The sequence below is a fragment of the Coregonus lavaretus genome (assembly GCF_964263955.1).
Source record: "Coregonus lavaretus genome assembly, contig: HAP1_SCAFFOLD_2620, whole genome shotgun sequence".
In the NCBI taxonomy this organism is placed as follows: domain Eukaryota; kingdom Metazoa; phylum Chordata; class Actinopteri; order Salmoniformes; family Salmonidae; genus Coregonus; species Coregonus lavaretus.
This window is the reverse complement of record NW_028158724.1, coordinates 2,547-74,635: the sequence shown is the minus strand read 5'-3', so window position 1 is coordinate 74,635 and position 72,089 is coordinate 2,547. Positions and strand designations below refer to the sequence as shown.

The following is a 72,089-nucleotide window of genomic DNA, read 5'->3' as shown; positions in this document are numbered from 1 at the left end:
CAAATACTTTAACTCTGCACGATTGAGCTTGCCAGACGCAATGGAACCAATTGAGTTGTCACAAAAGTTCAAACCCCTCCCATCTGACACCTATTGCTCCAGGCAGGTTTGATCAATCACTCAAAGTATTTGAAGGAAAACAATACTATTTGAACCCAGCGTTGCTGCACACACTACAGAGCTAACTCAACAACTTTACATCTGAGTTAAGCTATAGGTTTATAGTATCAGCCCCAAACCATGCAGGGAACAGCTCAACAACTAGGCCTACATCTCAGACAGGTACCAGTTAATAGTATCACTCACAGACAGTCACAGCCGAGAACAAGCCCAGCAAATCTCAGTACAGCATCAAAGCTGTTCTCTGCTGTGGAATCTACAGATGTGTATACAGAACCGGCGTTCATGATGCACTGCTAGTTTGAAAGCCCGTTCGGACTGTGTATACAGCGGTATGTGATAGATGGCGGCCGTTGTCTCATGGGGACGAATCAGGGCCCTCGCAGCTTGACCCCAGGCCGGCGTGCTGCCAGCGAGTTATGGAAGCTATGCCAGCGATGTGTTTTTCTGTTTGTGCTGTATGGTGTGAGTGGAGAGTTACTGTTTAAGAGGGAGGGAGGGAGGGAGGGAGGGAGAGGGGGAGGGAGGGAGGGAGGGAGGGAGGGAGAGGTTACGGTGATGTGTTTTTCTGGTTGTGCTGTATGGTGTGAGTGGAGAGTTACTGTTTAAGAGGGAGGAGGGAGGGAGGGAGGGAGGGAGGGAGAGGGGGAGGGAGGGAGGGAGAGGGTACAGAGAGAGGTTACGGTGATGTGTTTTTCTGGTTGTGCTGCAGCATGCGGCTGCAGAGCTGCTATTGCCATGTTGAAGATGAACATTTACAAGACAAGGATGGAGTAAAGAGGGAGGGAGATCGAAGGATTATGGCCCCCGTGTTCATCAGCTGGGAGAAAAGAGGGAAGAAGAGAGAGAGCTAGAGGGGTTATGGCAGCCCCAATGTTCACCGGCTGGCTAGTCTCTTGTTGAAAGGGGGCTTGGTGAAGCACGAGCGGTTGGCTGGATTCGGTATGTTGTCTTAATCCAGAGCAGAGTAAATCAGTACAGCTGCTCTGTAGTCTCAAACAGTGTCCCACCAACCCTAAAACCCTCAAACACACTGTGTCTGTCTCTCGCCCTTTCTCTGTGTGTGTGTGTGTGTGTGTGTGTGTGTGTGTGTGTCAGAGGGTGATGTGTACGCGGCGAGAGAAGTCAGACGCAGGACACAGAGAATCAGGTTGACTACTTTACTCAATGTAAAGCACAAAACAAACGTCTCCACAACTGGAGGGAAAAACACCATATGTGTAATATGGAAAAATAGCAAGGCCGAACATCGACATGACATACAACAATAACACACAAATGCCAAACGTGAGACAAGGGAAATTATAGGCTAAACAATCAAACATAATAGACAACAGGTGTACTACTCAAGACAAAACAAGACAAACACCGAAACATCGATCGGCAGTAGCTAGTACTCCGGGGACGACGAACGCCGAAGCCTGCCCGAGCAAGGAGGAGGAGCAGCCTCGGCAGAATCCGTGACAGTGTGTGTGTGTGTGTGTGTGTGTGACGCAGGTCTGCTCCAGATAGCATCATCACTGTAATAGGATGTGTATTAATCTTTCAGCACCAAGTCTTGGCGCTGGTTGTTTTTGCTTGTGCAGTAACCCTCTTGGGTGATGTTCATCATCCCTCCTCATCCGCTGTCATCCACACTTTATTGGTTTGGTTGTCTGCTGCAGGGCCTGCTGTCTAGTGTGTGCTTTCTCTCTCTCTCTCTCTCTCTCTCTGAAAGATGTCAATAGTCAGTGGAGAGGAGATCTAGAGACATACCGCATAATAATCCCTCTCTAATTGTCCATGAGTTTGTGGCAGTCAATCTTATTAGATGACACACTATGGTGAAATGATTTGATTGAATGATAGCATGTGTCTCTATTGTAACGGCAAGATAATGCCACTGAAGAAGTGTTGCTGATTGCATGCGCTACTCCTTATGTAACCAATAGGCTACATCATTGTTCCCAGCTGATGCAGATGTTTGGTAATACTGCACATCTCAACCAAGAAGGACATTTAAGAGTGTGGCGAAGGGAAATGGAGACTGAGTGAGTTGTCAAATTCAAACAAAACCGACTGAGAAATATTTATTTTTACATTTTAGTCATTTAGCAGATGCTCTTATCCATTGCGACTTACAGTAGTGAGTGGATACATTTTCATTAGCATTATTTACAAACCATTGCCTGTGCATTTGATTGTCCAAAGGCATCTACCTGAAATCAGGCTGGGGTTTGGTGATTAGCCTGAGAGAGTGTAAACCTGGCTTTGGGAAAGACCCCCCCCCCCCCACACTCTCTTAGCCAGCTCTACATTCCTGAGCCTGGCCCAGTCAGGAAGAGAGCGGCAGACCCAGCAGGCCAGATTACTTCCATCCTGACACAAGATGTGTCCCAAATGGCACCCTATTCCCTACATAGTGCACAAATGTTGACCAGGGCCCATAGTGCACTATGTAGGGAATAGGGTGCCATTTGGGACGTAGCCCTGCCTCTGTACAGTACCTCAGTCTGTCTACTGTATAAGAATGTGGTCCTACAGTTGCTCTTTCCTCTGCAGATGAATAGGCCTTTTACCCTCTGGTTGGGATGAGACTGGGGTCAACTCAGGAGGAGCGACCATTCACTGTTAAGGGTGGGTGTGTGTGTGTCTATGTGAAGGGGTGGGGGGGAGGGTGTGTGTGTGTGTGTGTGTGTGTGTGTGTGTGTATTTGTGTGTGCTTGTGAGAGCTTATGGTTGTAAATGAGTATGCTAATGTGCTAATTTGAGTGTGTATGTGTCTTGGGCAGAGGTAAAGCCAAGGGCATACAGCACGCTGAGTGACAAGCGTGGAGGTTTGATGTCGAATCAGAACTGGAGAAACGATGACAGGCACAATTATGTTTTGGGTTCTGTGTCTCTCACTGTCTCTGGTCTGTAGAAAATTAGACAGGAAGTGTTGAGGTTTGGAATCACTACAGCAGTGTTTCTCAACTCCAGTCCTCCAGTACCCCAACAGTACCCCCAAAAGCACACATTTTAGTTGTATTTAACCTTTAATTTGACAGGGAAGACAAATTGAGACCTATAGGTCTCTTTTCCAAATACACCCTGTATAATACAATATAAAATACACATTAAACACAAAATATATACACTATATATACAAAGTATGTGGACACCCCTTCAAATTAGTGGATTCGGTTATTTCAGCCACACCCGTTGCTGACAGGTGTATGGTGTCCTGAGTGGCGCAGTGTCCTGAGTGGCGCAGTGGTCTAAGGCACTGCATCGCAGTGCTAACTGTGCCACTAGAGATCCTGGTTCGAATCCAGGCTCTGTCGCAGCCGGCCGCGACCGGGAGACTCATGGGCGGCGCACAATTGGCCCAGCGTCGTCTAGGGTAGGGGAGGGAATGGCCGGCAGGGATGTAGCTCAGTTGATAGAGCATGGCGTTTGCAACGCCAGGGTTGTGGGTTCGATTCCCACGGGGGGCCAGTATAAAAAAAATATGTAATCACTAACTGTAAGTCGCTCTGGATAAGAGCGTCTGCTAAATGACTAAAATGTAAAATGTAAATGTTAAATCGAGCACACAGCCATGCAATTTCCATAGACAAACATTGGCAGTAGAATGGCCTTACTGAAGAGCTCAGTGACTTTCAACGTGGCACTGTCATAGGATGCCACCTTTCCAACAAAGTCAGTTAGTCAAATTTCTGCCCTGCTAGAGCTGCCTCGGTCAACTGTGGTCCTCTGTAGCTCAGCTGGTAGAGCACGGCGCTTGTAACGCCTAGGTAGTGGGTTCGATCCCCGGGACCACCCATACACAAAAATGTATGCACGCATGACTGTAAGTCGCTTTGGATAAAAGCGTCTGCTAAATGGCATATTATTATTATTATAACTGTAAGTGCTGTTATTGTGAAGTGGAAACGTCTAGGAGCAACAACGGCTCAGCCACGAAGTGGTAGGCCACACAAGCTCACAGAACGGGACCACCGAGTGCTGTCCTTGGTTGCAACGCTCACTACCGAGTTCCAAACTGCCTCTGGAAGCAACGTTAGCACAATAACTGGTTGTCGGGAGCTTCATGAAATGGGTTTCCATGGCCGAGCAGCCGCACACAGGCCTAAGATCATGTGTAATGCCAAGCGTCGGCTGGAGTGGTATAAAGCTTGTTGCCATTGGACTCTGGAGCAGTGGAAACGCATTCTCTGGAGTGATGAATCACGCTTCACCATCTGGCAGTCCGATGGACAAATCTGGGTTTGGCGGATAACAGGAGAACGCTACCTGCCCCAATGCATAGTGCCAACTGTAAAGTTTGGTGGAGGAAGAATAATGGTCTGCGGCTGTTTTTCGTGGTTTGGGCTAGGCCCCTTAGTTCCAGTGAAGGGAAATCTTAACGCTACAGCATATAATGACATTCTAGACAATTCTGTGCTTCCAACTTTGTGGCAACAATTTGGGGAAAGCCCCTTCCTGTTTCAGCATAACAATGCCCCCGTGCACTAAGCGAGATCCATACAGAAATTGTTTGTCAAGAACTGTGTGGAAGAACTTGACCGTTCTGCACAGAGCCCTGACCTCAACCACATCTAACACCTTTGGGATGAATTGGAACACTGACTGTGAGCCAGGCCAAATCGCCCAACATCAGTGCCCGACCTCACTAATGCTCTTGTGGCAAATAAATCCCCAATCAATACTTTAAATTGCCCAAACGGCACCAGAACATCAAGATGAAATGTATTTTGAATTTTGTTCCAGCAATACGGTGCATAAAAAATGTAAGCAGATTTACCTAGCTCGGTGGAGACCCTAGGAACCTCAAGAGTTAACCAATCCTGTGAACGGGTTAGGCAACTCAGGTGTCTATACTTCAACAGCAAAGTTAGATAAGACGGAAGTTTATGAAGTAGAGCCGTGTAAACAAAAAGGGAGTAATGTAGAGATCTACGGGTCTTTAGTGAAGTCCAGCCAAACTTTTGATACATGATACAGTGATGAGGATCAAAACTGTCGCCTGTAACAAAACCAAGGGCACTATGGTAGATGGCATCCTAAGGTTTAAGAGTAGTAGCAGCTGCACTTTGATGAATAATAAAGGGAAATGGAAAGGAGGATACCAATTCAGTTGTACAACTGAATGCATTCAACTGAAATGTGTCTTCAGCATTTAACCCTCTGAATCAGAGAGGTGCGAGGGGCTGCCTTAATCGACATCCACGTCATCGGCGCCCGGGGAACAGTGGGTTACCTGCCTTGCTCAGGGGCAGAACGACAGATTTTTACCTTGTCAGCTCTAGATCACCATAATCAAGAACAGATACAAAGGTTGACTGAATAATGTGCTTCCTACTGCTTAGAGAAAGGCACGATCTGTTTCTGTAGAAAAAGCCAACTTTAAATCTTAGCTTCTTAACCAGCTCATCTATGTGTTTTTTAAACGCCAAATCAATATCAATCCAAATGCCTAAGTATTTACAGTGGGGAGAACAAGTATTTGATACACTGCAGATTTTGCAGGTTTTCCTACTTACAAAGCATGTAGAGGTCTGTAATTTTTATCATAGGTAGTACACTTCAACTGTGAGAGACGGAATCTAAAACAAAAATCCAGAAAATCACATTGTATGATTTTAAAGTAATTAATTTGCATTTTATTGCATGACATAAGTATTTGATACATCAGAAAAGCAGAACTTAATATTTGGTACAGAAACCTTTGTTTGCAATTACAGAGATCATACGTTTCCTGTAGGTCTTGACCAGGTTTGCAAACACTGCAGCAGGGATTTTGGCCCACTCCTCCATACAGACCTTCTCCAGATCCTTCAGGTTTCGGGGCTATCGCTGGGCAATACGGACTTTCAGCTCCCTCCAAAGATTTTCTATTGGGTTCAGGTCTGGAGACTGGCTAGGCCACTCCAGGACCTTGAGATGCTTCTTACGGAGCCACTCCTTAGTTGCCCTGGCTGTGTGTTTTGTCATGCTGGAAGACCCAGCCACGACCCATCTTCAATGCTCTTACTGAGGGAAGGAGGTGGCCAAGATCTCGTGATACATGGCCCCATCCATCCTCCCCTCAATACGGTGCAGTCGTCCTGTCCCCTTTGCAGAAAAGCATCCCCAAAGAATGATGTTTCCACCTCCATGCTTCACGGATGGGATGGTGTTCTTGGGGTTGTACTCACCCTTCTTCTTCCTCCAAACACGGCGAGTGGAGTTTAGACCAAAATGCTCTATTTTTGTCTCATCAGACCACATGACCTTCTCCCATTCCTCCTCTGGATCATCGAGATGGTCATTGGCAAATTTCAGACGGGCCTGGACATGCGCTGGCTTGAGCAGGGGGACCTTGCGTGCGCTGCAGGATTTTAATCCATGACGGCGTAGTGTGTTACTAATGGTTATCTTTGAGACTGTGGTCCCAGCTCTCTTCAGGTCATTGACCAGATCCTGCCGTGTAGTTCTGGGCTGATCCCTCACCTTCCTCATGATCATTGATGCCCCACGAGGTGAGATCTTGCATGGAGCCCCAGACCGAGGTTGATTGACCGTCATCTTGAACTTCTTCCATTATCTAATAATTGCGCCAACAGTTGTTGCCGTCTCACCAAGCTGCTTGCCTATTGTCCTGTAGCCCATCCCAGCCTTGTGCAGGTCTACAATTTTATCCCTGATGTCCTTACACAGCTCTCTGGTCTTGGCCATTGTGGAGAGGTTGGAGTCTGTTTGATTGAGTGTGTGGACAGGTGTCTTTTATACAGGTAACGAGTTCAAACAGGTGCAGTTAATACAGGTAATGAGTGGAGAACAGGAGGGCTTCTTAAAGAAAAACTAACAGGTCTGTGAGAGCCGGAATTCTTACTGGTTGGTAAGTGATCAAATACTTATGTCATGCAATACAATGCAAATGAATTACTTAAAAATCATACAATGTGATTTTCTGGATTTTTGTTTTAGATTCCGTCTCTCACAGTTGAAGTGTACCTATGATACAAATTACAGACCTCTACATGCTTTGTGGGTAGGAAAACCTGCAAAATCGGCAGTGTATCAAATGCTTGTTCTCCCCACTGTATATGTGGGAACATCTTCGATTAGAGAACCATCTAATGAGTGAACATGTAGCTCATCTGAAACGTTCTTACTAGAGTTGAAAAACAACATGTATTTAGTTTTGCCCGTATTAAGCACACGTTTTTTTTTATCAGCAAGGGATTCCTGCATGGCTATACAATCTGACTGTAGTTTTGACACAGCCAGATCAACAGTCTGGACAATAGCATACATAATAGTATCATCTGCATATAGATGAAGTTTACAATTTTTTACAGATTGACTAATGGTGTTACATAAATAGTGAAGAGAACAGGTCCCTAAATCGACCCCTGTGGTACACCTTTATGTACTTCAAGAAATTCAGATTTAACCCCATCCATCATGAGGGCCTGAGTTCTGTCACTAAGATAATCATGAAACCAAGAACAGGCGTCAGAGCTCAGGCCTATCGAGGACAACTTATTCAATAAAATACCATGATCAACAGTAGCAAAAGCTTTTGACAGGTCCACAAACAAAGCAGCACATTTCATTTTAGTGTCTAAAGCATTGACAAGATCATTAACAACTAAAGTGGTTGCTGTAATAGTGCTATGCCCAGGCCTAAACCCTGATTGATTTACATTCAAAATACATTTATCACATAAAAAATAGCAAAGTTGTACATTTACCAAGGATTCAAGAATCTTAGCTAGACAAGGAAGCCTTGAAATGGAGCGATAATTATTAAGATCACTACTATCCCCGCCCTTATGGAGTGGCAGCACAAGAGCTGATTTCCATTATTTGGAATATTTATTGATAACGATGTTAAATAAAACATGTGGGTAATTGAGCCAACAATGATGGTTGCTGCACACTTAAGCAGACCAGTATCCAATTGGTCAGCCCCTGTGGATTTCTTGTTGTCTATTGCTGGCAAAGCATCCAGGACTTATTTTTCTGTAAATAGCCTAAAAGAAAAGCTTTGACTATCATTTCTCTGATCATTTAGCAAGTTTCCCCATCAGCATCCAGCCCAACATCATATGTAACTCTGTGTTGTTGTTGTTTTTATCGCACTGCTTTGCTTTTCTTGGCCAGGTCGCAGTTGTAAATGAGAACTTGTTCTCAACTGGCTTACCTGGTTAAATAAAGGTGAAATAAAATAAAATACAATTGTGAACAGGCTTAGATGTTCTTTCAAAGAGAGAGGCTGCTGAAATAAAATTGTGATTAAATGCATCAATTATGGCATTTTTTTCTGTAATGAGGCCAGTGTCTGAATTAATTTGTTGTGGCAGAGAGGAGGAAGTAGAACCCTTTGGGGATTTGACAGTTTTCCAGAATTTAGCCGGGTTCCCATTACAATCCTAAAGAGTGGTTACATTATAATCAGATTTAGACTTTCTGATTTGTCTTAAACAATCATTCCTCAGTTGCTTAAAAGCTTGTCAGCCGGGCCTAAGCCTGTGTTCCTGGCCTTGACCCAAGCATCATCTCTTTTATGAATGATTTCTGATAATTGCGGAGTGTACCAGGCATTCGATCTACCTTTAACTCTTACGTTTTTTGAAGGGTGCATGATTATCCACAATAGCATTGAAGACATCTGCTAAGAGGCTCCAAGCTAAATCAGGTTCAGGGAAAGCTGAAATACAATCAAGGTCACTAAAATAAAGATCATGTAAAAAAGACTGTTCACTGAAGTCTTTTAAGTTCCTCTTTGGGATGACACAAAGCTTAGATTTGTGTATTCTCACATTTCACATTCTCTGGTGTATTCGTTAAAATAACTTTTGAAGGATCTTTAGGATTGGGCCGTGTAGGCTTAGTCACCAGCCCTTGTTGGGGGTACTGGAGGACCGGAGTTGGGAAACACTGCTCTAGAGGAGGTAACAGTGACACTGTCTGTCTCTCTGTCTGTCTGAACCCTCCAGGCAGGACTGGTGACTGAACATCAGTGTGATGGGAATGGCTAGTGACAGACAGACAGACTGAAGGCCAGTATTGAAGTATGTTAGAGTATTGTACATAGCCCCATATCACAGTGTGTTTTAGGCCCAATCCCAAATCAAATCTTATCCCCTAACCCAGTGGTTCTCAATCCTGGTCCTGGGGACCCAAAGGGGTGCACATTTTAGTTTTTGCCTTAGCACTACACACCTGATTCAAATCTTTAAAGTGTGATGATGAGTTGATCATTTGAATCAGCTGTGTAGTGGTAGGGCAAAAACTACAATGTGCACCCCTTTGGGTCCCCAGGACCAGGATTGGTCCTGCCCTAACCACTAACCCCTAGACACTGAAATAATCTAATTTGTTTAAAGGTCCAATGCAGCCCTTTTTATCTCAATATCAAATCATTTCTACCTTACTGTGAATGTTTTAAATTAAAATTGTCAAAAAGAAACAAAAATATCTTTATTTTATTTTTTTATATATATATTCCCCTTTATTACTTTTCAACCCCACCATCCTTTCCCTACTTGGAGTAAATTAGTGAACAACAATGCCCAGGCCTCTACTTCCGGTCTATACTTACAATCTACACCTTATGGACAGAGTTAATTTTACAATAATTCTATTATATATATATATATATATATATATATATATATATATATATATATATATATATATATTTTTTTTTTTTTTGCTCCTGAACTTCTTCTACTCTCAACCTCTCCGATCATTTTCATGATGTCCATCCGGTTTGCTTCTAAATGCCATATCTTTCTAACTGTGCTCTTTCCCAAAAGCTCCCAACATACAACCTATATACTTATTATGGACACAGTATGCTTACATTATTAGCTATCTTTGTTATTATTTGTTGTTATTTGTTATTAGTCCCATCCTTCAACTCTATTCAATACCTCCCATCTATCTCTTAACACCATCCATATAGGATTTCTATTTGCCATATATATTTCAACCGTACTGTGATGTTTTACAAAAGTTCTGAACCTTTCTATTCTCATTGCTTCTACAGATTGTGAATTAAAAATAAACATTTTTGCTAAAAGTATTATTATATTATTGATTGATTTGACTATGACTTTTCAGATCACCCAGTAATGCTATCTGCAAGGTTAGTTCCAGGTAAATATTGCAATCCTTTAGCCATTCCTGGACCTGTGTCCAAAAACAAGCTACAAATGGACAGAACCAAAACAAATGATCTAATGATTCTGTCTCTTCACAGCAAAATCTGCAGAGCTGGGAAGATTGTATCCCCCATATAAATAACATTCTATTGGTAGCAAGAATTTTATATAATAATTTAAATTGAAAGATTCTAATTTTTGAATCCGGTGTCGTTTTGCGTGTCAGTTCATAAACACTATGCCATGGGATCGGTACGTCAAAGATCTCTTCCCAACTATTTTGCAATCTATATGGGACGGCTGTCAATCCTTTTTGGTCCTTAAGTGAAACTGATATACTTTTTTATTTATCACAGTTTTCCTTAACCAATTATGTTCTTTAATGCAAGGCCGACAGACAAGTTCCTTACTTTCTCCCCCTTCAACTTTCCTCTTCCACTTTTGCGGTAAGGCTGCAATTATTTGGTTGTAATTTTGGGTAGAGCAGACATTTCCATATGTTTTTGTTAGCTGCATGTGCGATATAACTCCACCAGTCCTACCGATGATATCATTTACGAAGATTATACCTTTTTTAAACATTCTGTCAAAAAATAAAGGTTTTTTGTCAATTAGTATATTTGAATTTAACCACAATATTTGTTGCATTATTTGTTCTGTCGTTTCTGGAGGATTAAATTGAAATTGCAACCAACTTTCTATGGCTTGTTTTAGAAATAGTGACATTTGGGAGATTATTTCCTTTTCAAATAACTGAAAGTGAGAGGTTGTAATCTGAATAAAGGGAAAAAGGCCTTTCTTGAACAGTGGGTGAGACAATCTTACTATTTTGCTTGAGAACCAGTTCGGATTTAAGTATAACTTTTGTATGACTGAAGATTTTAGTGATAGGTCTAATGCTTTAATATTTAATAATTTCTGTCCTCCGAATTCATATTCATTATATAAATATGCTCTTTTAATTTTGTCTGGCTTGCCGTTCCAAATAAAATTGAATATTTTTTTCTCATATAATTAAAAAAACTGTTTGCTAGGCGTAGGCAAGACCATAAGCAAATAGGTAAACTGGGAAAATACTAAAGAGTTAATCAGGGTGATTTTTCCACAAATTGACAGGTATTTTCCTTTCCATGGTAGTAAGATCTTATCTATTTTTGCTAACTTTCTATTAAAATTTATTGAAGTGAGATCATTTATTTCCTTTGGGATATGTATTCCGAGTATATCCACATCACCATCAGACCATTTTATTGGTAAACTACATGGTAATGTAAAAATTGTATTTTTTAGTGATCCAATACGTAATATAGTACATTTGTCATAATTTGGTTTTAATCCAGAGAGGTTAGAAAATGTATCTAGATCCTCTATGAGGCTGTGGAGGGATTCTAGTTGTGGATCTAAAAGAAAACATGAATCATCTGCGTACAATGACACCTTTGTTTTTAAGCCCTGTATTTCTAATCCTCTGATATTATTATTGGATCTGATTTTAATAGCTAACATCTCGATGGCCACAATAAATAGATATGCCGATAGTGGACAACCTTGTTTCACTCCTCTTGACAGTTTAAAACTTTCTGAGAAATAGCCATTATTTACTATTTTACACCTAGGGTTACTATACATGATTTTGACCCATTTTATAAGAGATTCTCCAAAATTGAAATGCTCCAGGCATTTATATATAAACCCCAGTCGAACTTTATCAAATGCCTTTTCGAAGTCTGCTATGAATAGCAGGCCTGGTTTCCCATATTTTCCATAGTGTTCTATTGTTTCCAATACTTGCCTTATATTATCTCCAATGTATCTTCCATGTAAAAAACCTGTCTGATTAGAATGAATAATATCCGACAATACCTTTTTAATGCTATGCGCTATACATTTTGCTAGGATTTTTGCATCACAACACTGAAGTGTAAGGGGCCTCCAATTTTGTAAATGGACTGGATCTTTATATTTTCCACTTGTATCCTGTTTCAGTAATAATGAGATCAGACCTTCTTCTTGAAAAAAATTAATAAAAATATCTTAGTAAAATGCAATTTCTCAAGCAAAATTTTGTTAGGACTGTCTGGGAGTGGTCTGAGGGAGGGGCCTAATTGGAGAAGCCTAATAGGAGGGATATGTAACCTGAAAACGAGCTGTTTTTGACAGAGAGGAGGGCAAACTCTCTCTTTTTTTATTGGTCTATTAACTTATAAGGCTTGGTGATGTCATCAGGTGGTCCAGAAACCCCACCCAGGCGGTATTTTCATACAGCTCCTACACTAAAAGTACATTATCAGAATTTTAACAATTTCACAGTATTATTCCGACCTCATAGTGTGGAAATATATATAAAACACTGGAAAAATCACGTTTTGACTGCACTGCCCCTTTAAAGTAAAATTACTTCCACCATGTTGCTTACACCTATCCAATCAGATCTATAATACGAGTAGCTAATGGGTAGGGTCTAGGGACTAGGGGCTAGGGGTCGATTTGGGATTTATTACATTACTACCAGTCCCAGACAGCTGGCTGTTATAACCAGCCCAGCGCTCTGACCCATTACAGCTGGGCTCAAGTAGAGGCATCTGAGGTAAAGAGCCTCGCTCAAGGCTACAACAGCTCTTATACGTCCGAGGTAAGAGGATGGCTCAAGTCTACAACAGCTCTGAAAAGTCAACACAGAGACAGTCTCCTGACTCCTCCATACAGAACAAGTTTCTCAGAAGACCTTACAAAGCAACAGGCTATCATCCTCTCTCCATATTCCATCCAAAGTCAAACAAAAGCCTCAAGTAGCCTTAATATCTCAAGGACATCTCCCATAGGATACATACTTTTTCACACAAGTCAGATAGACTAACAACACCAGAAACAGCTGTAATAACACGTGGTCATTGGTCACTTAGAGAACCAATCGGGGATCAGGTCTTATTTTCCTTGGCCAAAGAGTCTAATTGAGCTCATCTCGTCTCTGGAATCGCTATCGATTCATCAGATCAGTCAAACTGTTGTTATCAGTGGACCAAGCATCCTATTACAAACACACACACGCACACACACACACGTGTTTTTCTCCCAACCACCTCCCTATTTCATTAATGCCAGATTTACCCCCCTCTTTTTTTCGGAATTAATAAAATTATCGTTCCCCCCCTCTCATTCCTATAAAATGAGAACCACATTTGTGGTGCGTTCCAGAATGACAGGCTGTTCAGATTAGATGCATGCTCTTTAATTCCAGGCTCACTTTTGGAAGCCAGCTCTGTTGAACGCACCCCCACACCCACCAGCCCTCTCAGTGAACAATTCAGCAACTCGTCTCTGCAGAGTCGTGGGATTTCACTGCACGTGGCCCTGCATGCACCCTTATAATTATTTTACACAGCTTCCCCCTTCTCTCCCTCCATCTCTCCCTCCATCTCTCTCTCCGGCTCTCTCTCTCCATTTCTCTCTCCATCTTTTTATCTCTTTCTTTTTATCTCACTGTTTTATCTCTCTCTCTTTGGATTCTGTCATCCTATACTTTGCTGTAGTTCAGCTTCTGGTTTTCCTTACTCATGGTGTCCTCTGGTTCCTGCCCCCTAGTCTCAGCTTAACTCCCTTACACCCATATATACACAGCCTTTACCCTGCTTTTACCATAAATATAATGTACCACATCTGAACAGCATGTGAAATGGACTGCATGTGTTCGCCACAATTTATTGACGTGAAAAGAATATAAAACCAAACCAAAGCTTCCCCCCTAGGCTCCTCTCCTTCCCTCTCCTCTCCTCTCCTCTTTCCTCTCCTGTCATCCCTCACTTTCAGGCGGGCATCCGCTGCCCTCTCATGCCCTTTGATCCAGCCGTTGGCTTTGGCACTAGAGGGAACGCACAGGGCTCACTTACTGCCAGCTGTACTTACTGCCAGCTGTACAGTAGTACACCACCCTTCAGCTCTCACATCAGAGAGAGAGAGAGAGAGAGTGTGTATTTCGGAGCCACACAACGACCCGTGTTTTAACACATTGTCCTTGGCAGACTCACTCCCAGCCCTGGTTTTGGAATAAAAGCTGAAACAAAAAACAAGTCAAATAAAAAAAGTGAAACAATATTTACTCAGCAATAATTTTGTGTGGAATTTTTCTGGATGATAATTTGAAAAAGGCCTCTTTCACTGCTACAATGGCTCCTTTGAGTGGCGCATGCAGCTTCAGCAGCGTCGGGGTTGGCCCCTCGCCAGAGGCCAGGTCTCTGTTAAAGCCAAGGGAAAGAAAAGAGGCCTGTTTTACAGAAGGAAAAGAGAGAAACAGACATGCTCTCCCTGTGTTTCTCTCTCTCTATGTATATATCTATATCTCTCGCTCTCTCTCTCTGTTTCTATCTCTTTCTTTCTCTCTCTCTCCCTCTCTCTTTTTCTTTCCCGGTCTCTCTCTCCCTTTCTTATGTTCTTTGTCTCATATCCACACAGGGTCCTCTTTAGCAGTCTCAGGTACTGGCTGTCACTGTCACCTACATGATTGTTTCAGACTCCAGTTGAACCTGGGTTAACTCTGTGAGGCAGAATTCTGTATCTATTTTCCAACTATATACTATGAGTGCTAAAAGTTAGCAAAACATATGAGGTGACAGAGAGGGGGAGGGAGAGAGAGAGAGACTGAGAGACGGCGAGAGACAAGAGAAGAAGAAAAAGTTTGAAAAACAGTGGCTTAACCTGCAGGGTGTGTGTTACTGGTTACTGGTTGGGTATACTTGGATGTTTTCGCTCAGAACAAATTGAAATAATAGGGGCCTTCATGATAGCAGTGGAGCTGTTTTCTTTGTTTGTGTTGTTAGTGCTGGGACTGAGCACAACAGCTAGCAGCTGGACGGCTGTAGCTGAGCCAAGCCGTGTGTCTACATACAGTCAGCCCCTGCCAAGCCGTGTGTCTACATACAGTCAGCCCCTGCCAAGCCGTGTGTCTACATACAGTCAGCCCCTGCCAAGCCTTTACCTGTAAACTCGTGTGTGGTCAGCGGTTAATATATTATGTACGCTAACAAACAATGCTACCCCATTAGCTCAGGGTCAGGGACTTTGCAAACTGGCTGCCAGACGTGACATCCTGACAGGTTTAATAACCGGCTCAATCATGCCTCCCTCTCTTCTGCTGGCCCCTTCTTCCCTCGTTTCCCGGAGTGATGGCTGAATGAAGGAGGTGAAGTTGATGGTAGACTTAATCTGTTGCTCCACTGCCAGTCAAATGTTCTACTTAGACAGAGAAAAACAGACATCTTAGAACAGGGCTCTCCAACCCTGTTCCTGGAGAGCTACCGTCCTGTAGGTTATTAACTCAAACCCTGTTCCTGGAGAGCTACCCTAATCTACCACACCTGATTTTAATGATTAGCTGGTTGATAAACTGAACCAAGTTAGTTAGAACTGGGGTTGGAGTGAAAACCTACAGGACGGTAGCTCTCCAGGAACAGGGTTTGAGTTAATAACCTACAGGACAGTAGCTCTCCAGGAACAGGGTTGGAGTTAAAACATACTGGACGGTAGCTTTCCAGGAACAGGGTTGGAGTTAAAACATACTGGGCAGTAGCTTTCCAGGAACAGTGTTGGAGTTTAAACAAACTGGGCGGTAGCTCTCCAGGAACACGGTTGGAGTTAAAACATACTGGACGGTAGCTTTCCAGGAACAGGGTTGGAGTGCCCTGACTTAGAAGAAGAAAACAGACGAAACCTCAACTGTTTGTTTTCCATTTTTATTGTTATTTATTTTAACTTTTTCACTCATAAAAATATGTTCACTTAATTCAAAAGGAAATGGAAAGAGACAAACAATAACAACGAAAAGCTTCCCAAAATAAACAGGGAAAAATAGGAATAATATTGAAAATATTTCTGGATATTTTCAATGTTTTTTGTATTGTAAAACCAAGTATTCCAGTTAGGTTGTTTTGGTAGTTTTACACAGTTTAAACAGATTTAATTATAAGTGTTAAATATTGAGTCCTAAGTATTTGTTAAGATTGTATAAGATTTAGTGGTATACAGCATCCACCAACCCTTCCTGCCTTCCCAATCTTAATCTCCTGTGTTGTTTTCACTAAAATAATTGTCATCATGTACCCTGCCTGGTCACTAAGCATGTTAGAAGAGGGACCCCTTGCCTTGCCATGCCCATTTCATGAGGTTTTAATACTTTTAAAGACATGCTCCGGAACTTTGGTGACTACTAAGTATATTTTTAACCTCCCGTTTTGGTCTGGATGTGTCAATGTGTAGTTCATACATGCATACTCTATTCGCAGAATTACTGTCTTACCTCAATTAGCCATTTAATCCCTAGTTTAAAATGAACTTTTTCTCGAAGCTGTGCTGCGCCATTTTCCCTACATTTTCCCCCACATGGGCCAGCCCCCTAGCAATTCAAGTTCTAGCCAATGAGCTTCAGCCCCTTGCAATTTGAGCGACAGCTAGCAAGATGCACACACAGCAGAGCGAGAAAGAGAAATTAAGTGTGGCACATATCTGCACATATGCGACGTAGTGCGCAGGGACCACTTTTGTCTCGTGAATGCTACTTTCGGAACTACTGGCTAAAAACTATACAAAAGTACTGGAGAATCTCTTTAAATGTAGTGGACGGAGTAGGTGGGCATGTGTGTGTGCGCTGTGTGTATGTGTATGTATCTCTGTGTGTTTGTGTGTGTGTGTTTAGTGGGGGATACAGTACTACTGAAGCATGAGAGTGACTTGATGTCTGCCTCTCTGTGCACAAGACGGGACATGTTGCCACATTATCACTGAGCTGTTTTCCGACAGAGATCTTCATACTGTAGTAGGCACTGAGATCCTCATGAGGGCCGGCAGGTTAGCGGCAGACACATAAAAGTTACTTAGACTGTTTTCACATTCAGAGATTTGAATCTCAACACTGGTGTTTCAGCATATTCTAGTTTGGTGTACAGCTTTTTTCCAAATACAAGTCCTCAATGTCCCTTGTCCCAGACAGAGCCTATATAAAACCTTCAAACTATGCGCTACGCTTGGACTTTTCATAGTCTGCTTGGCTGCAAGTGAGCAAGACGTGGGACCCTCTTTTGCCAAAGACCGGTTAATGGTGCACAACAAAGCACCGTAGAGACTAATTCTGCCTGAGGGAAATCCACAAGCATCTATCTCTGAGGCTAGGCTAAGCTAGACTACGCTAGGCTAGCAAGTGCGTTCTTGTGAATTGCGGTTTATTGAAATAACTGTGTTCCCTCTTGGGGACATAAACAATAAATAAAGCCTTTGGAAAGTAAGTGTTTCTTTTTTCCCCTTCTTCTCTTTAACTGAGGCAGGCTCGGGGGATGTTTGAAGTTCGCTGCAGCACAGAAACAAATGTTAGGGTTTCAGCCAACTGCTTCCCTTTGTAATTCTTGTAATCTTGTTCATCAGTGAGTTTTGTGTAGGGGAGATGGGGTTGAGGGCCAGAGAATGGAGAGGGGATTTAGTTTCAAAGTCTGCCCAGACTTACAGCTACTTAGACTGTCTGACATTCGTAGGGTAAAGCCTTTGATTGACATCGCTGGTACAAACGAGTTTTAATCTTCAAAGATTTTAATCTGGGGTTTTGTCTGTCCGATAAATCACAAGCAGTTAGGGGGGGATGGAAGGGTGGTAACAGTCACGTATGTACAGAAAAACAACAACAGCAAGAGTATAAAAACATTTACAAACACAACAAAAAAATGACAACTTCACTAAGCAATAGAGCCTAAACAAAGCATGGTAAACGTCAGGCACCTTGCTTTTCAATTACTGAAAAAAGTTATCTTCATTTGGTGACTCTGATGTCATTCACAGCAAGCACCACTGGGGTAGTGCTGAGGTGCTACGTAGCAAAATAATTGCTTATTCTGTTTTTACATAGTTCAGTCATCACAAGGGGGGCACAGCAATACACCCCCATTTCAGTGCAGACCCCTTTTTAGAGTACACACAGCAGGGATTAGGTCACTTTGACCCTTGGCTCCAGCCGATGGTGTCTCTCTGCCTGGCCCAGCCTCACTTGACCTTTGACCTGCTGTGGAGAGTGGGTGTGTTCAGTAGCGAGCCGCGGGGCACCAGTCCAGCAATGTGATTGCAGAAACAAAGCAGGAGGGGTGTAAATAAGAATAAAGGCACTTTTTTAAAAGCTCCCTTATTTTAATGTCTGCACAAACATTACATAGCATGGTAAGTGAAATATTTGTTCAGTTTCTCAATTGCTGACACGTGGCTGGCCGGTCCTCTCTCTTTCTCCTCCACTGTCACCAACAACTCAAGCTGGTGTCTAGTTCGTTAGGGAAGGAGTAGCTAGAGGAACATAGTCTTACCCTCTAGGTCTGAGTAGCAACAGAGATAGGCGTCAGAAATAAGAGGGCTTATGAGAGAGAGCCATGTTGTTGTTCGCCATGCAATGATCCTGTATTAGCAGCACCTCGTACTCCAGGCCGCCATTTTGAACCACAGCCGGCTCCGGCTGCTTTTGGGACATTCCCCCTCCAATGTCCAAACCAGCCTTGACTCCCTCCAGCTCCAGCTGGGCTGGCTCACAGTCCAGATCCATTTGCCCCTTGGCCCGTTTCTTCCTTATGTAGCACACCACCCCCACGGCGGCTGCCACCAGGACTAGGAGCAGCAGGATGGCCAGAGCCGGCAGCAGCATGGTGGTCAGCCTCTTGTCCTCCACCTGCCTCCCCGTGGCAGTGTGCTGCTGGGCCGTTGTGTGGGCCTCCGTGCAGACGCTGTCCCCACCGTTGAGGTCGCCCAGTGGGCTGGCGCACACCGTGTAGGTGGAGTTGGGCCTCAGCCCCCTCAGGGTGTACTCCGGGTAGGAAGCGGGCACGCTGAGCTGCATGGGACGCCGGTCGGGCCCCGACAGGTTGCGGTAGGTTAGACGGATGCCGCGGATGTAGGGCCGTGCCTCGATGTAGCGGTGCAGGTCCAGCAGGATGGAGGAGCTGGTCACCAGGCGCGAGCTGATGTCGGGGGCGTCGGCGGTGACGGTTGCCGCGGAAATGTCGTTGTTGTTGTCATTGTGATCCTGATCGGGAGGAGGGTGGGGGTAATGGCGGTTCTCGCAATAGGTGCCGTAGAAGCCACGAGGGCAGGTGCACTCCAGGTGGCCTTGCCTGTCCAGCCGACAGGTGCCCCCGTTCAAGCAGGTCTGGGAGGGGCAGAAGAAGTCCACCTCTTGGTCTTGGCTGCTGCTGCTGGGAGAGGCACGGACGGGGGGCAGGGGCTGGCTGTCTGTCCCAGTTGAGGTGTCCTCCTCACTGGGCCCGGGTGCAGGGATGGCTGGGGTGGTGCTGGGCAGGGTGGTGACCGGAGGGGGCATGGTGGTGCTGGTTCTGACTGTGCTAGCGGTGACAGTAGTGGTGGTGGGGCAGCCAAACTCCCTGTGCTCCAGCCTCTCCAGCACCTTCCCAGCGTTGAGGGGAGGGAAGTGGCAGCGGGTCTCCTCCGTCCTGCCCAGTGTCACCCCCTGGTTCCTGAGCCACCCGGGAAACCAGGCCAGGGTGCACAGGCAGTTGAAGGGGTTCTCGGCCACCGTCAGCTTAGTCAGGTGAGGGAAAAGCTGTGCAAACCCGTCAGGCAAGCCCTGCAGACTCAAGTTGCTGATGTCCAGCTCCTGGAGCTCGCCCAAGTTCTGCAGGTCCTCCAGTGTCAGTGGGCCCATGGGGTTCCCGGCCAGGCTCAGGTGGATCAGGCCCCGGGCCTCCCTCAGCGCCAGGGGGAAGGAGCCTAACTGGTTGCCGGAGATGTCCAGCTCATGGAGGTTCCCCAGGCTGGCCATCAGGTCCTCGTCCAGGCTTTTGAGGCCCAGGCCGGCCAGCTTCAGAGACTCCAGGTTGGGCATCTGGAGGTCGGCTGACCCCGGGGATGGGAGGGTGTTGAAGCGGAGGTCCAGCAGCAGCAGCCTAGGCATGGCTAGGGCAGGGAGCGAGGTGAGCTGGTTGCCCTGCAGCTTGAGCTCCAGCAGCTGCTCCAGGCCTTGGAAGGCGGCGGGGTGAATAGTCTGGATGTGGTTGCTGTAGAGGTACAGCCTCTCGAGCAGGGCCATGCCCGCAAAGCTCTCCTCTGACAGATGGGTGATCTGGTTGGCTGAGAGGTCCAAGTTCCTCAGGGAAGTCAGAGGCTCAAACACCCGGTCGAGCAGTTTGGTGAGTTTGTTCTGACTCAGATCCAGCATCTCCAGGCTCTCCATCCCCACGAAGTCCTCCTCCGCCAGGGTCTCGATGCCGTTGGCGAAGAGGTAGAGGTTCTTGGTGGGTGCCGGGACACCGTGGGGCATGGTGGCGGAGCGGCGCTGGAAACAGAAGATGGATTCTGGGGTGGAGCAGGAGCAGTCCTGGGGACAGTCGCTGGCCAGAGTCCTGCCGGGTAGCCGAAGCAAGAGGAAAAGGAGGAAGGGTGTCAGCGGAAGGAGGAAGAAGGTCTTCATGGTGCCGCTGGAGTCACTCTCTCTCCTCTTTCAGCCTGAAACGACAGATCAAGGACAAGGTCAGCTATAGAAAGAGATACTTGAAACACAGGGCCACTGAGTGATAGAATACACAGACAGAGTACGCACTGATAAAAACAGTCAAGTCATATCTTTGTCATGTCTTGCTGGAAACTGTGAAGTACACGTGAAAGAAAGGTAACCTAGACGTGTAGAACATAGAGACAACTTAGATGTGTAGAACATAGAGACAACCTAGAAATATAGGACATAGAGACAACCTAGAAATATAGGACATAGAGACAACCTAGAGGTGTAGGACATAGATAACCTAGAAATATAGGACATAGAGACAACCTAGAAGTATAGGACATAGAGACAACCTAGAAAATAGGACATAGAGACAACCTAGATGTGTAGAACATAGAGACAACCTAGAAATATAGGACATAGAGACAACCTAGAAATATAGGACATAGAGACAACCTAGAGGTGTAGAACATAGAGACAACCTATAAATATAGGACATAGAGACAACCTAGAGGTGTAGAACATAGAGACAACCTAGAAGTATAGGACATAGAGGTGTAGAAGTGCTATATTGAGATATACAGCATTTCTGTACAATAACTACCCTTCAGATCTGTATAATGCTGCACAAATCTGTATAGATCTTTATGATGTATTAGTTTCAATTTTTTTAATGTGGTTATTACAATATGTGGGATTATTATCGTAATCTTGACTGGGCACACATGAAGGATCAAAGACGTGGTCACTTGACACAGGGCTCTTCAAACAATGGGCCGTGGTACGGCAGTGACCTTGAGTAATTTTCCACTAGACTCAGGGGAAAGAAAGTTCCCTTTGCTACTCTCCATCTATCTAATGTAGCCACACTCTGACCAAGGTGACTTGAACTTGATAGTATTGCATCAGACACGGAACAATGGATGTGGTTCATGGATGTTGTTTTCCTTTCTGAGGTGTTTTTCTAGAGCAGATGGTTAGTTACTGTTGTAGCAGGTTCAGTAGCTGCTTCATTAACATAAACCTTGCGAAAGGTCCTGGTAGTACTTGGTGCTGTGGACTGGTAAACACATTTATGTGTGTCTCTGTGTTCTCTCTCTCTCTCTCTCTCTATCTGTCTCTCTCTCTCTCTCTCTGTGTCTGTGTGTCTGTCTCAGGGTCTGGACAGCCTACCCACTACCATTTACAGTTCTCCAGGCACTGTGGTTGAACGGGAAGCACATTTAACAATTTTCTCCATGTTTACGACAAACTCTTTAGCCTGTGAAACCATGTTACAGACACACGCACACACAAATTGTTCAGATTACGATGTCTGAGGAAGGCCAGGAAGACCGTCAAGAACTCCAGTCACCCGAGCCACGGACTGTTACCATCTGGCAAATGGTATCGGAGCATCAGGTCTCGGACCAGCAGGCTCCGAGACAGCTTCTACCACCAGGCCATCAGACTGTTGAACAACTAACCCTAGCTGTTTACCTGCTCAGACCTGCATCTTAGAGACCACCTGCACCTTAGAGACTCTTTCACTGACTCTCCACACGTCCAACCCTTGCACACAACCACACACACACACACACACACACACACAGTCAACACTGCTGTTCTATTTTATACTTTGATTCAACTGCGGACCAAGACACTACCCACTTTATATTTTTTAACACAGTTATACTTGATCATTGCACATTCATAATCTATACTGTATATCTTATTAGATCCGTTTTATTACTATGGATACTACCTTCCTCTGACTTATTATTTTCAATTCAACTTTTTTATTATTATTGATATCGATATTGTACTGCATTGTTGAGGGAGCTAGCGTGTTAGCATTTCACTGCACCTTTTATACCTACTGTTAACTGTGACGAATAACATTTGATTTGATGTGGAGGGTTGACAAGTTTCCCTCTCATTTCTCCAGTTTCATAACTGTACCAAGTCTCTGTTTTGTGACTGTAAGTACGTGATATACGATATAGTGCATGTGTGCATGCATCTGTGTGTGATTTAGCTTGCAGTGCTCTAAACTTGGGTCCTTATCGATATCCTTGAGCTGCTTTCCTGACCAAAACGCTCAGTATAAATAACCTAACATTCGAATGTTGTCATTACTCGAAACTACGGCCAACGCTCCTTACTAAACACGTCTGTGAAATACAGTGGAAACTCAGAGATGCTGAGAGAGGCGCTTTTGTATCCAAAGGGAGGATAGTGTCAGATGGGCATGTCAAGTAATTTACACCCCGGATTCACCTGAGACCCAGCCTCTTCAGGCCCGAGACAGAACACCTGTAAGATCACATACAGTGGGGAGAACAAGTATTTGATACACTGCCGATTTTGCAGGTTTTCCTACTTACAAAGCATGTAGAGGTCTGTAATTTCTATCATAGGTACACTTCAACTGTGAGAGACGGAATCTAAAACAAAAATTCAGAAAATCACATTGTATGATTTTTAAGTAATTCATTTGCATTGTATTGCATGACATAAGTATTTGATCACCTACCAACCAGTAAGAATTCCGGCTCTCACTGACCTGTTAGTTTTTCTTTAAGAAGCCCTCCTGTTCTCCACTCATTACCTGTATTAACTGCACCTGTTTGAACTCGTTACCTGTATAAAAGACACCTGTCCACACACTCAATCAAACAGACTCCAACCTCTCCACAATGGCCAAGACCAGAGAGCTGTGTAAGGACATCAGGGATAAAATTGTAGACCTGCACAAGGCTGGGATGGGCTACAGGACAATAGGCAAGCAGCTTGGTGAGAAGGCAACAACTGTTGGTGCAATTATTAGAAAATGTAAGAAGTTCAAGATGACGGTCAATCACCCTCGGTCTGGGCTCCATGCAAGATCTCACCTCGTGGGGCATCAATGATCATGAGGAAGGTGAGGGATCAGCCCAGAACTACACGGCAGGACCTGGTCAATGACCTGAAGAGAGCTGGGACCACAGTCTCAAAGAAAACCATTAGTAACACACTACGCCGTCATGGATTAAAATCCTGAAGCGCACGCAAGGTCCCCCTGCTCAAGCCAGCGCATGTCCAGGCCCGTCTGAAATTTGCCAATGACCATCTGGATGATCCAGAGGAGGAATGGGAGAAGGTCATGTGGTCTGATGAGACAAAAATAGAGCATTTTGGTCTAAACTCCAGTCGCCGTGTTTGGAGGAAGAAGAAGGATGAGTACAACCCCAAGAACACCATCCCAACCGTGAAGCATGGAGGTGGAAACATCATTCTTTGGGGATGCTTTTCTGCAAAGGGGACAGGACGACTGCACCGTATTGAGGGGAGGATGGATGGGGCCATGTATCGCGAGATCTTGGCCAACAACCTCCTTCCCTCAGTGATGGGTCGTGGCTGGGTCTTCCAGCATGACAACTACCCGAAACACACAGCCAGGGCAACTAAGGAGTGGCTCCGTAAGAAGCATCTCAAGGTCCTGGAGTGGCCTAGCCAGTCTCCAGACCTGAACCCAATAGAAAATCTTTGGAGGGAGCTGAAAGTCCGTATTGCCCAGCGACAGCCCCGAAACCTGAAGGATCTGGAGAAGGTCTGTATGGAGGAGTGGGCCAAAATCCCTGCTGCAGTTTGTGCAAACCTGGTCAAGACCTACAGGAAACGTATGATCTCTGTAATTGCAAACAAAGGTTTCTGTACCAAACATTAAGTTCTGCTTTTCTGATGTATCAAATACTTATGTCATGCAATAAAATGCAAATTAATTACTTAAAAATCACACAATGTGATTTTCTGGATTTTTGTTTTAGATTCCGTCTCTCACAGTTGAAGTGTAACTATGATAAAAATTACAGACCTTTACATGCTTTGTAAGTAGGAAAACCTGCAAAATCGGCAGTGTATCAAATACTTGTTCTCCCCACTGTAACTTAGACTTGAGTTGAAAGAGAACGAGGGAAAGGAGGAAAGAAAAAGGAGGGAATGGATGGCAGATAAAGGGAAGACGAGCCGCTCAAGTTAGTCATTGAAGACGTTTATCATCCTTTGTTCTGATGGATTCATCGCACGGGTTAGTGGCCTTGAGGTAGAGCGAGAGTGAAAATCTTTTTTTTGCTATTTTTCCTCCTTCTGTCCTCCCCTTCTCTCTCTCTCTCTCTCGCTCTACCTCTCTCTTTCTCTCGCTCTACCTCTCTCTTTCTCTCCCTCCCTACCTTTCTCTCTCTCGCTCTCTGGGCTTATAAGGACAGTGTGGGGGGGTTTAATATCCGCAGTTCATGTCGGGGTGAAATACGCCAAGCTTGGTTTTATTGGACACTGCAGGGAGACTGCGACGGTGCCCATTATTTTCTCTCCCTTTAAACCTGAGCCACGGAGACACAATCATCTGATTTATATTCAAGTATTCCTTTTTTCGACCTGCAGTGTTTTCACTTTTTCTTTTTAATGCTGCTTTTATTTGGTAAAGCAGGTTTCAACATTTAGAAAAAATTTCATGATTTAAGTGGATTGTGGGTGGGAGGAGGAGCCCTGCTCGCTGTGTTAGTGGAAAATGTAGACACCCTCAAGTAGCTTCAGGTTGAATTTGTTCACTTTAGGGAGTTTCTTAAGCGCCATTTTAATGGGACTTTAGTTGCTGTTTGGGGGTACTACCTGGATTCTTCTTGTATAGGAGTGATTGTCCTGACAAATTTACCCATAATACTCCCAGATAACTCTCTGTTCTGAGTTGCTTGATGGGTTGAAAGGGTGCAACACTAAAAACGTCCTAGACAATGACTGAAACTTTCCCATATTAATTTTCCTTTCTATCGCGCTCTTCCTTTCTTTCCCTCTGTCTTTCCTCACTTGTAGCACTGACCCACCCTTTCAACCAATGCAGAACTTTGCTGCAACCTTGTAGCAACATTGTGAGGCAGAGATCACACTCTCCCCTCTGAAAACACAACCCTGATCTACAGAGATAGTGCCACCATGGTTACGGTAACTTCCGCCCTTACCCTTCCACTTTTACTAAACATTGCCAGTCAGTCTCAAGGTCCCCTCTCTCTGCAAACTCTTTGATATATGAGTATTTTGCCTGCAGAGAGACACGTTATCACGTCCTGCATTAGGTCATACTGTAGCCGCCTGCCCACAACAAGTCATTAGCTTATAGCTAATCACACTGTTCTAGTTCATTACTGATTGAATTGATTAAACTTGGTCTAGTTGCTTCTGTGTCACATTGAAGAATAATCTGGTTGTTTTGTTGTGGCCATTTCCACATTGTTCCCAAAGTCTGGAAATCTTTTGTCCAAGTTTATCTGTCCAAAAAGTTGTCTCTGCTTCCTTGCCTCTCTAACGATGAATGGACCATCATCATCTTCACCTTTATCACTCTCTCTATCTTTGTTCCGTCTCTCATTCTAGCTCCTACTCTCAGCAGACAACACAAGCAGTAGGCGCCTGTGTGTAATAACACTGTTATCATTTAACCCCACTGATGATGGCCATGACATATGATGAACTTTGCAGAATGAAACAGAGCAGGTTTTTAGCATTTTTGCGGCTAGCGTTTCATTAATTCACTGGCAGGCATGCAACCTCTTCCTTCAAAAGCTGGTTTTAGTTGCGGCCATATAAAACTACCAAAAATGCACAGGGCTTGTGCCAAGTAGATATTACGGTTGAAACGGAGCCACGGAGTACACTTCCACTGCATATCTGCAATTTGTTTTTTCCCCCTCTGGAGTTTCCCTGTGCTCTTTTACTGTTCTTTATTTTGATTGTACATTTTCTTTACCGAAAAACACAGCCTCGAATGTCAAGAGTTGGAGAGGAGATGTAAGGGCTGGGAGGCAGGGGAAAGAGGAAAGGGGGGTGGGACACACAAAGGCCATGAAAGTTATTTTCCTCCTCTTACAACATACCTCTCTTTTCTCTTTCCACTCTTCCTTGAAATCACAACCCTTGATATGAAAAAGTTCCTGGCCATGTTTTTTTCACCTGTAGTTCCTTGAAACTGGATGCGTTAAAGAAGAGAGGTGTAGTGGTAATATCTTGGATGCATTTCCTTAGCTACACATTCCTATTGTTATGTTCCAAGTCATTACATGTTAAAGCCAAGGCTGGGCAGAGATGTGTTGTTATACAGCCAAATACCAATAAAGTAGCTTTAGTATAGTGCCATTGGGTCAGGTTAACAAAGTAGCCAGCAGTTAACTCAATAACAGCTATCAACAGCTAACACCTGCTAACTCTGCGAAAAATACCTCTTAACTTCTGCCAACAGTGCAAGAAGTACTAACTTAACTTTTTTTTGCCAACAATGTAAAAAGTACTGTGTTGGACACAATCAGCATTAGGTATAGGCCTAGTAATTGTTTATGGAAAATCTTGTTCAGACAGTGAAGATAGCATCTGATGGAGGTGCAGTCTGCCATTTGACCACAGTGTAATGGGTAGTAGGGGTGAGGGGTCATAGTTATCCCATGGGTTTAAACACAACGCCTGGGGGAATACATTTAAATGGACTGATAATGGTATTCAGTGGATTGTAATGGATTTCTGCCCATGCTCATGTAACTGGTGGTCCGTCTGAACTGCACTTCAACATTGCATGTGTATAGATCTTCCCTCACAGGAAAATAAAGTTATTCTAAATTAATAGGAGTTTTCTACCAGAGCAGGTTCTTAACTATGGCTTCGTTCGGCTTATGTGTGCCTTTGCTGAAGCTTCTAAAACGTGGCTTGAGTATTTCCTTTGCTTCAGCCATAAAGTCAACAGAAGGAAAATACAGTCTATAACAAAAAGCAGGAGGACTGGTAGCATTACAGAGTTGGGAAATGATGAAGAGGTAGATGGAAGGACAGAGCGAAGGACAGAAAGGGGAGAGAGTGTGGCTGGATGGATCTGCCGTGCTGTGAGGAGAGAACAAGAGAAAACAAAGGGATTGGGGAAGAATAACAGGGGATGAAGGCTGGGGAAAGGGGGACTCAAGCAACAGACTTTTGCAAGCTGTCCTGGCGCAATGGAACCAATGGAATAGTCTCTAAAGTGCAAGCCCCGCTCATCTGGCACTCCAGGCAGAATCAATCGAACACCAAAAGTATTTAAAAGAAAGCAAATACTATTTGAACCTAGGTCTGTCACAACATAGACACATACAGTATGGATGTATTTGTGAGAAGCGGTACAGAACAAACATCAACCAATCACACCTCGCCCTGAACAGAGGGAGCCAACCAGGCGCTGGAGGATACAGGCCGGGGACGGGTATAGGGGAGCAGGGCCAGAATACACAAGATCAAGGGAGCCATGCAGTATAGATGGAGGTATGAGTGTCGGGAGAGGAGGAGAGAGAGGGGAGGCTGACACGAAAGAAAGTGTGAGAGAGAGAGACATAAGGAGGGGAGCTAAATAGATGAAGTTTGGAATATTTTCCTAAGAAACCCAATGTTGGGATTCTTGCTCTCTGGGGTCTGTGTTTATTTGACTGTGCCTCAGTCCGACGCGGGTCCAGAGAATCTGATAACCCAGAGGGAGCCATGAGTCTGGGGCAGGCAGAGAGGGAGATAGAGGGAGTTATCTACACACCGCCAGGGCCAGGATTCATAAAGAGTCTCAGAATAGGAGTGCTGTCCATATATTCTTATTCATTATCATCTAAAATGAAAAACTGATCAGTTTCTTACTTCTAGGTCTGATCACTCTAACCAGAGTGTCTTCTACAGGTCTGATCACTAACCAGGCAGATTTAAACCTGGCATGAATACATAATACAGTGAATACTGTGTCAATAGACTATGAGCTGTCGTTGATCCCTCTGCATTGAGTGACAGGTGACGCTGTGGCATTAAGTCAAGGGTCGGAGCGTTAGATGAGGAAGAGGACACAGACAGGAAATAGACAGATAGACAGTGAGATGAAACGTTGCAGATAGAAATGTACGGAATACAGCTAACCCGACCTGACGGATAGTCATGTCTGTTCCAGACCTGGGTTCAAATAGTATTTCAAATCATTTCAAATACTTTAGCCAATACAAAAGTCCTAAAAGTGCAAACCACGCCCACCTGACACTCCAGGCAGGCTAAAGCAAACGCTTAAAGTATTTGGAAGATTTCGGACAGTGGTTGAACCCAGGTCTGCTGTCATCCTGGGAGGAATGCAGCCGTTGAGCGTCAGCCTCTCTTCTCCTCGGGCTTGTAATTTCCTCTCTGCTGTCTCCACTGCTCATCGCCCCTCCCCTCTGTTTAAACTTGAAACATTCCTGAGATGTGCAGCAGCCGAGTTTGAAAGGGAGCTTCCTCCGAATCTCATCTGTCTACAAACACACACTCGGCCCTTGCAACGTTAGACTAAGAGGACGTTTTCCCTTTAGGAAAACTATATATTCCCCAAGAAAAACTGGGAAAACCTAAACAGACTAGGGACTTGACTGACTGTATGTGTGAATGGAGTAAGCACAGAATTAAATAGAACACTAGAGTGGACATGCATAGCAATATGTGTCTCTATGGGAGTAAGGCTTTCTTTGTTCATACTCTCATTACTCAACTATAGTTATAACATCTGTGCTCTCTGGGTTTGAATTTGACCGTAGTTATTAGAAAAGGCTGATGAATGTGCTGTACTGCCAGGAGCTAGCCTAACTAGTCTGTGGTAGAGGAGAGTATGCAGGTAGCTTAGTGGTTAAGAGCGTTGTGCCAGTAACCGAAAGGTTGCTGGTTCTAATCCCCGAGCCGACTAGGTGAAAAATCTGTCGATGTGCCCTTGAGCAAGGCACTTAACCCTAATTGCTCCTGTAAGTCGCTCTGGATAAGAGCGTCTGCTAAATGACCAATTTATTTATATTTATAACATCTTTGCGTAACACTGTGCAAGAAAAACATGCGGCTGAGAGCTGAACAGAAACATAAAGGGAAGAGGAGCAGATAAGAGAGAGAGGCTGTATCTGTGTGTGTCTCCTAACCATAGAGTGTGTGAAAACGGCTCTGAAGTGCAGTTAAAGTATGGGGCTATGACAGGGTTGAGCTCATAGGGACTAGGGAGGGTCTGTCTTTTCCATTACTGAGGATATATATCTGCTCCTGGATGGGTCTGATAGAGGCCTGTGGGTTTTATATTTCAATATAAAGCAAACAAATACAGGAATGAGCAAATAAGGATGTACCATGGTCGGTCTGTCTGTCTTTCTCCCTACCTCCCTCCCTTCTTCCCCCATCTCTCTCTCTCTCTCTCTCTCTCTCTCTCTCTCTCTCTCTCTCTCTCTCTGTTCTCTCTCTCTCTGTTCTCTCTCTCTCTCTCTCTCTCTGTTCTCTCTCTCTCTGTTCTCTCTCTCTCTCTCTCTCTCTCTCTGTTCTCTCTCTATCTCCCTGTTCTCCCTCTCCCTGTTCTCTCAATTCAATTCAATTCAATTTAAGGGCTTTTTTGGCATGGGAAACATATGTTAGCATTGCCAAAGCAAGTGAAGTAGATAGTAAACAAAAGTGAAATAAACAATAAATATTAACGGTAAACATTACACTCAGAAGTTTCAAAAGAATAAAGACATTTCAAATGTCATTATGTATATATACAGTGTTGTAACAATGTGCAAATAGTTAAAGTACAAATGGGAAAATAAATAAACATAAATATGGGTTGTATTTACAATGGTGTTTGTTCTTCACTGGTTGCCCTTTTCTTGTGGCAACAGGTCACAAATCTTGCAGCTGTGATGGCACACTGTGGTTTTTCACCCAGTAGATAAGGGAGTTTATCAAAATTGGGTTTGTTTTCGAATTCTTTGTGGATCGCTGTAATCTGAGGGAAATATGTGTCTCTAATATGGTCATACATTTGGCAGGAGGTTAGGAAGTGCAGCTCAGTTTCCACCTCATTTTGTGGGCAGTGTGCACATAGCCTGTCTTCTCTTGAGAGCCAGGTCTGCCTACGGCGGCCTTTCTCAATAGCAAGGCTATGCTCACTGTGTCTGTACATAGTCAAAGCTTTCCTTAAGTTTGGGTCAGTCACAGTGGTCAGGTATTCTGCCACTGTGTACTCTCTGTTTAGGGCCAAATAGCATTCTAGTTTGCTCTGTTTTTTTGTTTGTTCTTTCCAATGTGTCAAGTAATTCTCTTTTTGTTTTCTCATGATTTGGTTGGGTCTAATTGTGTTGTTGTTGTTGTCCTGGGGCTCTGTGGGGTCTGTTTGTGTTTGTGAACAGAGCCCCAGGACCAGCTTACTTAGGGGACTCTTCTCCAAGTTCATCTCTCTGTAGGTGATTCTCTCTCTCTCTCCCTGCTCTCTCTCTCTCTCTCTCTCTCTCTCTCTCTCTCTCTCTCTCTCTCTCCCTGTTCTCTCTCTCTCTCTCTCTCCCTGTTCTCTCTCTCTCTTTCTCTCTCCCTGTTCTCTCTCTCTCACTCTCTCCCTGTTCTCTCTCTCCCTACTTTCTCTCTCTCTCTCCCTGTTCTCTCTCTCTCCCTGTTCTCTCTCTCTCTCCCTGCTCTCTCTCTCCCTGTTCTCTCTCTCTCTCCCTGCTCTCTCTTTCTCTCCCTGCTCTCTCTTTCTCTCTCTCCCTGCTCTCTCTCTTTCTCTCTGCAACAAAACAGGGGGAACCAAAGGGAGAGAGGGATAGAAAAGAAAGTTCCAACAATCCAGGAGAAACAGAAAAAAGGAGAGGAAAGAAGGGTCGGTCCTGTCAGTAGTCAGGGAAGTGGAAGGCTGAGGTGGGTTTAAAGGTCCAGGAGAAACAGAAAGAAGGGTCGGTCCTGTCAGTAGTCAGGGAAGGGGAGGGCTGAGGTGGGTTTAAAGGTCCAGGAGAAACAGAAAGAAGGGTCGGTCCTGTCAGTAGTCAGGGAAGGGGAGGGCTGAGGTGGGTTTAAAGGTCCAGGACAAACAGAAAGAAGGATCGGTCCTGTCAGTAGTCAGGGACGTGGAGGGCTGAGGTGGGTTTAAAGGTCCAGGACAAACAGAAAGAAGGGTCGGTCCTGTCAGTAGTCAGTGAAGGGGAGGGCTAAGGTGGGTTTAAAGGTCCAGGAGAAACGGTCGGTCCTGTCAGTAGTCAGTGAAGTGGTGGGTTTAAAGGTCTAGCCTGCATGGGAGAAGAAAGTGGAGCCTCAGCAATTACAGCTTCCCAGGGCCTCCCAGGCCCAGGGCCCAACGTCAAGAGCCCTTATCTCCAGTGAAAGGACAGAAGCCAGGGCCATGTGGAGAGGCTGTATTGTGAATCTGTGTGTGTGCGTGTTTGTGTGCGTGTGCGTGTGCGCGGGGGAGCAGACATCTACTAAATCACACCTATCTCCCCTTGATCTCCCCACAGAACAGAGCAGTAACCCAGCCTCACTTCTAAGATCTTAACACTGTCACCTTTCCCACATTCCCCTGGCTGTGGGTCTCTAATGGTACGGCCGTCACGCTGTCCTAGCAGGACAGTCCCAGTCAAAACCATCAATCTCAGACAACAGGGGCCAATGAGAGAAAGAGAAAAGAGAGGAAGATAAAACATCAGAGCCTGAGAAAGGCAGGATGTGGAGGCGAAGCAGACCTGCCATTCGTTAAGCGCCCGTTTGAAGGAACGAAATCTCCTGACATCCATCAGGCTGGTAGTGAGAGCTGGGATAGCATGTTGGGATGTGGCCTGAACAGGCCCTTTTCTTGTGGTGGACCTGACATAATACCAGAGAGAGAGAGTTGTGTGCAGCAGCTTGCGAAATTCGTTTGACGGTATGACTGTACACCACACTTAAATGCAGAGTTTCAGTTTACCAAACTATCCGAGGGCATCGACAACAGTGTCTTCATGGATTCACACGTCAGAATTCAGAAACTCCTCCAGAACACGTCTCTCTTTTCTTCTGTCCTACTTTACTCCCTCCATTTTATCTCAATAATCCCCTTTTACCCATTTATCATCTGCTGCTCCCTCGCTCCCTTTCTCCGTGTCACGGGGGGGCTCTGGTTTATGGGACGGCGCTGACATGTTGAGGGACGACCCTTCCTCGGTGCATTGTGGGTAACAGGGTCCAGCTGTGGGGAGGGGGGAGGGGGGTACTGACAGTGGAGTTAGGATGGGCGGCGCTTGGGGGTGGGGGCACTCCTGTTTCACCTCACAGGAGAGCAGCTTGGGGGATGGGGGTAAGAGGAGGAGGTCACAGGGGGCAGATAGACCTCAACACCAGTGTTCCCATGGCTGCTGAGGTGATCTTTTAGGATTGTTATGTATACACGTCCCTAGTGCTGTACACTGCAGTAAATCCATAGAAACTGCTTGAGCCCAATGTTAGGGGGATGCTGCACTGCTGCAGTGAATCTAACAGGGGTAAAATTATTATATCCTAGAGGACTGAGCTCTCGCTCTGTAGTATTGGAGATCAGATTGTTATTAATGCTCTAGACTACTAGCATTGTTCCCTTAGAAGACAAGGTCCCAGCATAAAAGGACTCTGGTAGCTAGGCACTCAGCATACTATCTCTCTCCCTAGTAACTCAGCATACTATCTCTCTCCCTAGTAACTCAGCATAATATCTCTCTCCCTAGTAACTCAGCATACTATCTCTCTCCCTAGTAACTCAGCATACTATCTCTCTCCCTAGTAACTCATCATTGTGTGTTCCTTCAGACTCCCTAACTGTGTTAGTCTCTGGCTCACCAGGAAACACTGGTCACCAGCACCACCAGAGATGGCGACACACCAGTAAACAGTGGTTACCAGCACCACCAGAGATGGCTACACACCAATGAACACACAATGGTTGAGATAGCATCTGCAACACATTGGTTTCTGCAATTGCTCTCCAAAACCTCTCCTTGCAGACGCTCAACATTTCCACTTATTTTATGTATTAGAAGAGCTAGCACACCTGATTCAACTAATGAAGGGCTTGGTGATTGGTTGACCAATCAGGTGTGCTTGTAGTGTGCTTGTACTGAAAAACATTAAATAGATGGAACGACTAGGGGTGCTTGAGGAGAGGTTTGGAAAACACTGCCCTAACTAATGCATCTAATTAGATAACCATCACCTGCGAGGAAAACAAAGCCCTGAGAGCAATGAGCCATATTACTAGTCATAGAGGTCAGGGGTCAGAGTCAGATTGGCTGTTTCCACTGCTGCTAAAGCGACTGTGTCCTTTGTGTAACCCTCCACCGAAACAAGAGAGATAACAGGGCCTGTTTGAAACAGGCACACACCCATTACATGCACAAACACACATGCACACATGCAGAAACAGAAACACACACACACTTGAGCCTCCTGCCCACCTACCGGCCCCACCACCACAACAGGTGCCCTTTCTCCTCCGGGGCATTTCGAAACCCAAAACCTCCAAAGTGTGTCTGTACAACTCATGTGACCCAGGCTAAATCCTCCAAGCTTCAGAGCTACCTTGGCTGCTTCATCCCCAGGGAGCAAGGCTGGGAGAGGGGGAACGGAAGGAGGAGAAGAGAGGCGGACGATGGCCAGGCCAGACAATGGTCTGTGTTAGCAGATGTCTATACCTCCTCTGAGCTTTTAGGTCTGAGAGTCAGTTTAAATCCTAAAGGAAATGTTGTCTATACCTCCTCTGAGCTTTTAGGTCTGAGGGTCAGTTTAAATCCTAAAGGAAATGTTGTCTATACCTCCTCTGAGCTTTTAGGTCTGAGAGTCAGTTTAAATCCTAAAGGAAATGTTGTCTATACCTCCTCTGAGCTTTTAGGTCTGAGGGTCAGTTTAAATCCTAAAGGAAATGTTGTCTATACCTCCTCTGAGCTTTTAGGTCTGAGGGTCAGTTTAAATCCTTTCTTTCTCTAAAGAGATACTGCAGAATAAGGGATTCTAGATGCCGGACAAGATAATAATAATAATAATAATATGCCATTTAGCAGACGCTTTTATCCAAAGCGACTTACAGTCGTGCGTGCATACATTTTTGTGTATGGGTGGTCCCGGGGATCGAACCCACTACCTTGGCGTTACAAGCGCCGTGCTCTACCAGCTGAGCTACAGAGGACCACAAGATCCCTTTGGATGAGATTCACACACACACACTAACCCCCTGTCTTGCTCTTTGTAGGTCGTATAGGTATTGACACATAGCTGCCGTCGCCTTCCTCAGTCAGCACTGTTAAATCTTCCGTCAGCAGTGATGAGGTGACCCAGCCCTGTGACCCTTGAACTTTCTGACTGATAAAGTCAGTGAGGTCACAACCCACTCACATGGACACAAAGCAGCCCTCTGTTACACACCTACCATCTCTGTGGTCAATTGGCTGATTATCCAATCACAGCTCTTTATACAGAGACGTGGTGAGAGACTAGCCCATTAGGCGTCTGTACTTTACCATGCAAAAATATCTCATTCATACAAAGCGTGCAGAGACAATGAACAATGGATAGGTCTGCATCCTCCTTTCATTTGTGATGGGTTTTGAACTAACGTTTGATCCCATACCCTAACTCCTGTCTCTGTTTAGTGAAAAAAACTGGTTTCCTGATCTGATTCTGGATCAGATGTGAACTATGACTATTCTTCAGATAGAGACTGTCTCTGGTTATAGAACCCTGTCCTGTTCCAGTCATACACTATATGTCAGTCAGGGACATAGACATAGAATTACTAGATAATGAACACAATTAAATTAGAACGCTAACACGCAGGTCTGAGGTCAGTTAGGGACAGCTACTATACAGTACACCACTAGCCTCTCTGTGCTCAAGTTACAACTGATACGCTTAGTTTTCTGGATCAGATTTAGATTGTGACTATTCTTTAGAGATTGGCTCTGGTCATAGAACACTGGTTTGCCCCAGTTCCCAGGTCAGTCAGCTTTAAACAGCTACTAGCCCACTTGCCCCTCTCTTTACTAAGTTCACAACTGACCCATACAGGGTGACCCCAAGCCTTGGAGACCACTCTGCTTGACCCAGAATCCGTCACACACCAATGTGTCATAAAAGCAAACCGACGTAGACGCCTCTCTCTGTGTGAGAACTCTCTTTCTACCCCTCTCTCGTCATCTTTCTCTCTCTCTCTCTCTCCCTTTTTCTCTCTCTCTCCCTCTCACTGACGACTCTTCCTTTCTGGTGGTAGGGGGTTGAGGGGTGAGGAGGGGAGAGGAGGAGGAGGAGTGAGGATTTGATGGCTTGTTGGGGTGTTGGGGAGCAGGAAGAAGCCACAGTGTTAAGGTGAACCCTGAACTCTATAGTCTTCAGGTCATGAAGGAGATATATGTCCACAAGGGCCACTACTATACAGCCCTGTAGTCTGACCTGGGCTGGGATGCAGGAGGCTGGGGTTAGCAGCTGGTACTGCTGGAAATGGGAAGGGTTGAGGGGAAACAGACAAACAATAGGTCATAGAGTCATTGAACACTGGTCACTTTAATAATGTTTACATCATGTTTTACCCACTTCATATGTATATACTGTATTCTAGTCATGGCTCATCCTATATAACTACTGCTGTACACACCTTTTCTATTCACATACTGTCTATACTGTCTATACACACCATTCATATACTGTCTATACTGTCTATACACACCATTCATATACTGTCTATACACACCATTCATATACTGTCCATACTGTCTATACACACCATTCATATACTGTCCATACTGTCTATACACACCATTCATATACTGTCTATACACACCATTCATATACTGTCCATACTGTCTATACACACCATTCATATACTGTCTATACACACCATTCATATAATGTCCATACTGTCTATACACACCATTCACATACTGTCCATACTGTCTATACACATCATTCATATACTGTCCATACTGTCTATACACACCATTCACATACTGTCTATACACACCATTCACATATGGTCCATACTTTCTATACACACCATTCACATACTGTCCATACTGTCTATACACACCATTCATATACTGTCCATATATATTTATATTCCGCAACATTTCTGCAATTCTATCCATTTTGTCATGGGGGTTTTGTACTGTGTATTTAAATACTGTATTCTTCACATAGCTCATTCTAATATTTCTACTATTGTACATTGAATTTTAGTTACACTGTTTATACACACCGCATATTTATTTATATATTGGATTCTTGAAATACAGTGGGGAAAAAAAGTATTTAGTCAGCCACCAATTGTGCAAGTTCTCCCACTTAAAAAGATGAGAGAGGCCTGTAATTTTCATCATAGGTACACGTCAACTATGACAGACAAAATGAGAAAAAAAAATCCAGAAAATCACATTGTAGGATTTTTAATGAATTTATTTGCAAATTATGGTGGAAAATAAGTATTTGGTCAATAACAAAAGTTTCTCAATACTTTGTTATATACTCTTTGTTGGCAATGACACAGGTCAAACGTTTTCTGTAAGTCTTCACAAGGTTTTCACACACTGTTGCTGGTATTTTGGCCCATTCCTCCATGCAGATCTCCTCTAGAGCAGTGATGTTTTGGGGCTGTCGCTGGGCAACACGGACTTTCAACTCCCTCCAAAGATTTTCTATGGGGTTGAGATCTGGAGACTGGCTAGGCCACTCCAGGACCTTGAAATGCTTCTTACGAAGCCACTCCTTCGTTGCCCGGGCGGTGTGTTTGGGATCATTGTCATGCTGAAAGACCCAGCCACGTTTAATCTTCAATGCCCTTGCTGATGGAAGGAGGTTTTCACTCAAAATCTCACGTTACATGGCCCCATTCATTCTTTCCTTTACACGGATCAGTCGTCCTGGTCCCTTTGCAGAAAAACAGCCCCAAAGCATGATGTTTCCACCCCCATGCTTCACAGTAGGTATGGTGTTCTTTGGATGCAACTCAGCATTCTTTGTCCTCCAAACACGACGAGTTGAGTTTTTACCAAAAAGTTATATTTTGGTTTCATCTGACCATATGACATTCTCCCAATCCTCTTCTGGATCATCCAAATGCACTCTAGCAAACTTCAGACGGACCTGGACATGTACTGGCTTAAGCAGGGGGACACGTCTGGCACTGCAGGATTTGAGTCCCTGGCGGCGTAGTGTGTTACTGATGGTAGGCTTTGTTACTTTGGTCCCAGCTCTCTGCAGGTCATTCACTAGGTCCCCCCGTGTGGTTCTGGGATTTTTGCTCACCGTTCTTGTGATCATTTTGACCCCACGGGGTGAGATCTTGCGTGGAGCCCCAGATCGAGGGAGATTATCAGTGGTCTTGTATGTCTTCCATTTCCTAATAATTGCTCCCACAGTTGATTTCTTCAAACCAAGCTGCTTACCTATTGCAGATTCAGTCTTCCCAGCCTGGTGCAGGTCTACAATATTGTTTCTGGTGTCCTTTGACAGCTCTTTGGTCTTGGCCATAGTGGAGTTTGGAGTGTGACTGTTTGAGGTTGTGGACAGGTGTCTTTTATACTGATAACAAGTTCAAACAGGTGCCATTAATACAGGTAACGAGTGGAGGACAGAGGAGCCTCTTAAAGAAGAAGTTACAGGTCTGTGAGAGCCAGAAATCGTGCTTGTTTGTAGGTGACCAAATACTTATTTACCACCATAATTTGCAAATAAATTCATTAAAAATCCTACAATGTGATTTTCTGGAATTTTTTTCTCTCAATTTGTCTGTCATAGTTGACGTGTACCTATGATGAAAATTACAGGCCTCTCTCATCTTTTTAAGTGGGAGAACTTGCACAATTGGTGGCTGACTAAATACTTTTTTCCCCCACTGTAGCTCACTCTAATATATCTACTGCTGTACATATCATTCTTAGTATATCTTGTGTAAATTCATCCGGTGTAGATACGTATAGATTGCATTTTGATTATGCTATGTGGGTTAATTAGATTCGTTCTGACGTTTCAAGATTTGTTAAATATTTGGGGGGGATCATTTGCGTACTTGTTGACATTTTACTTCATTTTACTGCATTGTTAGGAGCTAGTAACAAAAGCATTTCGCTACACTCACTATAACATCTGCTAAACTGTGTACGCGACCAATACACTTTTATTTGATTTAATCATATAATATAACTAACTAATAACTATCTAATGAATATGATGTAAGTGAATGGGTACAGGGAAAGCAGTAGCGCGTGACTTGTGTCAGTTGTCGGTTTTCAATAACGCAATCCAGAAGGTGTACATTCTTGTGGCGTGAGTGAGTGTTTGTTTTGTGCGTGTGTGTGTTTGCTGGGTGTGAGTATCAGAGGACGGTGTGTACTTGTCTTCATGATGTGTGTGTTTGAGTATTGGAGACACACACGTGTGTGTGTGTCAGGGAGTGTTTAGAGGCGGCTCGACCTGTTCCGTAGCCGTGTGCTGACACACAAAGCAGGTGTGATGTGCACACTCCAATCTCTCTCTCTCTCTCTCTCTCTCTCTCTCTCTCTCTCTCTCTCTCTCTCTCTCTCTCTCTCTCTCTCTCTCTCTCTCTCTCTCTCTCTCTCTCTCTCTCTCTCTCTCTCTCCATACCTTGTTTTCATCATCCTGTCTTTACCTCTGTTTTATTGCTACATGTCTTTGAATGGAACACTGATTCATCATCACCACCTGATATTACTGGTATGATTAACTATTTATCTTGACATAAGTTCAACTTATTTTTAACTTTAAAGCTATCCAGGAGATCAAACATTGTTTTGATCAGTGATTTACCTGACTCACAATTCTGCTTTCTCTCTCTTAGCAGAGAATTGTATTTATTTTTGGGACCCTCTTGCCCGGTCTTTCTTGAAAAAGAGGGTCTGAACCTCAAGATTTATCTCCTGGTCAAATAGAGGCTTGTTTATTTCTTAAGAATCAGAGCATATTCAGATACTGATTATGTACATGTATGTTCACATTCAGTCCTACCCTAGTCCCTCTGTTCAACAGTCAAATGTAGATTGTAGGTACCTATAACTGAATATGTATGTTCACATTCAGTTTGACCTTTCTCCCTCTGAACCCTGAACTTCTACTGTTGCAACAAAGTTCAAAGGTAAAATCAACTAAATTGAAGTGTTTATGACACATGCAGTCCGTGGCCAGACAGACTGAGGGAAATACACACACATCACCTGAGGATAAACAAACACACACTCTCGGAGTGATTCTGTCACAGTGTCCCTCTGTCTGGCTGTCCTTCCCTCTGGCTACACGCGCCACTGTCCCCCTGCCCTATCATGTCACCTCCTACCAAATACCTCTGGCACCCCATGTCTCCAGAGGGGGTTTAGCCAATACCCTGTAGAATGTGCCAACCACATTTCTGTCATAGCACTGATGTCACCGCAGCCACCGCCACAGCAGCACACACACACACACACACACACACACACACACACACACACACACAGCCGTCTCACAATTAACCTGCAGTTAATCAAGGAGCAGGCAGGTAACTAACAAGCAGTAGCATTCTTTCACCACCACATCACAAAATACGTCTGTAAATTCACCTCGCCCATCACCTCTCCACCTCCTTCTTTCCTCCTCCTCTCCTCCCATCCCCTCATCAGGTCTGTTCATGTGGAGGGTGAGTACAGGAGGAATGTTAACAAATATACAGGCTGTGGAGAAATCAGGATTTCCAGTGAGCTGATAATGATCAGATGATGGACTCTATACATAGCAGCTGATGTGATACTTGGCACTACAACTTGACTAATGTGAAACTTAGTGGACATGGCACAATGTCCTGAGTAACCTGGACAGGCTATTCTGAAGAAATACACAGTCACACATACCCCATCAACATATCCTGAGACACAAATGTCTGAAGCTGTTGAACTCAGGGGCATCATCAGCCTCATAGCACATCTGTTCTCACACCTGATCATCCCCTGTTCCCCTATTTTCTCTCCCCCCCTCTTCTAAATGTCTTCTTTAGGACACCAGTAACCTCTCCACACACACACACACACAAACACACACAAACACACAAACACACAAACACACACGTACATGTCTCTCTCTACCAATGAGCCGTGTAGTAGCAGTTACGAGGGAGGGAGGGAGGGAGGGAGGGAGAGACAGACAGAAAGCCAAAGACTTAAAAGTATGTATTGCATCTTATGTACTCCTGGCTGCACAATTACACTGTATTTCCCTCCAGGGGACAATGACGTTTAAATTGACTTGACAGGATAAATGTCACAGATGACCTCTTCTTAGAACAGTGAAGGGATTTGTGTCAATCAGCTTTAGATGATGATGTAGTTCTTGTTCTTGTCTTGAAGGTGTTTTAACGGAAAGGTCACCGTGACAGTAAAGAATGCCAGAGATGCCAGCAATGGGACAATGTGTGACACTAGGGACACAATGGGGACAGTGTCGATGAGAGGAGGAGTAAATTGTTTAGCCACTTGGCTGTGGACCTGGCGATTGACAATATCATTTGTTAGACTCATCGTCACTGTTTCCAATTTAGATAAATCTGTGGAGTTTATCTAGGTCAGTGTTTTCCTATCCTGGCCCTGGGGACCCATAGGGGTGGCACTCTTTAGTTTTTGCCCTAGCACTAACACACCTGATTCAAGTAATGAAAGCCTTGATGATGAGATGATTAGTTGAATCAAGTGTGTTCGTGCTAGTAATAAAAGCCTTGATGATGAGATGATTAGTTGAATCAAGTGTGTTCGTGCTAGTAATAAAAGCCTTGATGATGAGATGATTTGTTGAATCAAGTGTGTTCGTGCTAGTAATAAAAGCCTTGATGATGAGATGATTTGTTGAATCAAGTGTGTTAGTGCTAGTAATAAAAGCCTTGATGATGAGATTTGTTGAATCAAGTGTGTTAGTGCTAGGGTAACCACACCTTTGGGTGTGGCTATTGACAATTTAATTGGTTGTTGTTGCTAACTTAATTGTCACCGTGTCTTACTTATCAATCTGTGGAGTAGATGCAAATGAGTATACGCGACCAATAAACTCTGATTTGATTTGTGTAGGTCTAGGTGGTGGCATTGACTACATCAGTCATCGTAACCTAATTATCTCTCTCCACGTCTGTCTAGGACCTAGGTAGTCATGAAGTCACATGGTGTATGTAGACTGATCTGGAGGGTAAGAGAGGGCTTTGGGTTGTAGCCAGTAGTGTCTGTGTCAAATCAAATCAAATTGTATTGGTCACATGCGCCGAATACAACAGGTGCAGACATTACAGTGAAATGCTTACTTACAGCCCTTAACCAACAGTGCATTTATTTTTAACAAAAAAAGTAAAAATAAAACAACAACAAAAAAAGTGTGCAGAGTCAATGTGCGGGGGCACCGGCTAGTTGAGGTAGTTGAAGTAATATGTACATGTGGGTAGAGTTAAAGTGACTATGCATAAATAATTAACAGAGTAGCAGCAGCGTAAAAAGGATGGGGTGGGGGGGCAGTGCAAATAGTCTGGGTAGCCATGATTAGCTGTTCAGGAGTCTTATGGCTTGGGGGTAGAAGCTGTTGAGAAGTCTTTTGGACCTAGACTTGGCACTCCGGTACCGCTTGCCGTGCGGTAGCAGAGAGAACAGTCTATGACTAGGGTGGCTGGAGTCTTTGACAATTTTGAGGGCCTTCCTCTGACACCGCCTGGTATAGAGGTCCTGGATGGCAGGAAGCTTGGCCCCAGTGATGTACTGGGCCGTACGCACTACCCTCTGTAGTGCCTTGCGGTCGGAGGCCAAGCAGTTGCCATACCAGGCGGTGATGCAACCAGTCAGGATGCTCTCGATGGTGCAGCTGTAGAATTTTTTGAGGATCTGAGGACCCATGCCAAATCTTTTCAGTCTCCTGAGGGGGAATAGGCTTTGTCGTGCCCTCTTCACGACTGTCTTGGTGTGTTTGGACCATGATAGTTCGTTGGTGATGTGGACACCAAGGAACTTGAGAACAGTGTAGTGTTTACTCACAAATACAGATTTACACTTTTCTTTCCTCATTCTTTGACAATAGGCCTGTGTTTACAGACCTACCTACCTGTTTTACAGGTCTGTAGTTTACTGTACTGTAGAAATGACTGTTTGTGATTTTTCAAGTCATTCTAGCCTAGGGGCTTTATCCCATAAAACGCATACACACACACACACACTGATAAATATGACAAGAAGATCTCTTTGGCTGATTAAACTGTAACAAAAGAATGCATTGTGAGAACACATCTCGCTATATTGGTCACTTGCCAGGGCCTCATAGCACAACCAATCAACCACATCTAGCTTCAACATGTCAGCTTGGCTTGGCCCGGGGTGGCCTTGACTGCCTCCTGAGCTCACTGCTATCTGCTTCTGCCAGTGCTGTCTCTACTGCTGTCACTACTCTGAGGCTGAGAGATCTGTCAACAAGGTTATATCACTGTGACCCTGGAACACTGCAATGAACGTGCAACAGGTGTGCCGTGCTCTCTGTTTTAGACGAGAGAGAGAGAGAGAGAGAGAGAGAGAGAGAGAGACAGAGACAGAGACAGAGAGAGAGAGATATGGAGGAAGAAGGGAGGGAGGTAGGGAGAAAGACAGACAGACCGACCATGGTACATCCTTATTTGCTCATTCCTGTATTTGTTTGCTTTATATTGAAATATAAAACCCACAGGCCTCTATCAGACCCATCCAGGAGCAGATATATATCCTCAGTAATGGAAAAGACAGACCCTCCCTAGTCACTATGAGCTCAACCCTGTCATAGCCCCATACTTTAACTGCACTTCAGAGCCGTTTTCACACACTCTATGGTTAGGAGACACACACAGATACAGCCCCTCTCTCTGTCTGTGTGTGTGTCTGTGTGCAGTCTGCCCAAGAGAGGAACTTACTGCATGCCTCACAGAGCTCTCTCTCTGTCTCTCTCTGAGGTTTGAGGAGTGGGGAGGAGGGAAAGGTGGAGGCGGTTGTAAGGCAATCAGTGAGTGTAGTAATTCCAGACAGGCCTTGAGCAGTGGGCTGTGTTCTGGGTCAGAAAGGAGAGGAGGGGGTGAGAAAAGCAGAGCAGACTTTACAAGCCTGCACAGTCCCTGTCAGACCTCAACAACAGGGGAGGACAATAGGGATGGAGGGCGGAGGGGGTCAGGTGGGCGGACAGAGCGCCCCCGCTGCCCAAGGGCCTGACTGCTGGACCAGACCACAGCTTGACCCAGACACACTCCGCCTCCCTCACATAATGGACCATCCCAGCAGGACCAGACACACCCCCCCTCCATCTATAATGGACCGGCCCAGGGGCGTGGAGAGGGGCAATTATCACCAGTGATTGAATAAGCCTCCCCTGCCTGCAGTTTTATAGACCATCACACACATACTGATATACACACACACACACACCATCCTGTTCCCTTACTACCACTGCTCTTAGACTTTATAACTTCCAAACCAGCCAGCCGTGTTCTCTCCCCCCCCAACACACCCCCTCCATACTTCTTCAACAGCTCTCTCCGCTCAGTAAATAGCATGTGTGTGTGCTCTCAGTCTGACCCATGTTGTAGGTAGGTAGACAACTTGTCATTGAGGGACTCAGTCAAATGTGAAGGGGACTCATGAGGAAGGAATGTGTTGAGGTTAACACTGTCAATAGCCAAGTGTGCTTTCTGGAAACTCTGAACGCAATCATTCAACAGGACTGTTTCCTCATTCAGAAATGGGCCAAAAATGTAACCCTATGCTACTTCTGAAGTGAACTAAAACGTGTATGTTGACAATAATCTTGTATCATCTTGTTTCATATGGATAAAGTACTATTAGTTGTTAAGTATTTTTTGTAGTATAGCAACTTAACTACTCTGTCATATAAACATTGAAGAGGAGTGAAATGGACAGTCAAACAATTAACCCTTAACTTACCCACTAAACAAGATGTCTCCTCCTGTTTCACTTCACTTTGACTGGGGCCAGTGGTGGTGTCCCCTCTATCTGTAGACAACACAACAGGAGAAACACATTAACACACACACTGTATTTGTGATTGACAGATCATCTTGACTGTTGAGGTGTGGTCAGCACACACAGACTAGCACTTGTAGTTAGGGTTGTTACAGGAGTTTTAACTCAACTCTGTTTTGGGGATTGTTTTAGTTATGGTTGACCAGGCCTTTTCTCTTCCCATCAACCCACAACAACCCCCATCTCCTGCCCTCCCAGCTCCAGCTCCAGTCCAATCCTGCTCTCCCCATCACCCCACACGCTGAGCAGGAAGTGGTGTTGTTTTAACGTGGTGCATTCCAGCGGCGTGTGGGAGGGTGGCGAGGAGGGAGGGAGGGAGCGTGCTGAGCAGCAGCAGGCCGTGTGGCGTAGGAGGCGTTCTGGCACGGGGAGCGAGAGGATGAACGACAGAACCAGAGAATGATAGAATGACAGAGGAAGCGAGGGAGGGAGGAAAAGGAGAGTAAGAATGCAGGCTGTCAGCTCCCTGAACTGCTGGCCATCTTATCGGGCCGTGTTTGTGTGTGTCTCTCTCTCTCTCTCTCTCTCTCTCTCTCTCTCTCTCTCTCTCTCTCTCTCTCTCTCTCTCTCTCTCTCTCTCTCTCTCTCTCTCTCTCTCTCTCTCTCTCTCTGTGTCTCTCTCTCTCTCTCTCTCTCTCTCACACTCACACTCACACACACACACACACACACACACACACACACACACAGAAGTGACGGGTGCCTAAGCCGGCATTAAAGTGTATGTATATGGTGCTGTGTTTATGAGTGGTAGGGTATCATAGCAGGACAGTAGTTTAACATCACTACAGTACTTAGTGAGTGAAGGCAGGGTATCATAGCAGGACAGGAGTTTAACATCACTACAGTACTTAGTGAGTGAAGGCAGGGTATCATAGCAGGACAGTAGTTTAACATCACTACAGTACTTAGTGAGTGAAGGCAGGGTATCATAGCAGGACAGGAGTTTAACATCACTACAGTACTTAGTGAGTGAAGGCAGGGTATCATAGCAGGACCGGAGTTTAACATCACTACAGTACTTAGTGAGTGAAGGCAGGGTATCATAGCAGGACCGGAGTTTAACATCACTACAGTACTTAGTGAGTGAAGGCAGGGTATCATAGCAGGACAGTAGTTTAACATCACTACAGTACTTAGTGAGTGAAGGCAGGGTATCATAGCAGGACAGTAGTTTAACATCACTACAGTACTTAGTGAGTGAAGGCAGGGTATCATAGCAGGACCGGAGTTTAACATCACTACAGTACTTAGTGAGTGAAGGCAGGGTATCATAGCAGGACAGTAGTTTAACATCACTACAGTACTTAGTGAGTGAAGGCAGGGTATCATAGCAGGACAGTAGTTTAACATCACTACAGTACTTAGTGAGTGAAGGCAGGGTATCATAGCAGGACAGTAGTTTAACATCACTACAGTACTTAGTGAGTGAAGGCAGGGTATCATAGCAGGACCGGAGTTTAACATCACTACAGTACTTAGTGAGTGAAGGCAGGGTATCATAGCAGGACCGGAGTTTAACATCACTACAGTACTTAGTGAGTGAAGGCAGGGTATCATAGCAGGACAGTAGTTTAACATCACTACAGTACTTAGTGAGTGAAGGCAGGGTATCATAGCAGGACAGTAGTTTAACATCACTACAGTACTTAGTGAGTGAAGGCAGGGTATCATAGCAGGACCGGAGTTTAACATCACTACAGTACTTAGTGAGTGAAGGCAGGGTATCATAGCAGGACAGTAGTTTAACATCACTACAGTACTTAGTGAGTGAAGGCAGGGTATCATAGCAGGACAGTAGTTTAACATCACTACAGTACTTAGTGAGTGAAGGCAGGGTATCATAGCAGGACAGTAGTTTAACATCACTACAGTACTTAGTGAGTGAAGGCAGGGTATCATAGCAGGACAGTAGTTTAACATCACTACAGTACTTAGTGAGTGAAGGCAGGGTATCATAGCAGGACAGTAGTTTAACATCACTACAGTACTTAGTGAGTGAAGGCAGGGTATCATAGCAGGACAGGAGTTTAACATCACTACATTACTTAGGCTCTCTAATCACATACTGCACATGTAGCATCAGAAGACCAAGGTTAAGGAAGTGCTACAGGTGTGTGTGTGTTAACAGAGCTGTGTCTGTCTGTGGTTCAATGTGTGTGTGTTCTTTACAGGGCTCTGTGTGTACCAGGTGATAACCCATGACTTATGTATTTAGATGGTTGTGCAGTGACTGCTGATGAGTGACTTTAATGATGTGTGACTTTGAGTAACAGTAGATTTGGCCCCCTGCTTGACACATATTACTGTGAGCCCTCTCAAAGTAAACAGTGTTACTCTATTTCATACAAACAGATGTTTGATACTCTTCCAAAGTCAAACAGGTAAAGTGACACTTTGACAGAAAGACGCTATAAAACGGTTTGTGCAATTTATGAGTGTACCTGTGTTTCACTCACAGGTAACACACACTTTACAGTCTCAGCTGGTGTCTGTGTGTGTGTGTGTGTGTGTGCGTGTGTGTGTGTGTGTGTGTGTGTGTGTGACACCAGAGAATGTGACCTCTCTAGACTGCTGACAACAACATTGGAGACAGCATCAAGAGGAGATGATAACACATTTGAATCATTCTGCGCCTCAGGCGACACAGCGATGGAAAGGCACTGTGTTTGTGTGTGTCTAAGTCTTTCATGTTGAGTTCTAACGTAATTGCCTAGAGACAAACTCTATGTCTAGGTCATGAGTTCATCACAAACCCTGTGTTTGTGTTATTCTCCATCAGACCTGGGTTCAAATACTATTTGAAATCATTTAAAATACTGTATCTGTGCTTGATTTATCTTGCCTGTTGGAATGGAACCAATAGAAGAGTCTTGAAACTGTAAACTGCAAACCCTGCCTCCCCTGGCACTCCAGGCAGGCTAAAGCAAACGTTCAAAGTATTTGAACGATTTCGATTAGTATTTGAATCCAAGTCTGTTCTCCATATGCCGATAACACTAATAACTGGTATTAGATGCCAGTTTAATTATTTGTTATTCTTACATTTGTCTATTGAGGATTATAAAGATGGCGCAACTTTGGGAATTGGAGTGAACCAAACCACTTGATATAGAGGTGACTGGTGCTGAGAGTCGTTAGGCCCTGGGGCTGCCCCAACAACATATTAATTACAGACTCATTTATAGATGTATTTATGCAGGCTCATAAAGCTGTTTTCCTCCAGTTGATTAAACCCAACCATACAAATATATGTATGCATACATTCACACACACACACATTTGGGCACACACAGAGAGAGAAATAAGTATATTTTTGCACAAATGCGTACACACAGAACAAACAAACACAGATACTAGCATTTACACGCACCTTTCAACCCACCCACATAGGCATACCTACACACAGACAAATCTCTTATCTTTCCACTCTAAAAGTAGTTTTTCTCCAGTATCCTTGCATGACAGTCACCCAGAAACCTTGTCACCCAGAAATCTTGTCACCCAGAAATCTTGTCATCCAGAAAGCTTGTCATGTAGAAACCTTGTCATTCAGAAAGCTTGTCATGTAGAAACCTTATCATTCAGCCAAGCGTTCATAAAGGTGTGAAAGAATAAGATGTCTCCAAAAGCACTCAGTCTAACCAGAGAACAGTTCAGCAACACCAGAGACTAGACTGTATACAGCAACACTGACTCACCCTCTGGCTGACAGTCACACAGATAAATACACACTCACAAACATGGTGGAGGACACACAGTTTGCATCTGAAAATAGTCCCCTGGTCGCAGGGTTTGGCTCTTTGGCTTGGTGTTAGTGGGCCTCTTCAGACATGGCTATGTGCATGTGTTTATTTATCTATGGGACTGACTGAGGCAATGGAGATTCAGCTGTGTGTGTGTGTGTGCGCGCGTGCATCTGTCCATCCCTGTGTGTTTGAGTGTGTGTGTGTCCTTTCCTGCATCTGTGTGTGTGTGGCCACAACTTATTTCTGGACGGAGGGTCAACAGGCGCAGGGTCATTGAACATGGGGTCACCACTTCACTCTTTCTGTCCATCTCTAACCCATCACCACTTCACTCTTTCTGTCCATCTCTAACCCATCACCACTTCACTCTTTCTGTCCATCTCTAACCCATCACCACTTCACTCTCCATCTCCATCTCTGCCCCATCACCACTTCATCCCTTCATTCTTTCACAAACGGGTGCTTAACGAATGTCAGGTCCTGTTCACCTCTATATCCTCTTTCTCGTTCTCTGATGTTCTCTCTCTTCCTCCTACTCTCTCTCTTTCTCTCTGATTCTGTCTCCTTAGTCCTCCACCACTATCTCCCCATCGCTCCCTCTCCCTCCCATCTCTTTCTCTCTCCATCTCTCCCTCTCTCGACTGTCGGATCTCCCATTTATTCCTACTCCCTCTCTGTCTTTCTCTGTTTCTCTCTCCTTAGTCCTCCACCACTATCTCTCTCTCTCTCTCTCTCGCTCTCTCTCTCTCGCTCGCTCTCTCTCTCTCTCTCTCTCTTCTCTCTCTCTCTCTCTCTCTCTCTCTCTCGCGCTCCATCTCTCCCTCTCTTCCAGTCTGTGTGACTTATGACTTCAGTCCTCCCCAGGCTGTTGAGAACAAAGCAGTGTGGCGTTAATGGTTGAACCACAGCCTCACTTTGTAGTGGCAGCCACTCATCTGTTTACAACATGTCCATATTAGAAATAGCAAGATCACTATAAACCAGCCCATATTGAAGATGGCCTGTGTGGGATACATGGAGGGAGGGAGAGAAATAGAGGAAACGCTAGATGTTGACGGTTGACTTTTTAAGTCACCTTTGGGGCTTCTAAGATTCTTGGAAAGAGTCTTCTGTTGATTTAATAGGTAACCTGACTAGTCCTGACTTGTATCACAATCACAACTGGGTCATGTTCGTTAGGGCATAGCATATTCAAATGTTTTGCAATGGAACGGAAACAAGTGTTTCTTAATGGACAAGCTCAGATAGGACTTCCCAGTTTTTTCTTTGGTTTCGTACCATGTAAATACGATCACGGTTTTACTAACGTTGATCGTGTAATAAGGTTGAAGTTTGGATTTGCACACACACACACACAACCACTTCTCTGTGCGTATGGCAGCTCGTATGGTAGCCGATAACAGTACTATTAGTGGTGACTGAAATAGACCCAGGGGAGAAACGGAGGGGCCAAGGACCTCAAACATACAGTGACTCAACCGGAGCTGGTGTGTGTGTACAGTACCAGTCAAAAGTTTGGACACACCTACTCATTCAAGAGTTTTTCTTTATTTTTACTATTTTCTACATTGTAGAATAATAGTGAAGAAATCAGAACTATGAAATAACACATATGGAATCATGTAGTAACCAACAAAGTGTTAAACAAATCAAAATATATTTTATATTTGAGATTCTTCAAATAGCCTCCCTTTGCCTTGATAACAGCTTTGCACACTCTTGGCATTCTCTCAACCAGCTTCACCTGGAATGCTTTTCCAACAGTCTTGAAGGAGTTCCCACATATGCTGAGCACTTGTTGGCTGCTTTTCCTTCACTGTGCCGTCCGACTCATCCCAAACTATCTCAATTGGGTTGAGGTAGGGGGAATGTGGAGGCCAGGTAATCTGATGTAGCACTCCATCACTCTCCTTCTTGGTAAAATAGGTGTGTTGGGTCATTGTCCTGTTGAAAGCAAATTATAGTCCCACTAAGCCCAAACCAGATGGTATGGTGTATCGCTGCAGAATGCTGTGGTAGCCATGCTGGTTAAGTGTGCCTTGAATTCTAAATAAATCACAGACAGTGTCACCAGCAAAGCACACCCACACCATAACGACTCCTCCTCCATGCTTTACGATGGGAAATACACATGCAGAGATCATCCGTTCACCCACACCGCATCTCACAAAGACACGGCGGTTGGAACCAAAAATCTCCAATTTGGACTCCAGACCAAAGGACACATTTCTACCGGTCTAATGTCCATTGCTCGTGTTTCTTGACCCAAGCAGGTCTCTTCTTCTTATTGGTGTCCTTTAGTAATGGTTTCTTTGCAGCAATTTGACCTTGAAGGCCTGATTCACACAGTCCCCTCTGAACAGTTGATGTTGAGATGTGTCTGTGACTTGAACTCTGTGAAGCATTTATTTGGCCTGCAATTTCTGAGGCTGGTAACTCTAATGAACTTATCCTCTGCAGCAGAGGTAACTCTGGGTCTTCCATTGCTGTGACGGTCCTCATGAGAGCCAGTTTCATCATAGCACTTGATGGTTTTTGCGACTGCACTTGAAGAAACGTTCAAAGTTCTTGACATTTTCCGTATTGACTGACCTTCATGTCTTAAAGTAAGGATGGACTGTCGTTTCTCTTTGCTTATTTGAAGTGTTCTTTCCATAATATGGACTTGGTCTTTTACCAAATAGGGCTATCTTCTGTCACAACACAACAGATTGGCTCAAACACATTAAGAAGGAAAGAAATTTCCCAAATTAACTTTTAAGAAGGCACACCTGTTAATTGAAATGCATTCCAGGTGACTACCTCATGACGCTGGTTGAGAGAATGCCAAGAGTGTGCAAAGCTGTCATCAAGGCAAAGGGTGGCTATTTGAAGAATGTCACGATCATCAAAAGGAGTAGACCAAGGCGCAGCGTGGAATGCGTACATCTTTATTTAGAGTACTTACACAACTAACAAAACAACAAAACGAAACGTGAAGTCCTCGGTTAACAAACAAACCAACACGGAACAAGATCCCACGAAACACAAGTGCACAATAGGCTGCCTAAATATGGTCCCAATCAGAGACAACAAGCAACAGCTGATTCACGTTGCCTCTGATTGAGAACCACCCCGGCCAACATAGAAAACACATGAACTAGAAACTAAACATAGAACACAAAACATAAACACTACACACCCTGGCTCAACATAAAAGAGTCCCTAGAGCCAGGGCGTGACAAAGAATCTCAAATATAAAATATGTTTTGATTTGTTTAACACTTTTTTGGTTACTACATGATTCCATATGTGTTATTTCATTGTTTTGATGTCTTCACTATTATTCTACAATGTAAAAATAAAGAAAAACCCTTGAATGAGTAGGTGTGTCCAAACTTTTGACTGGTAGTGTACGTGTGTGTGTGTGGTAAACATGCCTACGTCAGAGTGTGTGTGTGTACATGTATGTGTGTATGGTAAACATGCCTACGTCAGAGTGTGTGTGTGTACATGTATGTGTGTATGGTAAACATGCCTACGTCAGAGTGTGTGTGTGTGTGTGTACTTGAGCGAGCGTACTCATCAGCACTTGCTGTGATTTCAGTTGGGCCTACTGACCCTAAGGCAGACACTCACACACAGTAGCAGCAGCACATCCGCTAACCATTACCCTATCTAGAAACTCTATTGACTGATCATTAAATCTATATGTGGGTAAACGTTACGAGTTAGTGTTCATCTGAGCATTTGTTTCTTTAGTTTAATTTCCATTAGTCATTAATAGCAAATGGTTAAATATCTGACCCAGGGTTCAAGGCTGTGGTCAAACAAAACTAAGGATGAGTGTTTAGGTTCTTTGTGTGTGCAGGCCCAGCCACTGTTTACAATGACCGTTGCAGTTCCTTCTCTCTCTCTCTCTCGATCTATTCCCCCCCTCCTGTCTCCCCCTCTCTCTATCCTTCCCTCTCTCCCTGAATTCCCCCACCTTTAAGTTTCTCCAGCCACTACCATTCTAGCCTGGGTGGGTACCAGTTGTTTGTGTCATCATGCCAAACATGACAAGGAGATAGAATGATAGCACAAACAGATCTGGGACAAGGCTACTACTCTCCTTCGCTCTTTGACCATCCAAATCGTTCTGACTCTCTCTCTCCTTCCTCTACCCACCCTCACTCTCTCTCCCCTCTCCATCTCTCTCTCTCTCTCTTCCCATCTCTCTGGTTCAAGGCTCATTTCCTAATGACAGTGTTGGCCCGAGGTAATTACAACCTTAGATTATGAGTCGTTTATAATTTTTTACAGCCTCACTGAAACACTGCAATTTGCGGTGGATCTCTGGGATATGTTCCCTCTTTCTCTCTCTCTCTCGATCTCTCTCGCTCCCTCCCTCTCGTCCTCTCTTGTTCCCTCTCTCTCGCTCTCTCTCGATCCCTCTCTCTCTCTCTCTCTCTCTCTCTCTCCCTCTCTCGCCTTTTCTCTCTGGCCCCAGTTCTCCCTTTTGGTTAGTGGCCGTTTTGCCATTTTACAGATTTTTGGCATTTTCCATGGAGAAAAAGATTGGTTGATTCCAGTCAAAAGGCTGAGAGGGCAGTTTCTGAATCTGAACGTCTGTCTTTCCAACCGTACATCAGTCTTTCAGGGGGAACATCTGTCTCGGGGGCCCATCTCTCTTCTTCAAATGTGGGGTTCTGAACGTTGGCGAGAGGGAATGTGTGAGACAGGAGTTATTTGTGGTTTGCGTTCGGCTCAAGCCGGGCTCCGCTTGTAGCCTTTGCGTGCACGTGTATATTTATGCAGAGGTTTTGAAGTGGTTCTTTGGAACGCATCATTTGGCTCGAACTGCTTGAGTCTTCTTCAATTTGGCTTGGCAGGCAAACACCGTGAGGGGATCGGTTTGCTTTTCGCATACCGCCGGGTCAGCATTGATGTGCGAGGCCTTTTGAAGTGATTGAAGCCAGGGGCTTTCTTTAAGCGCTCTGCCCAGGAAAGCTGCTCTGACTCTGGGACGTAAACAGTGGCATGCCCTGTGGATTGTGGAACACCTGATTCTGGTGGTGGTGGGATGGAGGCCTACGTTCAACTCATGATGACACTGTGACTGTAGCTAAGACCCAAATAAACACACACAAACAAATGTGTGTGTAGGCACAAACATACTCCAAACACGCTGATTGTAACACATACACTCCGACACACACCCCCTTGCTAATTGGGATGTGCGCTCGCTTTCACGCGGTTTCGCTAATACAAAACACACACAGGTTTCTTCTGCCTTGCCAGCTCCATCTCCCTGCCTGCTGTGTGAATGCCCTGCTCCCTCCCCCTTCCCCCCTCCCCCCTCCCCCTCCTCCCCAGGCCTCCTCGCCTCGCCACCTGACTTTTAACCTTTTAACCATAATCCCTCGTTGTAGAGGGTGGAGGGCCTCAACCTAATCCCTCGTTGTAGAGGGTGGAGGGCCTCAACCTAATCCCTCGTTGTAGAGGGTGGAGGGCCTCAACCTAATCCCTCGTTGTAGAGGGTGGAGGGCCTCAACCTAATCCCTCGTTGTAGAGGGTGGAGGGCCTCAACCTAATCCCTCGTTGCAGAGGGTGGAGGGCCTCAGACGACCACTCCTAACTGGGTATAAAAGGGGGGCTACTGGCTGGAGTACACTGTGGGATATGAACATCTTTGCTCTTAAAGACGAGAGGAGCAGAGCAGTAGTCTGGTCCTGTGTGTGTGTGTGTGTGTGTGTGTGTGTGTGTGTGTGTGTGTGTGTGTGTGTGTGTGTGTGTGTGTGTGTGTGTGTGTGTGTGTGTGTGTGATTTCAATACCTCTCTCTGACAAGCGTTGTGGTGCCATAAATATGCATGTAGTCCTAATTCAAATTCATTAGATACAGTTAGATGGCAGAGGACAGTTAAACTCAGAATGCTTTGTCCTGTTCCATGACAATGATTGGTGCTAAGGCATGTACAGTTAGTTTCAGATATATGACCACGTCTGAAGAGCCTTACTGTACCGTGCTGTGCTCAGTGTAATGTTAGCAGAGTGTCATATGTTCTTTTAAATCTGACAAAAGTAGCACACTCCTCTGTCTCTCTCTCTCTCTCCCTCTCTATCTTTCTCTCTCTCTCTTTCTATCTCTTTCTCTCCCTCTCTATCTCTATCTCTTTCTCTCCCTCTCTCTCGCTCTTTCTCTCTCTCTCTCTCTCTCTCTCTCTCTCTCTCTCTATCTCTCTCTCTATCTCTCTCTCTGACTCAAACCTCTGACACACATAATGAACATGACTTCTCAGAATAACTCCTGCCACATTGGATATGGCTTTTGGTATCCCAAACTAGCCTGGCACCCATAGTTGATTTTGCTACGTTTCAAATGGAAGCAGTGGTGAGCGCATCATTCAGTCTGGTTTAACCAGGCTAATCCCAAATGGGCAGCACGGTTGGTTTCAACATGGAACGTCTGTGTTGTACTCTTGTCAATGCCAAACCAAACAGAAGACAAGACCCTCCAGACAGAGTTCAGAGAATAGAAGGGTGACACTGCCTGTTTTAATGCTGCATCCCAAATGGCACCCTGTTCTCAACATAGTGCGCTGCTTTTGACCAGAGCCCTGTGGGCCCCGGTAGAAAATGGTGCGCAATATAGGGAATAGGGTGCCATTTGGGACGCAGACGTTGTGTCCAGGGACGTGAGGGGTTGGGACGTTAGACTGGTCTTTAGGTGTCAGTTAAGGGGAGAAATGGGCTGTAATGCTGGGTGCTTGGTGAGTCTGTGGAGTGATGATTGCAGGCCAGTGGCACTAGGCTGGCTGTGTTTGCCTTGGCAGGATAGGGGGACACGGGGTAGACGTGTGTGTGTGTGTGTGTGTGTGTGAGAGAGACAGGGGGGGACGTGTGAGTTTGGACAGTGCAGCAGGAAAATGCTGGTGGGATGTTATTATGTTATTCTGACACTGGTAGACTGGGACTTGTCATCACACAGTCTCCTACATGCACACTTCTCCCAAAAAGATGAATGGCAGTTTTAGAATGACCCCGAAGCAGAGATTAAACCCTGGTGTGGTCATATGTCTGAAACAAATGCCAAGAGTGGCTGTCTGTCTGTCCCTCCAGGGGTAATGTGTGTGGCTGTCTGTCTGTCCCTCCAGGGGTAATGTGTGTGGCTGTCTGTCTGTCTGTCCCTCCAGGGGTAATGTGTGTGGCTGTCTGTCTGTCCCTCCAGGGGTAATGTGTGTGGCTGTCTGTCTGTCCCTCCAGGGGTAATGCGTGTGGCTGTCTGTCTGTCCCTCCAGGGGTAATGCGTGTGGCTGTCTGTCTGTCCCTCCAGGGGTAATGTGTGTGGCTGTCTGTCTGTCCTTCCAGGGGTAATGTGTGTGGCTGTCTGTCTGTCCCTCCAGGGGTAATGTGTGTGGCTGTCTGTCTGTCCCTCCAGGGGTAATGTGTGTGGCTGTCTGTCTGTCCCTCCAGGGGTAATGTGTGTAGTAATCTCTCACACCTGTCTTATTGTTAAATATAATCTTAGTAGTGAGATTTATTCATATTTGCAACCGGGACATGGTCTACATTCATTTTGACTTTTTTATGATGATCATTGATACATTTTCGGTGGGTCAAGTTTTTAGATGTGTGTGTATGTGTGTGTGCGTGCGTGTGCTTGTTTGCGAACATGCTTGGTTGTGTGCGTGCTTGCGTGATTATGCACATAATGTGTGTGAGTGAGCAGGAGAGGAGGGGGCCTGCCTCTCTCTCTCTGACAGGAGGCCTGTGTTTTAATTATTTGAATGGTGTTAAACAGCCGATCCCCACTGACCCTGACCAGGCCTCACCTCCACGAGCTCCCAGTCACAAGAGGGGTCCAAGGGCCACCGGATTATCCACCCAGTCAGTGTGTGTATGTGTTTTACATTAATATCCTCAACACACACAGACACACGGACAGAAGCTTGCACACATAGACACACACACACACACATCTATACACACGTACTCCTAGTCTAAATCTAGGGTCTTGGCAGTTGTTGAGGTTAGACAATCCCAGTGATTCCTTCTTCTCTGTGATCTCAGTCAAGTATCACACTATACTAGACAAAGGAATGTTTGCTTATCCCTTGTTTTTTTCCTCTTTCCACGTCTCCATCTCTCTCTCTCTCTCTCTCTCTCTCCCTTTCTCTCTCTCTACTTTCCTTTCTCATCCGCTGTTCATCGCATGAGAATTATTTCAATCTCCCAGCCACCGTCTCTGTCCCCTCCAGAAAGCCTGTCTCTTAGCACTGAGAAGTGACAGGGTCTTCTCCAGTGCCAAGAAGTCGGTGCTCAAATACTGAGACACACAGCAGAGGAGATAGTAGAACCCACCACAGGAGGCTGCCGAGGGGAGGATGGCTCATAATAATGGCTGGAATGAAGTGAAGTAGTGAATGGAAGTGGTATCAAACACATGGAAACCATGCGTTTGATGTATTTGATAGCATTCAATTTATTCCATTGCCACCATTACTATGAGCCCGTCCTCCCCAAATAATGTGCCACCAGCTGCCTGTGGTACCCACGAAACACAGATAGGAAGGAGACAGACCATAAGGGTGTCTCAGTTAATGTGTCTGTTGTTATAGTGACACACTTTCCCCTGACTTCTCATTACCTATCCATGCCAGGGACAACGTTTTGTATATATGGATCTTGGTAGTCAAAATTAAACATTAAAATGTGTCTACTGTATAGCACATACACATGTTAATTCCTTACGAATAGCCACACTTCTGTTCAAGCCAATGTCAGTCTGTCTGTCTAATATGTAGCCTGGGTGAGAGGTCAGCAGCTATAGGCTACATACAGTACTTGACTGTGTAATGACAGCTTCATCTCTCCTTTCAAAACACATGGGGCGAAAATAGTCCCCCCGTGAAGATGATCTTAGCTAGAAGGGTTAACAGAGGGCTTTTGGAGTAGTTTACCCAGCCATCTGTTGGGCCCGCAGGGAAAGATTAAGCGATTTTCCGTGCTTGTGTGCGGGCGTGCAGAGCCCGCGGATGGATCTCGATCAGAAAGAAGACTGTTGCTACATCCTCAATATTCCAAGGGTTGGAAAATTGGCCTCAGTGGCGAAGATGCAAAGATAGCATATGCGATGTAGCGGTTCTCCTTGGCGAGATAACATGAACAGCCTACTATGCGCTCATCTGGATGTTGTTTGGGAAGGTTGGACTGGATACGTTTATGATGATCACTGTTAATTCAAGTTTGTTGGCAAAAATAATAGGCCTATTTATGATTTATCACATAGTTTATTGGGAGGAATTGTGAGATATAACCTATAGAATTTAGTAAAGTATCATGCGTTTATCTGTTACGCATTTCAATTACGCATGGGATGTAGGCTTGTAGTAATGAGGAGATAGCTGTTGGAGATTTATTTATATAATTTCCCTACATTTGAAACGTTTTAACAACAGTGTCAGTAGTTTTAAGTTGAAAGGCGACTCGCATGATTTTACTGATGCCTTTAGTGATGCCTTTAGGAAACTCCGACGCACATTAATCATTAGGCTGAAGATCAATAGCTGTTTGAAACAAGAACAAGTGTTTTCCAGATGTTCCGGGTGGTAATGGACACGTTAATAACTGAGTACCTACCCTACAGGTGGGGAGGTAGATAACATTTGTAATGCCGCGCTGCAATAACATTTACATTTACATTTTAGTCATTTAGCAGACGCTCTTATACAGAGCGACTTACATACCATGCCGAAGCAAGACAATGTATAGCCTATGCCTCCTCTCATGTTGAAATAAACATAGCCTAATTCGATTGCGCTAATACGGAACCAAAACTGGCGACTCATTTGAACACTTTATCTTTACATTTAAATGATTGGTTATTTTGTCATGGGACTGCAGGTTATACAAATCAATTTGAGGTCCTTGCTGGCTGTTCTGCTGCAAATTCACAGCAAACCCATGGATAAAAACAGTTAAGCTCGTTTTACCCGGTCTGACCAAACATATTTGCCTCCAATACTATACAAGCCTATACTATTAGCCTACCTTTGAACTCGTGGCGAGCAGAGAAAATTAGACGCTTAGTTTTTGTTTTTTGAAACCATTTGTTTGTTGAACGTCCCTATCCTATAACCTATGCCGTGTGTGTTCTCATGTGAGTCGGTATCCGCACCAGCCGCACGTAGAAAACAGCTTCTCCCGGTGGTAAAAAAGGACCGGCGCGGTCTAGACGCCAGCTCTGCCCTGCACAGCGTCCTGTGGTCAAACACTTTAGCAGCCTACTAGTTAGTGATAAAGTTACGATTGAAGTGTTTCCAGCTGTTGTTACGCACAGATTAGAGCAATGCTGCGGCGTTTGACTTTCCTGGACTCATTTGTTATCGCTCTTTAGGCTATGTGAGTGATTTTTTATATTTGTAAATTATGTGTAAATTATTGAATGTTTTTAAGTGATTTTGTATGTTTAGGCATAAATTACCCTCGGTTTGCATGTTACAAATTCGAAGCTGACAACCTGTTGTTTACAGAATGTTGAAGACGTAGTAGGGCTCTCATTCGGTGCGGTGAGAAGCTGTGCCTGTGTCTGGAATGGGTGAACATTTCACCTCTAGCCAACTCCTGTCATAGAACGTTCAAACATAGCATAACATGGGTGGGAGTGTGGAGTCTGTAGAAGGGTGGTGTGTACCAGTAGGCATATATGTTTCTTAAAAACGAATGTCCCTTTATGAGATTTTTTAAAATAAATAATAATAATAATTCATTTTCAATTTAATGATGTTATTCCTTTTCAATACATTCCTTAAGGTATTCATGCAGAGTTGATAAACACAAGCTTTATCCAAAATCATAGCCCCAAATATTTCTCAGCTATAGGGCTTGTTTTCCCAAACTGCACTACTTTACGCATTCTGCAACATGTCTCCTGCTCAATGATCAATCTGTGTCACACATTTATGCATACCTCACAGACAATGTAATGTAAACGTTGCAGTTTATTCATAAAATCATTCAAGCTTACCGGTTCTGTTCCCTGCGGTAAAGATTGAGTTGCGGGCGCACTCAGAAATGTGTGCTACCTAATATTTTTATCCAAGAGGACCCACCTAGAACAAGTAAACAGTTCAAAATCCTTTAGTCGTCCGTGGTGCACTCTGTCAAAAGTCCCTGAAACTGTGCAACAGCATAAAGTTATTAAAATACATAAAAACTCTTCAGCCACCGGTGTCTAGCGAGTGGTTGAAAGCTCCACGTCGAGGAATGCGCTTCAAGTGTCCGGCGAGAGCCCACAAGCTTCCCGACCAATAGAAAAAAGCGCTTTATTGGCGAATGGAACGGAGAGTTTTAACGAGAATGGGAGGGGCGCTAGAACGCACCCCAGAGCGCTCAAAGCTCCACACTACTCTCGGCTGCAGGGGGTTGGAAAGCAGCGCTCATATGCTGCGCGCTCTCCTCCTTGACAGATAAAGTTGGGGCAACGCAAAAAAAGTTGCCACATTTTTCTTTTAGTTTCACAATGTAAACCTGCAGGACCTGTTTCATTAAGACGCTTATGAGAATGATTTACTTGCAAACTTATTTTGTGCAATTCAGTGTTGACATTTTTTAAAGCACATTTTGAATATGGAATGGTTTGCACTCAAACGACAGTGAACCAGTTTCAACATCTACAATTAGGCCCATTTTTTTTCTTTGCGTTTTAGCCCATTAGTCTATATTTTTTATTCTTGGATATTTGTTCATATGGGCTTGGTGTATGAAATGGAAAAGCAAGCAGCCTTGTATTTTGACTGTCAATCACTTGACATTTGAGAAAAGCACAAGTCAAGTGTTAAATATCTCATTCGCACATATGGTGGCTTAATTGATGAATGTTGTTGCACCGTTAAGCTGGGAGATTTGTAGGCATTGAATACTTCCGACTGCTGAGTAGCCTTACAGCCCACAGCTGGCACCCTATTTTAAAGTGTCTTGGAATCGGTTTCCAACGAGGTGAAGTAACGGGATATCTATCAGTAATGGTGTAACCATGTCACATACTCAGATATATACTTTTAGAAACATATTATGTCTCAGAATTGTCCATAATATAGTTGGAAACAGGACAGGAGTGAACCACAAGGAGCTATTCATTTCAAAATATTGCATGGAATTCTGTTTGTAAGTAGCCTAATTCCTTATATAATATTTGTATATCTACAGGAATCTCAATCTAGGCCTATAAATGTATTTACACAGAGCTCTCTCTTATGATGTGCTAATGACTCGATTTGGGCATCCATAGCAGCGCAGCCATAGGGCGATTCTATGACTATGCTTGTTGACACAAGACTGTGAAAATAATTGGGCCGAGGTCAACTCGCCTCATGCATATTTGTGGGTGGCGTCACTCCCCCGGCTCTGTAGGTGTACCCTGGCTAGGTCCGGCCCCTGCAAGGACAAGATTTAACAAACACACCACAGGGCTTTGGTGCAAGTGTGTGTCTCTGGAAATGTTCAGGACCCTATTCTGTTTGGAATAAGGGACGCTTTTGTTCCATTCTTCAGAATGGGTGAACCATGCTCTATTTAGAGGATGTTAAACTGTAACTGTCATTCCTCATTTATGCCACTGTGGCTCGTTCTTCTTCCACTTCTTCCATAGTTCCATAGTTCACCCACAGTTATGATCCATATAACACACACACACACACACACACACACACACACACACACACACACACACACACACACATCTGTAACACATTACTGTAAATTGCAGGAATAGACAAACGATTTCATGCATGTTCACCACTAGTCCCATATAGTCCATGCTGCAGCTGAGTTTTATGTTTTCAAAGAACATCAATCCTGAATTCTCTGTAGCAGTTTATCACAACCACAGTGATTCACACATACAAATCACACAGCAGTGCCTCTTTCTGCCTCTATTGGGTCTCTCTCTCTTTCTCTCTCTCTTTCTCACTATTTCTCCCTGCTGTTTCCCTACCTCCCTTCTTCCCCCACCCGTATCTCTAACTCCCTCCCACTCTTCTCTCTCTCTCGCTCTCTTAGTCCCAGAGTTGAACCGATGACTGTGCTAAGGTCATACAGGTACAGGCTAAGTTAGTTATTTATCATAGTCATCAGTGCTGTGTATCTTGGAAGCAGTGGTAAGACCACAGTCTCCAGAGCCCAGGAACTCACACACACACACACATACACAGACACACACCACCCAGACTACCCCTGCTCTGTTCTGTTTACCTCCAGTAATCATCAGTAGAATCTAATTGGATGACTAAACTCCCAGAAGCATGAGATACAGCGAGGGAAAAAAGTATTTGATCCCCTGCTGATTATGTACGTTTGCCCACTGACAAAGAAATGATCAGTCTATAATTTTAATGGTAGGTTTATTTGAACAGTGAGAGACAGAATAACAACAACAAAATCCAGAAAAACACATGTAAAAAATGTTATAAATTGATTTGCATTTTAATGAGGGAAATAAGTATTTGACCCCCTCTCAATCAGAAAGATTTCTGGCTCCCAGGTGTCTTTTATACAGGCAACGAGCTGAGATTAGGAGCACACTCTTAAAGGGAGTGCTCCTAATCTCAGTTTGTTACCTGTATAAAAGACACCTGTCCACAGAAGCAATCAATCAATCAGATTCCAAACTCTCCACCATGGCCAAGACCAAAGAGCTCTCCAAGGATGTCAGGGACAAGATTGTAGACCAACACAAGGCTGGAATGGGCTACAAGACCATCGCCAAGCAGCTTGGTGAGAAGGTGACAACAGTTGGTGCGATTATTCGCAAATGGAAGAAACACAAAAGAACTGTCAATCTCCCTTGGCCTGGGGCTCAATGCAAGATCTCACATCGTGGAGTTGCAATGATCGTGAGAACGGTGAGGAATCAGCTCAGAACTACACGGGAGGATCTTGTCAATGATCTCAAGGCAGCTGGGACCATAGTCACCAATAAAACAATTGGTAACACACTACGCCGTGAAGGACTGAAATCCTGCAGCGCCCGCAAGGTCCCCCTGCTCAAGAAAGCACATATACAGGCCCGTCTGAAGTTTGCCAATGAACATCTGAATGATTCAGAGGAGAACTGGGTGAAAGTGTTGTGGTCAGATGAGACCAAAATCGAGCTCTTTGGCATCAACTCAACTCGCCGTGTTTGGAGGAGAAGGAATGCTACCTATGACCCCAAGAACACCATCCCCACCGTCAATCATGGAGGTGGAAACATTATGCTTTGGGGGTGTTTTTCTGCTAAGGGGACAGGACAACTTCACCGCATCAAAGGGACGATGGACAGGGCCATGTACCGTCAAATCTTGGGTGAGAACCTCCTTCCCTCAGCCAGGGCATTGAAAATGGGTCGTGGATGGGTATTCCAGCATGACAATGACCCAAAACACACGGCCAAGGCAACAAAGGAGTGGCTCAAGAAGAAGCACATTAAGGTCCTGGAGTGGCCTAGCCAGTCTCCAGACCTTAATCCCATAGAAAATCTGTGGAGGGAGCTGAAGGTTGGAGTTGCCAAACGTCAGCCTCAAAACCTTCATGACTTGGAGAAGATCTGCAAAGAGGAGTGGGACAAAATCCCTCCTGAGATGTGTGCAAACCTGGTGGCCAACTACAAGAAACGTCTGACCTCAGTGATTGCCACCAAGTACTAAGTCATGTTTTGCAGAGGGGTTAAATACTTATTTCCCTCATTAAAATGCATGCAATATAACATTTTGACATGCGTTTTTCTGGATTTTTTGTTGTTATTCTGTCTCTCACTGTTCAAATAAACCTATCATTAAAATTATTGACTGATCATTTCTTTGTCAGTGGGCAAACGTACAAAATCAGAAGGGGATCAAATACTTTTTTCCCTCACTGTAGCAGGGACATTTCTTTTCCTTAGTTTTTCAGTCCCTTAGATGGAAGCATAGTCCTCCTCACCATCACCAATAAAATAGAAAATAATAGAATAGAAAAGGATTACAACTTTTTTTGTCCATCCAGTTATTTTTCCTTTAGCACACAAACCATATATATTTAGACAGTGGACTATGGTGGGCTATGCATGCAGTGATGTTGAAAGGTCTGGACCATATGCATTATGAGTGGTGGTGGTGGTGTATTGCTGTAATAACATGAGCCCGGTGCCGTCAGTGCGTTGAGCTCCCTAATCATTATGGCCCAGTTAAAGATGGCGACGCGGAATCCGGACCACTGTAATGTTGCACAGGGGAACCAGTACAACAGTGAGCTGGTTGGGGTCGGTCCAGGAACCCTGGCCCTGCCAGCTAAAGGCTCCAGACTGAAGCACTACTTATCCACACAGCAACCTCCTCATTTCCCCTTCCTTTCCATGCTTTTTCTCTCTCTTTTCTCGCTCTTATGGTCTTCCTCGCAAATGATTTGGCTTTTTTACCTTTTCGCTGCTTAGCTGTTCTTGCTTACTTTATTTTTTACATTGTAGGCCTACTCACCTGCCCTCATTCTATTTGAGTCAGCCCATTCTTATCGGTTATAGAACATTGAGTCAGAATCGTATGATCAGGACTGGCTAGCCCAGTGGTCCACCATATGTCACAGCTCAATGGAAGAGCTGAGGTCTTGTAGAAGTTGGGTTGGTACTGTGTTTAGGGTAGTTTAGGACCTCAGTGATAAAGACCAGTGGTTATCAATTTACATTGACTCTATGTCCATAAAGCATACATTACATACCTATAATTCCATAACAAACATGATGTCATGTTAGTTGTGGACAGTGTTAGTGGTCCAGTGTCTGCTCTCCCCCAGTCTCTCACTGGACTCACTGAGTTGCTATTTATAGAACCTGCTCAGATAATGGACTTTCCACCTGGGCCTCAATCGAGGAAGACTTGAATCTCCCTGGCTCCTGAATGAGAGAGGGAGACACTCACACTCACACACATACACACAGAGAGAGAGAGAAGAGAGAGGGAGACATTAACACACACACACACACACACACACACACACACACATACACATACACATAGAGAGAGAGAAACAGACACACACACACACACACATAGATAGATAGAGAGTAATATAATAATGAATGAGGTTGAGTGGGGGTGGTTTTGGGAACCCTCTCCCCCCTCCCATAGGGACAGCCTGGGAACTAGCAACATGGTTATTTTCTGATAGACTCACAACACTGTAAAACCCCTCCTCATTCTCTCGAGGTAGATGTTGTCCCTAACCGCAGATCTAGGATCAGATTACCCTACCCCCAATCCTTACCTTAAACTGAGACTGAGCTCTATGACGTGACCATGAACAGCATTAAAGATAATTTAGAATAGAGCGGTGCAGAGGGCTGCACTCGCGAGCACCCACACAGAGCATCTGCACATGTGCACGGGAGTTTGCGTGTGTGCGCACATTTTGTCCATGCACATATGTGTTTGTGTGTTCTTGACAGACATGACTACTCCCTGCCTTCCTTGGCTCCCTGCCTTCCCACAGTCCTTCTCCAGCCCAGTAGCCGCTATGTGTCCGTGGGAAGCAGCCGAGAGGAGAGTGGGAGAGACCTGGTCCTTGGCTCTCTGGGAAGTCACAGGGAGGGAGGGAGGGAGGGAAGGGGAGGGAGAGAGAGAAGGGGAGGGAGGGCGGGAGGGAGGGAGAGGGAGATAAGTGAGTTAAAGCAGTCACTATGAAGGAGGACATGGGGGACAATAAAGTTATATAGAATTATTTGTGTTGTATAAAAAAATTATACTGAGTAAATAGATGCTAGGATAGCAGCTGAGGTGACTAAAGCAAAAGTAGGAAGTACTGGCCATTGGTGTGAAAATAAAGCATTAGATAAAGGCCTGTGTGACGCTAAACATTGGCCTCCAATATTGACTCTTCCCACCTATTGTGGTGGTTGACACTGTACCATTAAATCACACGTACACAGTGATAAAGCTGTCTCTCTCTCCTGTGGAAACCTAGCAGGACCAGGACCCACGGTTCTCTGTGTGTTTGTATAATGTTATAATGGTGTTATAAATGGACATTCTATTTAAGCTTTATTTAGGGTTTTATGTGTTAATGATGGGTTTGTATAGTGTTATATATTTAGCCTAAGTGGACGTTTTTGGAAGGTTAGTTTAAGGTTTTATATGCGTTGATTATATGTTTGTATGGTGTTATTAATATAAGTGGATGTTTATTTAAGGATTGTTTAGGGTTTTATATGTGTTAATTGAGAGAGAGGTGGCCAGGGCCCTATGACCCTCTGAGAGTGGGAACTAAGCCAGAGTTAAAGTGGAAAGGTCTGGTTGCTCCCCCTGACCATCTCCTTTTGCCCTTTCTCACCATCAGTCTGTCATGGGTTAGCTATGGAGGAGGTTATTGAACCTAACCTTGGAGTCCAAGAGAGGACTTCTCCAAATATGTTGTCATCTCTTCTTCCTCTTTGTTGCCTTATTTTAATCTGTTGTTATTGTTGTTGTTGTTGTTGTTGTTGTTCTTATAAGAATGGAAATAGATGTTCTGGGATACACCATTAAGGCGTGTGATTGACAGGTCATCTTTTATGTGTGCATGTGAGCTAGTGTGCAAGAGAGAGATTCCGATTTTCTGTCATGTTGGTGCTGATAAACTCTAGATAAAGTATCCGCCACTTTCCATGACAGCCACTGTTGAGTGCAGCACTACGGTCACAGTGTCGGGGAGAGATGCGTGCTGCGCCTTAAGATTCGTGTCAATGAGCAAAAGAAATTAGGCCCAGATTCAGAGCTCAGAAATATTTTCATTGAAACAATGAACATTTAGGAAGAATGGTTGTTTTGGTGCTGTGTTTGTGTTTGTAAGAAAGATGAAGGGAGCAAATAGAGGGAGAGTGAGGGAGGGAGAGAAAGGGTAGAGAGGGGGAAACAGTCAGAGAGAGGGGGCAGAGTGAGAAAGAGAAAGAACAAGAGAGAACTAGAAAAAGAAAAGGGGGGTCAAAGAGTGAGAGAGAAACGAGAGAGTGACAAGAGAAAGAAAAAGAGGGAGAGAGAGGTCAAGCAAGAGTGCACTCAGAGGTTTACTAGTCTGTTGACTCCATGTTGACTCCATGCAGCCCTTGTTTATGAGAGAAACACCACAGCTGAGCTGAAGCGATGCTTCTGAGTGGGACAAACACACTGCTCTCTATTGGTTGATGTGGTACAAAACCCCATGGGAACTCAAATCATTCAGAATGATTTCAGTGATGACATCTGCTCAGCAATAGACGTATGTCAAAATGATGTTTTCAATCAGAATTATTTAATAATAATAATAAAATGTGGGATTTATATAGTGCTTTTCAAAGACCCAAAGACAGTTATTTATGTTTTCTTTAAGAGACTAGTTAAAAGAAGAGAGGACCCAGTCAGAAACCCAGCCTTAGGTGATTCGCATGACTATGCCTGAGACCCGACGACGTGTTAGCCCACTGAGCTGAAGCCTAGGCATTAGTTATGGAAGCACACAGTCCGAGCAGCAGTGAGAGCTGGCTATCTCTACTCTCTCTGTCTGTAAGAGAGGGATTTTCCTTATCACTCTGGCACTGATAAAAACTGAGGGAAGAGTATGGGGAGGGGGAGGAGGAGGAGGAGAGGAGGGGTGGAGGCCACTAGGGGTCACTCTGGAGGTCAGCCAGAAGTGGACGTTTCCCATGATGCACAAGGAGCATACATGCACAGCATGACTGATTGACTGAGATGAAAGATAGTGGTGTCATGTTGCTCTCTCTCTCTCTCTCTCTCTCTCTCTCTCAATTCAATTCAATTCAATTCAATTTAAGGGCTTTATTGGCATGGGAAACGTATGTTAACATTGCCAAAGCAAGTGAAGTAGATAGTAAACAAAAGTGAAATAAACAATAAATATTAACGGTAAACATTACACTCAGAAGTTTCAAAAGAATAAAGACATTTCAAATGTCATATTATGTATATATACAGTGTTGTAACAATGTGCAAATAGTTAAAGTACAAATGGGAAAATAAATAAACATAAATATGGGTTGTATTTACAATGGTGTTTGTTCTTCACTGGTTGCCCTTTTCTTGTGGCAACAGGTCACAAATCTTGCAGCTGTGATGGCACACTGTGGTTTTTCACCCAGTAGATAAGGGAGTTTATCAAAATTGGGTTTGTTTTCGAATTCTTTATGGATCGCTGTAATCTGAGGGAAATATGTGTCTCTAATATGGTCATACATTTGGCAGGAGGTTAGGAAGTGCAGCTCAGTTTCCACCTCATTTTGTGGGCAGTGTGCACATAGCCTGTCTTCTCTTGAGAGCCAGGTCTGCCTACGGTGGCCTTTCTCAATAGCAAGGCTATGCTCACTGAGTCTGTACATAGTCAAAGCTTTCCTTAAGTTTGGGTCAGTCACAGTGGTCAGGTATTCTGCCACTGTGTACTCTCTGTTTAGGGCCAAATAGCATTCTAGTTTGCTCTGTTCTTTTGTTTGTTCTTTCCAATGTGTCAAGTAATTCTCTTTTTGTTTTCTCATGATTTGGTTGGGTCTAATTGTGTTGTTGTTGTTGTTGTCCTGGGGCTGTGTGGGGTCTGTTTGTGTTTGTGAACAGAGCCCCAGGACCAGCTTACTTAGGGGACTCTTCTCCAAGTTCATCTCTCTGTAGGTGATGGCTTTGTTATGGAAGGTTTGGGAATCGCTTCCTTTTAAGTGGTTATAGAATTTAACGGCTCTTTTCTGGATTTTGATAATTAGCGGGTATTGGCCTAATTCTGCTCTGCATGCATTATTTGGTGTTTTACACGGAGGATGTTTTTGCAGAATTCTGCATGCAGAGTCTCAATTTGGTGTTTGTCCCATTTTGTGAATTCTTGGTTGGTGAGCGGACCCCAGACCTCACAACCATGAAGGGCAATGGGTTCTATAACTGATTCAAGTATTTTTAGCCAGATCCTAATTGGTATGTCAAATGTTATGTTCCTTTTGATGGCATAGAAGGCCCTTCTTGCCTTGTCTCTCAGATAGTTCACAGCTTTGTGGAAGTTACCTGTGGCACTGATGTTTAGGCCGAGGTATGTATCGTTTTTTGTGTGCTCTAGGGCAACGGTGTCTAGATGGAATTTGTATTTGTGGTCCTGGCAACTGGACCTTTTTTGGAACACCATTATTTTTGTCTTACTGAGATTTACTGTCAGGGCCCAGGTCTGACAGAATCTGTGCAGAAGATCTAGGTGCTGCTGTAGGCCCTCCTTGGTTGGTGACAGAAGCACCAGATCATCAGCAAACAGAAGACATTTGACTTCAGATTCTAGTAGGGTGAGGCCGGGTGCTGCAGACTGTTCTAGTGCCCTCGCCAATTTGTTGATATATATGTTGAAGAGGGTGGGGCTTAAATTGCATCCCTGTCTCACCCCACGGCCCTGTGGAAAGAAATGTGTGTGTTTTTTGCCAATTTTAACCGCACACTTGTTGTTTGTGTACATGGATTTTATAATGTCGTATGTTTTTCCCCCAACCCCACTTTCCATCAATTTGTATAGCAGACCCTCATGCCAAATTGAGTCAAAAGCTTTTTTTAAATCAACAAAGCATGAGAAGACTTTGCCTTTGTTTTGGTTTGTTTGTTTGTCAATTAGGGTGTGCAGGGTGAATAAGTGGTCTGTCGTACGGTAATTTGGTAAAAAGCCAATTTGACATTTGCTCAGTACATTGTTTTCACTGAGGAAATGAACTAGTCTGCTGTTAATGATAATGCAGAGGATTTTCCCAAGGTTGCTGTTGACGCATATCCCACGGTAGTTATTGGGGTCAAATTTGTCTCCACTTTTGTGGATTGGGGTGATCAGTCCTTGGTTCCAAATATTGGGGAAGATGCCAGATCTAAGGATGATGTTAAAGAGTTTAAATATAGCTAATTTAAATTTGTGGTCTGTATATTTTATCATTTCATTGAGGATACCATCAACACCACAGGACTGTTTGGGTTGGAGGGTTTGTATTTTGTCCTGTAGTTCATTCAATGTAATTGCAGAATCCAGTGGGTTCTGGTAGTCTTTAATAGTTGATTCTAAGATTTGCATTTGATCATGTATATTTGTTTTGCTGTTTGTTCTCTGTTATAGGGCCAAAAAGATTGGAGAAGTGGTTTACCCATACATCTCCGTTTTGGATAAATAACTCTTCGTGTTGTTGTTTGTTTAGTGTTTTCCAATTTTCCCAGAAGTGGTTAGAGTCTATGGATTCTTCAATTACATTGAGCTGATTTCTGACATGCTGTTCCTTCTTTTTCCGTAGTGTATTTCTGTATTGTTTTAGTGATTCACCATAGTGAAGGCGTAGGTTCAGGTTTTCTGGGTCTCTATGTTTTTGGTTTGATAGGTTTCTCAATTTCTTTCTTAGGTTTTTGCATTCTTCATCAAACCATTTATCACTGTTGTTACTTTTCTTTGGTTTTCTGTTAGAGATTTTTAGATTTGATAGGGAAGCTGAGAGGTCAAATACAGTGGGGGAAAAAAGTATTTAGTCAGCCACCAATTGTGCAAGTTCTCCCACTTAAAAAGATGAGAGAGGCCTGTAATTTTCATCATAGGTACACGTCAACTATGACAGACAAATTGAGAAAAAAAATCCAGGAAATCACATTGTAGGATCTTTAATGAATTTATTTGCAAATTATGGTGGAAAATAAGTATTTGGTCACCTACAAACAAGCAAGATTTCTGGCTCTCACAGACCTGTAACTTCTTCTTTAAGAGGCTCCTCTGTCCTCCACTCGTTACCTGTATTAATGGCACCTGTTTGAACTTGTTATCAGTATAAAAGACACCTGTCCACAACCTCAAACAGTCACACTCCAAACTATACTATGGCCAAGACCAAAGAGCTGTCAAAGGACACCAGAAACAAAATTGTAGACCTGCACCAGGCTGGGAAGACTGAATCTGCAATAGGTAAGCAGCTTGGTTTGAAGAAATCAACTGTGGGAGCAATTATTAGGAAATGGAAGACATACAAGACCACTGATAATCTCCCTCGATCTGGGGCTCCACGCAAGATTTCACCCCGTGGGGTCAAAATGATCACAAGAACGGTGAGCAAAAATCCCAGAACCACACGGGGGGACCTAGTGAATGACCTGCAGAGAGCTGGGACCAAAGTAACAAAGCCTACCATCAGTAACACACTACGCCGCCAGGGACTCAAATCCTGCAGTGCCAGACGTGTCCCCCTGCTTAAGCCAGTACATGTCCAGGCCCGTCTGAAGTTTGCTAGAGTGCATTTGGATGATCCAGAAGAGGATTGGGAGAATGTCATATGGTCAGATGAAACCAAAATAGAACTTTTTGGTAAAAACTCAACTCGTCGTGTTTGGAGGACAAAGAATGCTGAGTTGCATCCAAAGAACACCATACCTACTGTGAAGCATGGGGGTGGAAACATCATGCTTTGGGGCTGTTTTTCTGCAAAGGGACCAGGACGACTGATCTGTGTAAAGGAAAGAATGAATGGGGCCATGTATCGTGAGATTTTGAGTGAAAACCTTCTTCCATCAGCAAGGGCATTGAAGATGAAACATGGCTTGGTCTTTCAGCATGACAATGATCCCAAACACACCGCCCGGGCAACGAAGGAGTGGCTTCGAAAGAAGCATTTCAAGGTCCTGGAGTGGCCTAGCCAGTCTCCAGATCTCAACCCCATAGAAAATCTTTGGCGGGAGTTGAAAGTCTGTGTTGCCCAGCGACAGCCCCAAAACATCACTGCTCTAGAGGAGATCTGCATGGAGGAATGTGCCAAAATACCAGCAACAGAGTGTGAAAACCTTGTGAAGACTTACAGAAAATGTTTGACCTGTGTCATTGCCAACAAAGGGTATATAACAAAGTATTGAGAAACTTTTGTTATTGACCAAATACTTATTTTCCACCATAATTTGCAAATAAATTCATAAAAAATCCTACAATGTGATTTTCGGGATTTTTTTTTCTCATTTTGTCTGTCATAGTTGACGTGTACTTATGATGAAAATTACAGGCCTCTCTCATCTTTATAAGTGGGAGAACTTGCACAATTGGGTGCTGACTAAATACTTTTTTCCCCCACTGTACGTAGGATAGAATAGTATATATACAGCAATAGTTGAATAGGATGGCATTCACTAGAATACAGTATATACATATGAAATGAGTAAAACATTATGTAAATATTGTTAAAGTGACCAGTGATTCCATGTCTATGTACATAGGGCTGCAGCCTCTAAGGTGCAGGGTTGAGTAACCGGGTGGTAGCCGGCTAGTGACAGTGACTAAGTTCAGGGCAGGGTAATGGGTGGAGGCCGGCTAGTGATGGCTATTTAACAGTCTGATGGCCTTGAGATAGAAGCTGTTTCTCAGTCTCTCGGTCCCAGCTTTGACGCACCTGTACTGACCTCGCCTTCTGGATGATAGCGGAGTGAACAGGCCGTGGCTCCGGTGGTTGATGTCCTTGATGATCTTTTTGGCCTTCCTGTGACATCAGGTGCTGTAGGTGTCCTGGAGGGCAGGCAGTGTGCCCCTGGTGATGCGTTGGGCAGACCGCACCACCCTCTGGAGAGCCTTGCAGCTGCGGGCGGTGCAGTTGCCGTACCAGGCAGTGATACAGCCCGACAGGATGCTCTCAATGGTGCATCTGTAAAAGTTTGTGAGGGTCTTAGGGGCCAAGCAACATTTCTTCAGCCTCCTGAGGTTGAAGAGGCGCTGTTGCACCTTCTTCACCACATTGTGTATGTGGGTGGACCATTTCAGAATGTCAGTGATGAGTACGCAGAGGAACTTGAAGCTTTTCACCTTCTCCACTGCAGCCCCGTCGATGTGGATAGGTGCGTGCTCCCTCTGCTGTCTCCTGAAGCCTACAATCAG

At 44.4% G+C, this 72,089-nt stretch overlaps 1 protein-coding gene across 3 annotated transcripts; it reads right to left on the bottom strand.

The window, feature by feature from the left end:
* Positions 1-16,060: 16,060 nt before the first annotated feature.
* LOC311123660 (vasorin-like) lies at positions 16,061-59,516 on the bottom strand. Of its 3 annotated transcripts, none has more exons than XM_084197902.1 (3): positions 59,251-59,516; positions 44,415-44,483; positions 16,061-20,714 (listed from the first exon to the last, which is right to left on the bottom strand). In XM_084197902.1, exon 3 carries the CDS (start codon positions 20,677-20,679, stop codon positions 18,601-18,603), a length of 2,079 nt encoding a protein of 692 aa, XP_084054028.1. In that variant the 5' UTR covers positions 20,680-20,714; positions 44,415-44,483; positions 59,251-59,516; the 3' UTR covers positions 16,061-18,600. The 3 variants fall into 3 exon arrangements, with proteins under 3 accessions (XP_084054028.1, XP_084054029.1, XP_084054030.1); XM_084197903.1 differs by having other exon boundaries at positions 59,336-59,516; XM_084197904.1 differs by lacking the exon at positions 44,415-44,483.
* Between the last annotated feature and the right edge of the window lie 12,573 nt (positions 59,517-72,089).

Coding starts and splice junctions, on each gene's coding strand:
- LOC311123660 (XM_084197902.1), bottom strand. CDS start 20,679: ATGAAGACCTTCTTCCTCCTTCCGCTGACACCCTTCCTCCTTTTCCTC.